The following is a 71417-nucleotide window of genomic DNA, read 5'->3' on the forward strand; positions in this document are numbered from 1 at the left end:
TCCGTAAAGACTTCACTAAAAAATAGTTTTTCGATGAAGGACTTAGGGGAAGCGGCATATATTCTGGGCATTAAGATCTATAGAGATAGATCGAGAAGGCTTATAGGTTTGAGCCAAGATACTTATATTGACAAAGTGTTGAAGCGGTTCAGCATGGAAGAGGCAAAGAAAGGGTTCTTGCCTATGTCACATGGCATACATCTCAGCAAGACTCAGTGTCCTTCGACTGCTGATGAGCGGGATCGCATGAGTAGAGTGTCATATGCCTCGGCTATTGGATCTATCATGTATGCAATGATAAGTACTCGCCCAGATGTTTCATATGCGCTAAGTATGACAAGCAGACACCAATCTGATCCAGGTGAGAGTCACTGGACAGCGGTGAAAAACATTCTTAAGTACGTGAGAAGGACTAAAGATATGTTCCTCGTCTATGGAGGTCAGGAGGAGCTCGTTGTAACAGGTTACACCGATGCTAGTTTCCAAACCGACAGAGATGATTCAAAGTCACAATCAGGATTTGTGTTCACGCTAAATGGTGGTGCTGTTAGTTGGAAGAGTTCCAAGCAGGAGACGGTGGCCGATTCTACGACAGAAGCCGAGTACATCGCGGCTTCGGAAGCCGCGAAGGAAGGTGTTTGGATAAGGAATTTCCTCATTGAGCTTGGTGTGTTCCCGAATGCGTCCAGCCCATTGAATCTCTACTGTGATAACAATGGGGCAATTGCGCAAGCAAAGGAGCCAAGGAACCACCAGAAGAACAAACACGTAATGCGGCGATTTCATCTCATTCGAGACTTCGTTAACCAGGGTGAGATCAAGATATGCAAAATACACACGGATCTGAACATTTCTGATCCGTTGACAAAACCACTCCCGCAGGCTAAGCATGATGCGCATGTAAGAGCTATGGGTATTAGGTACCTTCTAGATTGACTCTAGTGCAAGTGGGAGACTGTTGGAGGTATGCCCTAGAGGCAATCATAGAGATGATGATATTCCATTTGTATCCATGATTTGTATATTGTGTTCATTGAATATCCATTAAAGGCTACTTGAATTGATTTGCAATTATGTGAATTGTATGTGAAACTCTTTACTTGTATGGTTATTCTAAAGTTGTCCCTAGTCGGAGTTCATGTGAGGACACACATGAATATTAGACTAGCACATGTATTAGTTGATGACTATGTTTCACAAGTCATGGACATAGAGATGTTGAACTAATAATGTGGACACATGTGGAGACATGTGTTAGGACTGACCCAACATGAGAAGTAGTTCTCTCTTTAAACAACATATACGCTTTGTCCTTAGACCTGAGATTGTCGCATGTATTCTAGATGTGGATCGACCTACTTAGGGGCTATCAAACGCTACGCCGTAATAGGGTAGTTATAAAGGTAGCTTTCGGGTTTGTCAAGAAGCATGCTATGAGACATGGTCAATCAAGATGGGATTTGCCCCTCTCTGATTGAGAGTGATATCTCTGGGCCCCTCGAGTGATCGGATCCGAAAATGCATGGCCATGCTACGTACGGTTAAGAGTTAACCTACAAAGGGATTCCGAATCACAGGATCGAGAAAGAGCGGTCGGCTTGAAGCTAGACCAAATATCGTGAGGCAAAGGGAATAGCATGTATATTATGTTGTGATGGTTCGTCTGATATGATCTTCGTGTGCATATAGGAGTTGGCACGTCTTGCTAGAGGCCGCTACCGACTATTGGGCCGAGTAGGAGTACTCGGGCCATGTCTATACGTATCCGAACCCATAGGGTCACACACTTAAGGGGCTGGAAGCCCAATTCGGATCTGATCTGAGTTGGATTAGGTTTAGGAGTACTAATGGGCCTCGGATCCAGAGGCCCGTCAGGAACCCCTATAAATAGAGGGGTGGGGGCGCCCTAGGGTTTACACCTTTTGGCTGAACACTCTTGCCGCGCCTCCCACACCCTCGCCTGTTGCAACTCGCGGATCTAGCAATCCGGCTTGCGACGCTTCCTCCCTGCACGTGTGGATACCTTGGAGGTGTTGCGCCTGCAGCACTTGGACGAGCCGCCGACGAGCCGCCGACGAGCCGACGACGAGCCGCGGTACCGGAGGCGATCTTGCTGTGCACGTGGACGAGCTGCTGAGGAGCTGCTGGACGTGATCGACTACGTACGACTACGTGATCGTCTTCACTGCACCAACGCATATCTACATCTTCCGCACTAGTAGTGCGTCGAGTGGTAATCCCGTGATCCTTATACGGCAGTTCTTCCTGGTTATACGCGGTAGAAAATTTTGTTTTGCGCTAGTGTAGCCTACCTCGTATCCCAACATTGAGATGCTGGCGTTTTTCATCCTTGGGTTTTTCAAAAGTGGCGGTCATTGGCTCCAAAGCCAATTGCACCATCCGCTCCTCTGCCTCTGTTGTGTCATCACGGTCAGCGAGAGCCATGAACTCCATTGGCAAGATGAATATCATGTTAACGTCGGTAGCCGAATCTTGATCATCATGTCCTTCAGCGGCTTTTCTTCTGGGGCGCCAAACTTGAGACCTGACCCCTTTTTTGTCCAACGCTTGCCTTTTGTTCTTCCTCTTGTTGTTCCCATTGATGCAAGCGTTGGACCCTTCTCTTCTGGGATTTGGTCAAACCCTCTGGGCACCATCTAGGGTTCACTGGTTTACTCGGCGGTTTCGTATGCTCCCAGTTTGGCTCTCGGCCCAACGGATTTTTGTCAGATACTCTTATGTTGGCCATCTCTCCTAGCCAATTATGTGTGTTAGCTCTGCCCCCCAGCCGATTACGCTCATTTACTCTGCCCCCCCAGTCGATCACACACTAAAACACGCCTATCATCTCGATCGAGCCTGTTTCTGCTGATCGGCTCTTGTCCTCTATCTTTAGAGCGTGACCTCTTGAACGGACAGCTGCCGCGGTACTGGCCGTTGCACTCAGGACAGTTATCAGCCGATGGCAGTCTGAGGTTGTTCGTGCCGGTGCATCATCTCTTCCCGGCGCCTTGTGTCTTCCTGTTGCCTTTGGTACTTGTTGAGCAGATCTCGAGATGTGATAGGCCGACGCGACTTCTCCAAGTTTCCATCCTCTATTTCTGCTTGCCCTTTTCCTTTAACGTCATCGGTTCAGACCTAGTTCTTGGGGTCCACCGTTCCGTTCCTTTTGGCCGATTCTGACATCAGTACCTTGGTCTAAAGCACGTTCCTACCATCGACGTCGACCATGTTGGCTGGGAAGGGATGCTGGTTGATCTTCATCAGTTTTGCTGGCTTCGTGGGGACTTCGAATTTAAGTCTCCCTTGCTCGAAGGCTGACTGTATTTGCTGACGGAAGACTTTGCACTAATTGGTGTCGTGAGATGTGGCATTGTGCCACTTGCAGTACTTCATCTTCTCAAGCTGTTCGGCCGATGGGATTGTGTGGTAGGGCGAGAGCTTGATCTGTCCTTCCTGTAGCAACAAGTCAAAGATCTTATCAGCCTTAGACGTATCGAAGCCAAACGTCTCCGGGTCCTTCTTTCCAAATGGGCATGAGATTGGCTTTTTGCCCTTGACCCATTCTGCCAAGCTGATTTCCGCCTCCTCTTCTGAGTCGTATCCTCCCATGTACGCCACCTTTTTCTATAAATTTCTTCGTTGGTCAAAGGGGCGCACTTCCTGACTTGACAACCGGTGTACTATCTGGCTCAAACTCTCGAACTCTTGAGAAGCATATTTTTCCTTGATGTGCGGTAGGAGCCCTTGAAAAGTAGTATCAGCCAGCTGGCCATCAGTCAAGACCAGACCATAGCACTTTTTCCTAACCTCTCTGAACCTCTGTATATAGCTAGCCACTGACTCATCGCTTCTTTGCTTGAGACTAGTCAGATCTGACAGCTTCATCTCGTGGACCCCCACAAAGAAGTATTTATGGAATTGTTTCTCCAAATCGGCCCAAGTGACGATGGAGTTGGGCGGCAGCATCGTAAACCACTAAAAGGCCGACCCGGACAGGGATGATGAGAACAACCGTACCCTCAAAGCGTCTTGTACAGCAGCTTCTCCACACTGAATGATAAATCTGTTGACGTGCTCCACTGTAGATGTGTCATCTTGTCCCGAGAATTCGGTGAAGTCAGGCACCTTGTACTGATGAGGGAACGGCAACAGGTCATAGGCGGGTCGGTACGGCATCCTATATGTGTAGGTTTTCACCTTAGGCTTTAGCTTGAACTAGTCTTGTATTATATCAGCTATTCCTGTGCTCCAATCCACCTGCTGCTGCTGCTGCTGCTACTGATGGACGATCGGCTGAGCCATCGGCATATGCTGTTGAACTTGCGGCACAGTGATTGGGTGGAAGGTTGGTGCGTGCTGTAGAGCTTGTAGTTGGACAATTGACTGAGGAGCCAACGGCTGCTGACGAGCAGGGTCAACGTGTCATAGCACATCTGCTGCCTCATCATACAATACTATTGGCGCTGCATCTCTGAAAGGATCTAGAACGCCCGCCCCCCTGCCGATCTCCGGAGAATTCTGTTGATACTACGGGGCTATCGGCCGGGAAGCCGATGGAAATGATGTTGTAACAACTCTGCCATAATTAGGTGTACTTAAACCTAAACCAGGTGTTAGTCACTAAGCAAACGAGGTAAAATGTCCTTTTTGACCCTAAAAATCTCTTTTTGGAGTTTAAAATAAAGCTTGAGATTTTGTTGCAAACTTAAATTTTTGCCCAAATAAGAGTTGTAGAACTTTTAATTTCAAGCAACTTTTGTTAAAGACGCTTTGGTCTAATTCCACTCAGAAGCTGCCCTAAAGTCAAGTCGAAGATAGCCAAACTCCTGAAATTTTCACCCACTCAGCTGAAAGGCCTAAATCTGGAAACTGTGGTTTTTGGCAAACCTTGGGCTTGAGTTATCTCAAAATCCTTTCAAAATCTAAGCAAATACCTTTAATAAAGTTTGATCTTTGACCAGAGTTCTACAAGTTTGCTTAAGGGGTTTTTGAAAGTTTAGTTTAAAAATCTTGAGAGGAGAGCCCCCAAAGCTGGTCAAGTTTGCTGCCCGACACTGCCTCGACGCCAGCGCGCCTGGGCATGTTCACCCGCGCGCCGCTCGCCGCATGGCCATCGGCCACCGGTAGCTCACCGGCGCCCTATCCCCGACGAGGAAGCGATAGGACGGGAGCCTCGACGCCCAACCCATGCCCACGACAAGATAGAGCGAGCGCCGTGCTGGCCAATCTCGGCCGAGCACATCCTTGCCCCTGCCGCGCATCCACGCTCACCAACTAGAGCTTTGCCTGCTCACTGGAAAAGCCGCCATGCCGCCATCGTCCCACGCCTTCACCCGCTCGCCCAACCAGTGCCGCGTCTTCCTTTTCCCTCGCAAGCCACGCCATCGTCGCACACCGGCCGAGCCGCCGCCCCCAATCCGGCGCTTGACACGACCAAACACACGCTCGACCTTGCCAATCCTCCCATCCAGCAAAACCACACTTGCCAGACGCTATCTACCTTGCCCAATGCCCGGAGGATTCTGTCCCCGGAGCTCCGCTTCTCCGGCCAATGGAAGCATCGACCAATCGCCGCCATGACAGAGCACTTCCTTCTTCCTTGATCTTATCCTCTCGCCCGCTTGAGCTCGCGTCCTTCCTCCAAACACTTCCGTGCAGCTATAAAAGGGGTATCGAAGCCTCTTACCGGAGTCCCCTTCGCCATCACTGCCTTTGCTGCACTAGTTGCTCTGTTCGTCTCCACCGCACTCGCCGCCACCTGAGCTCTCTGTGGAACTCCCCTTTCCACCAAACCCCGCTCTTGGCCGACACCACCCACCGCTTCACCATCCTCTCGCACAGCTCCAGAGCTTGCTTGTTGTCCATGAGAAGCATCATCGCCGCCGGAGCACCGCCGGACCTCGCCGCCGCCCGAAGCTTACCGCCTCCCGCCGTTCCACTACGGCTTGTTTCCTTCCAACCCCAAAACCTCGTCCGTAGGACCGGAGGTAAGTTGCCGACCCCTATTCGTCTCGCCCGACCCCTGTCCGTCTCGCCCGAGTGTTGTCCGCCTTGCCCGAGGGCTCGGCTGTGTCTTTTTCTTTTGATCGAGGGTATCTATGTAAAATTCCGGGGACTTCTCTATGTTGAATCTGAGGATCCCGGTACAGTCTTTCCTTAAGTCTAAGGGTCAGATCGTAAGTTTTTCCCAGTCCGACTCTTTTAACTCGTTGTAAATTGATAGAAGCTTGGAAGTTGCATCTTAAACCGTAGAAAAAACAGAAAAATATCAAATCACTTTTGTTCGAATCCTTGTTCTGTCCAGTTTCTTGCAAAAATAAGTAATTTTTGGAAGAGGTACATAAAAACTTTCAGAAGGAAATAACTCGTCTAATGCACTTGAACCATCCCAAATGCAACTCCCTTTCTACCGTAATCCATGCCTTGCATCGTTTGTGTACAAACATGAATACAATTACCCCTCCTGCATGTGCATGTCGTGTAGAAGCAAATCTCGCCGACGGCACCTACGAGCTCCACTCTACATCGGAGGAAGAACCTGCTGCAGAGCTTCATCACTTGGAGGGTGAGCCCGAACTAGATCAAGACCCTGAAGAACCGCTAACTTTTCCTGAAGGCAAGCCCCGGTGCATGAATCCCCTATTTTAAATTTATGCAAATTGTTGATTCTTATGATTGTGCATTTATGTTTGTAGGAGTTGATTGAAACCATAGATGCACGAACTTAGTACCTTGATCTGAATACTAGTTGCTAAGGTCGAGTAGCTGCAATGCTTAATAGGTCTCGGTAAAAGTTAACTGATTTCCTATCACTCGCGAGTTATACGAGTTGAATGTTTACTTACGCTGCAACTATAAGGACGATGGGCAGGGCAGGACTTATGTTCGATACTTGGTGGTTTGCCCCATCTATCTAAATGAAATTGGACTAAGGTTAAAACATGTCAGTGTTCGTAATCAAGTGTTTGAAAGTACTAATCTCATACCTAGCATGGGATGGGGAAGCCTAGTACCTGATTAAACTGGGACGTGGCTTATACTTCTGCTGTCCTTGGAACGTCATTCCCATGGTGCATCATGTGGGTGCAAGTGCGCTCACAGTGCAGCAATAGGCCGGGACTGTGGAGCATTGCACGCTAAAGGCAGTTTGGCCCTGACACGTGCCTAAGGGATCGATGGGGACGGCTGACAAATGAAACGACCCTTCGTGGTGCGCGGATGTCATGAGATTAGGTTCGCCATGCATGGTTAAGAAATTCGAATCGATTCGTCTGCCTCTCACAGTTTGGGACTGCTTGATCGCTATTCTGCACTGAGTAAAGATGGAACATGATGATGATATTAATTTTGATGCTTGTTCTTTAATTGTTTGGAAACTATGCTTGCTTAGTATAAGTTGCTAATCTAGACTGGTTCAAGAACGTAGAACTTGAGCTAAAATATTGAAAGTAAGGACCGACTATAGACGCTTTTGGCAAAGCAAACCCCTCAGCCAAAAAGCCTTGCATGTCTAGATTCTGGTGAAATTGGTTATCACTTGACGGGTCAGTCTTGCTGAGTATTAGTTGCTTAGCCTTGTTATGGCTTAACTATTCAGGTGATGTCAATAGTTTGGCTGCTAGCACCACTTGGCCGACCCAGCTCCCTCCAGGCTGGACAGTCGAGTGGGATCCCTCCTCAGATGGCGAGGGTAGGGATTATTGATGTCATGATCAGCTTCGTCATGATATCGTGTATCGACGATTAGCTTCCGCTTGTTTTACTTCGTCTGGTCGAACCTTCCAAACTTGGTTGAATTTCGAAAAACTCTAATGTAATAATTTGTTGAACTACGTTAATGTGATGGGAATGTTGTAATCTCTGTGCTACTCACCTTCGTGTGAGCAATGCTTCTCGATCCTGTGTAAGTGGTTTATCGGATGAAATCCGACGGACGACCGAGTTGACTTGCTTAAAGTGCATGATCGCGTGTTAGGCGACTTAAGTGCATTTTAGCCAAGTTAATTTGGGCGGTTCCGCCACAGATGTCTGGACCGGAGATCTTGGAACGTAAGATCCTGGAGGTACTCCGTAATCAGTGGGTGGATCCAAACCGGTAGGTATTCCTGCTGTTCCCCACGTCACCGATGTCATCAACGGCGGTTGCACAAGAGGAACAGGTGTAGGCTGAAACTGTACTCGCAATGGAGAAGGCGGTGCACTGCTATAGCCCAGGGGCAATGTGGAGTTGTACCTCCTGTTCTGCATTTGCATCAGCTGAGGAGCCGATTGGAACATGCTAGGTGCTGCCGAGGAGCCTCCGACCAGTGCGCTGATAGGAGGGGCGTAGGCTGGCCCCTGATACCCCTGCACCACACCATTGGCCATAGACCTGATGACGGCATTGTACACTGTGTGAGTCATCACCTTGGACTAATCAATCATAGCCTGATAAACAGACTGCTAGATCATCTCGGACATCTTTCCTGAGTCTTCGACGATGGTGATCTCGCGAGGAGTCGGGAGGGCGGTCTTCTAGATGGGTTCCCCGCTCCTCGTGCGACTGTAGGATTGCAAGCATGCCTTCTTGAACACTTCAACAGCCTTTGCCATCTCATCCTTCTTGTCATCCTTGAGATCTGCCTCGGTGACTTCAATGTCTTCCGAGATTTTAGCAGCCTTCTGTTTCGACATGTTGGATCTTCCTTTGGTCCCACTGGGTGTGCCAAAAATGTGTTGACGCAAAAAATCGGACAGTGAACCTGACTCCTGCATCAAGCACACGACCTGGAAGAATCTGCTTAGCTCCTATTCAGGTTATCGCCCTGGTGCGGTTCGCATGATGTGCCAGTCAATCTGACCTGTTGATTGACAAGGAAGAACAGTTATCAAATTTCAGAGATTCAATCGGCTGAAGTTCTGATCTACTCCAAAAGACGTATCAGCGGATTGGCCGATGTAATGTAAGGACGACTGGCTATGAAATAGCCGACAATCACGTAGGTAATGAAAAAGGGACTGTAGGGTAACTTAAACAATGCTACAAAGGCAACACCTGAAACAGATCTAATCGGCTATATGATGATAAGTAATGTATTGATATAGCCGACAGTTGATGCCTCAAGCTGGATAACTTGGTGATAAAAACTAAAATAACAGGCAAAACCTATAATTCTAGTAAATATCGATAACTAGTGAATAAATCTAAATGAAACAACAACGATGCGCCCGAAGTTAAATCTTAGATATTACTCGAAACGCGGAACTTACAAATTGGCCGAAGATCACATTGATGCATCCCTGCCAACTCGCATGAACTTGTGAAAAGAAAAAGATTTGGCGAAGTCACCAACTTGAAAATAAAGTTGTGCGAAAAAGTAGATTTGTATTGATGTTTGTTGATGATCTTGGCAACCTCACGGGGCACCTATTTATACCCTGTTACAACTCGTTTCCTAACCGACTACAACTCAATATTCTATTTCTTATTCAAAGCAACAAATATTTGCAACCCATTGATAAAAGAAAAAAAAGGATAACTACTATGGTTAGGGAATAAAAGAGGGTTTGGGTGGGGATAGAGGGACTTGAACCCTCACGACTTATAAAGTCGACGGATTTTCCTTTTACTAGAAATTTACTTCCGATCCTGCTTGAACAAAATGAAAGATATTATCGATGAATAAAAGCACGTCTTGCTTATTAACATCTCGGAAATATTCCGCCATCCCCAATTTATTAAAGAAAAAGGGAGCAATCGAAGAATTAGAGAAAGATCTCCAAAAGGAAGTTAATTCTGTAAACCAGAGACTTAATATTGCTATCGAAAAGGTTGGCGATTTTTGATACGATGCAAACGGTGACACCTGATATATATACAATATGCCTCGGAATAGCCGCCTCCATGGCCTCCTTCATAGGCTTTGGAATATTATTTCCGAGCGCTAGAACGAAACCCCTTCTTACCGCAAGCTTTTAATAATATGGCCTGTTAGCATTCTAAGGGCAAAGTATAGTTTAAATTAACCCGATTGTTTCGATTTTTGGAATGGGATATTTACGGAATCCCCATGAATAGGATCAAACCTTATTCCATGCTATTTCCATAAGATTCCTCTTTCTTATTCTTAAGCAAGCCCCCGAGAGTAGCTCTTTGGTTAGGTATTGGACCAACATTACCCATTGATAAATCCTTAACTTTAGGTCTTTTTTAGGGATTTTTCGAGTTGATTCATTCAACCGCGAAGCCCCCAATTTTTTGCGGATAATCCCAATTTTGGTTTAATAGTACATCCCAATAAAGGACGACCATACTTGTTCAACTTATCCCTTTCAACTTGGATACCGTGAGGCGGCTCGAGGCATTTTCTCTACCCCTTCTTACCCTGAAAAAGCAGGGTCACCTTGTGTCCTTAAACCTATAACCATCTTTCGGCTAACCTAGCCTCCTCCGTCCCTCCGTACCAACAAGGGGTAGTACAGGAATATTGACCTGTTGTCCATCGACTACGCCTTTCGGCCTGATCTTAGGCCCTGACTCACCCTCCGTGGACGAACCTTGCGGAGGAAACCTTGGGTTTTTGGGGCATTGGATTCTCACCAATGTTTTCGTTACTCAAGCCGACATTCTCGCTTCCGCTTCGTCGACCCCGACCGAAATCTTTGGAGACGATTCTGTATTACAATTTGGTGCCGGAAGGTCAAGGAAGTTGGTGAACTGATGACAGGGAAGCCGGCGACCGAAGCCCCGGTGAACGGCGGCCGTACAAAATTGTGACAGGTGTACCTGACGCGATTCCAGTAATAGGATCCCCTTTAGTGGAATTATTACGTGGAAGTGCTAGTGTGGGCCAATTCGAATAATAGTTGAGAAAGAATCGCAATAAATGCAAAGATGGAACATCTTGAATCCGGTATTCAAGGAGTTGAACCAGGATTTATTTCTCTTCATTTCTATCACAATAAGATGGACTTTACCCAGGATGAGAATGGATCAGTTATTAAATCTTGGATGGAAATTTCTTTTACCTATTTCTCTGGGCGCCAAAACAAGCCACCCCTGCAAGAAATAAATGAATTCCAAAGATCTTGGGCAAATCCAAAGAAGGTTTTCCCGTCCGCTCATCACAGAATATTTCCCTTCAACCCTTTGAGCGAAATGTGGCAAAAGGAAGGAAAATCCATGGACCGACCCCATTGTCTCCACCCCGTAGGAACTACGAGATCACCCCAAGGACGCCTTCGGCGTCCAGGGGTCACGGACCGACCATAAGTCAAACACCATCCAATCTTCTATGAGCCAATCCTGTCTTCATCTTATTACCACCTTGGCCCATTCAAGCCCATATCGACCGAGTTGTTTTGGCTTCCAATTAGCCAGTCCTCATCGATCTCATTAGCTAATCGGTCAAAACAATATAGCTTTACCGGCCGATTTCTCTAGCCATAGCCTCTTGTTTAATCGCATCGGCCACTTTCTTCTCCTCTTGACACCGACCCTGACACATGTCAAAAACTGGCGTCAACAGCTATACACATCGAGGTTGAAGGCGCGAGGCTAAGGAGTTTCCTGGGTCGAGGCTAAGGAAGTTTTCCAGCACGAGGCTAAAGATATGAATGCGTGAGAAGCATGACCACAAGAAGGCGTGAGAAGCGTGACTACCATGAAGCGTGAGAAGCGTGACTACTATGAGGCGTGAAATGTGTGACTCTCTAGGAGAGTTCAATTTGTACACGTTACCCTAAAGACCTTTGTGTACGGCATATTCTAGGAATGTAGTAGGTGGGAAAGGGTATTCATGGTATGTAAAATGACCTCCGAGTCACTATAAAAGGGGAGCCCTACCCCGTTGTAAAGGGACGGATAATTTTTGAACGAGATTGCAAGTGCTTTTCCTATTCTATCTATTGTGTTCGAGTCTCTTTGAGATTTGCTTCCCAACATTGGCGCTCACTATGTTCTCAGCCATGAAACTACCCACGATGCCACCTCAGAAGAAGAAGAAGACCACCGAGGATGAGAGAGAGCAGGAAAGGCAGCTCGTCCCAGGTGAGCAAGACAACACGGACAAGATAGAAAAACTAAAAAGAATCAAGGCCGACCTAAGAACAAGAAATGAGAAAAAGAGAAGTGAGGTAGAGACCTCGAGCCAAGCACAATCACAAGCAAACGCACAGAATGATCCACTTGAAGAAATAGAGAAGGAATTAGCCTTGGTGCTAAAATAGCTTGAAACATTAAAAAAGAAAAAGAAAAATTCGCCTAAGAGCTGCAGGCGCAAAGACTAACAGCCAGCAAGTTGGCAAAGTTAAAAGAAGCAAAAAGATAGCTAGCAGAGTTGCAAGAAGAGCTGAACGAGCTGCAATACTTGCGCACCACACCACCACAACCACCAATTCTGAGGCTTGCCACTAATGACACACCCATCATACACCCAAATCCCAACTTCGTTGGACACAACACCCCAGCGATAACAAACACCTACACAAAAAATTGACAAGAGCTCTCCACTATCATTGGGCTTACAAACAGCTCCGTGGCCCACAACCTACAAGATGGTCGCATTGCCAAAATTTAACGGGCAGACAGACCCTTGCCAGTTCCTCATGAGCTACAAGGCAGCCATAGCTTCGGTAGGAGGAGATGATGTGGTGTTAGCAAAAATCATTCATAATAGCATGCGAAGGCGCAGCACTGAACTGGTCCTCTCTGCTCCCACCACAGTCCATATACAGCTGGATAGATCTCACAACGAAGTTAGTCCAAAACTTTCAAGGCTTCCATAGAGCCGTGACCGACGAAGGAGATCTGTTCAATTGTGTTCAAAGGGACAAAGAACCCTTAGCAAGATATGTAAAAAGATTTGTCTAGTTCAAATCAGAAACTCCAGATGTGGATGATAGCATAGCTATAACAGCTTGCATCAAGGGGCTCAACCCAGGACAAACAGCCTCGCACTTATCAACAGAAAAGCCAAAAACAATGGAAGCCTTGTTCGCAGAGCTAGAAAAATACTGTAGATCAGACAAAGACCATAGGAGGAGAGTGGCGGAAAGAAACTGCCAAAGGCAAGCCGAAAAAGACCATAACTGGCAAGCCTCGAGGTACAACCACGCGTAGCAACACCACTCAAACCTAGCTCAATAGGTGCTATTGATCGAGGGTACTCAACCCTCGCAACAAAACCAAAACCACAACAGGCAGCCTCAGCAGCAACCACCACCAAAATTTGGCAGTGGGCAGAGGGGCGGTTACGCCGAAAGAGGAAGAGGCCAAGGTAGAGGGCCTCCGAGGCCACATAACCAAAATAATCAGCCTTGAATGTTCTATTGTACCTTCTATGGCAAGTAGCTTGACCACACAACTAATTTTTACCTAGAAACAAAAAAGACCCTCGAGAGAATAGCCGAAGACAAAAAAGTAGCCACAACACCCAAAACCATCCACCATACTACCTTTTGGCCACAACAGCCACACTTACCAAACCCCAACCTTGCAAATTTTCAACCCGCCATGATGTGGCAACATACACCACAATTCCACCCTCAAACTTAGCAAGCGTCGCAAACCGCGAGCTTCGCGCCTTCCCAGCCTCTTCACGAGATACCACTACCTCTACCAAATCTACCCAACCAGATTCCAAAAGCTGAGCCTAACAACCCACAGAACAACAATCCCAAAGATTTACCCACCAACGGCATGATAATGCCAATCTCAGGGGGATCCTTGCAACACGAGCATTAGGAGGATAGCACAAACGCCCTACCCACATATGGCATGATAATGCCAATTGCCGGAGGATCTTCCGATCTTCCCCCGAGTTTGAAAATAAGAGACAAAAGAGAGATTACTTCAGGAAAGTGAATACAATCATACCTGATGGGCCTCCAACCAAGCTAGAGTGGGCGCACATGCCTATCTCTTTCATGAAAGAAGATTTCAAATTAAAGATAGCCTCGCATAATGATGTGATGGTGATCGAGGCCATCATAGCTGGGTGGAAAATTGGAAGGCCCTAGTTGACAATGGAAGCTCTATGGACATCATCTTCGCAAACACATTTAGAGAAATGAAGATCGATCCCTATTTACTAGAGCCAGCAAAAGTGCCATTCCTTGGCTTCGGGGGAAGGCCAGTTGAGGCCTTTGGAAAAATTTTGCTCCCCGTTTCATTTGGAAATCTGAACAACGCAAGAACAGAACGCATAACATTCGACGTTGTCGAAATGTACTACCCATACTTTGTTATCCTTGGTAGATGGTTCATCAACAAGTTTGATGTGGCAATAAGGCAACTTTTCCTGTGCATGAAGATCCCAACCCTGAAAGGGGTCATCACGGTCTATGGCGATCAGCAAACCGCTAGAAACATTGAAAAAGGCGCAACCCCAGGCCAGAAAAACGTGCACACACTAACGAGTCCCAACAAGGTTGAGCAACAAGAAGAGAAAAAGCCATATGTCGATCCCAAGAGGGACAAAGAAAAAGTAAAAAAATCGCAGATGGTGAAATGAAAAGAGTTCTCCTAGATGACTGCATCATGGATAGATATGTGACAATAAGGGCTAACCACGAGCCCGAGAAAGAGAAATAATTAATTGAGTTCCTAAATAAAAATAAAGGTGTCTTCGCTTGGTCTGCCAATGACCTCCAAGGGGTCGATAGAGATATAATTGAGCAAGAGCTCGAAACAAAGGCAAGTGCAAAACCAAAAAAACAAAAACTTTGAAAAATGTCAGAAGAAAAAGCGCAAGCTGTAAAATCAGAGGTTCAAAGACTTCTCGATGCTAATGGCATACGCCTGGTCATGTACCCAGAATGGCTAGCCAACACGGTGCCAGTCAAAAAGAAGAATGGCAAGTGGAGAATGTGCATAGACTTCACTGACCTGAACAAGACTTGCCCAAAAGATGACTATCCGTTAGAGAGAGTGGACAAAGTGGTGGATGATGCTGCAAACAGTGAGATGTTGTCATTGCTAGACTTGTTCTCATGATATCACCAAGTTAGAATAAAGAAAGAAGATGAAGGAAAAACAAGTTTCATAACTCCTTTTGGAGCTTATTGCTTCGTGAGAATGCCCGAGGGGTTCAAAAATGCAGAGCAAATCTTTTCAAGAATGATAGCAATAGTCCTGTGCAGGCAGTTTCGAATAAACATCTCAGCCTACATTGATGACATTGTCGTGAAAAGTGACAAGTGGGAGAATCACATACTTGACCTTGTGGAAACTTTTGCTAACTTGAGAGCAGCAAATTTGAAGCTCAATCTAGAAAAGTGTGTATTCAGAATTCAGCGAGGCAAAGTCCTAGGGTGCCTAGTTTCAACAAAGGGCATCGAGGCTAATCCAAACAAGATTCAAGCCCTTGTCAACATGAAAGAGCCAACCTCGGTGAAAGACATGCAGAAGCTGACAGGGAGAATTGCAGCCCTCAATAGGTTCATCCCAAAGGCCGCTGAACGAAGCTTGCCATTTTTCCAAGTGCTGCAAAGCTCGAAAAAATTTGAGTGGGGAGAACAGCAGAGCAAGGCCTCTTTACAAACAGAGAAGATTCGGTAGAATAACTAAATGGGCATTAGAGTTGTCAGAGTACGTTGTGGATTTTGAAAGATGTGCAATAAAATCTCAAGTCTTAGCAGACTTCATAGTAGATTGGACATCTTCATGTGTTAGCTAGACAGAGGTTGAGGTCACCTGGATCATGCATTGTGATGGGGCCTAGTGTGACAAAGGGGTTAGAGTCTCAGCTATCATCACCTCGCCATCAGGCGTCAAAATGAGATACGCTGCAAGGCTTGACTTCGCAGGTGACGCGAGGTCCACAAATAACACCACTGAATACAAAGCATTGCTTCTGGGGCTGAGAAAGATGAGGGCCCTGGGCCAACAAGTATTCATTGTAAAAAAAGACTCCAAAGTAATCCAAGAGCATATTGAAAAGAGTAGCGAGGCTAGAGAGCTGGAGCTCATCATGTACCTGACCGCGGTAAGAATGATGGAGAAATATTTCAAAGGTTTCACTATGCAGCACATCCCGAGGGCGGAGAATGACGAGGCAGATAGGCTAGCAAAGGCAGCAACACAAAGTCAGCCCATGCCTCCCGATGTGTTTTACAAGACCATTGCACACCATCAACAAAAGAGCCAGCCTCGAAGACTGTGAATGCAATCGAAAGATTTAACTGGAGAGCCAAAATCATGGCCTATCTCAGAGGACATTTCAAGACTCACAATGAAGCTAAGCTGAGTAGGTTGAAACAAAGGGCCAGGGGCTATGCAGTAGTCGATGGAGAGTTGTAAAAATCAAGAATATCATCTCATTGGCTACGGTGCATAACCACTAAAATGAGAAAGAGTTGCTTGCTGAAATTCACAAAGGCTTTTGTGGCTCGCATATTGGAGCCAAGGCTCTGGTAGGCAAAGCAATAAGGCAAGGATTCTAGTGGCCTACCGCAATCCATGATGCTCAAGGCTTGGTGAGAAGCTGTGAAGCTTGCTAGAAAATAGCAAATCAACAGAATGCACCCTCGCTTCCAGTACAACTCATTCCACCAACTTGGCCGCTGCAAAGATAGGGCATGGACTTAGTAGGACCACTGCCAACAGCTCAAGGCAACTGCAAATTTGCGGTGGTGGCAGTCGACTACTTCACCAAGTGGATCGAAGCTAAGCCACTAGCGAACATAACCTCGAGCTTAGTGCAAAAGTTCTTTTGGCAAAACATTATTTGCAGATTCGGAGTCCCTAGAGAACTAACAGTGGACAATGGCAAGCAATTTGACTGCTTAGATTTCAAGGAATTCTGCGCAAGCATTAGCATTAAGGTAAAATTCACCTCGGTGTATCATCGTCAATCAAACAGAGCTGCGGAAAGAGCAAACCGCTTAATCTTCTCACGCATCAGAAAATGTCTCTTCGATCAAAAGAAGGGAAAGTGTGTAGATGAGCTCCCAAGGGTAATATGGTCCCACAACACCGTAGCATCACGGGCGACAAGTTTCACACCTTTTCGGCTCTTATTTGGTTCTGAGGCAATGACACCCGAAGAAATCAAGAATGAAAGCCTAGAGTGCTGAAAATCGAAGCTAACTCAGACAATGAAAAATTGAAAAAGATATGATAGAGCTTGACATACTGCAAGCAATAGAAAACATTGACAAATACCAGCAAGAAACAAGAAAGTGGAGGGACAAAAAAGTGGTCCAAAAAGAGATCAAGGTGGGTGACCTCATCATTAAGAAGAGGAAAAACTGGGAGAACCTCAAAAAATTGCAGGAAACTTGGGAAGAACCATATATTGTCACACGGAGCAACAGGCCAGGATCTTTCTACCTCGCAAACCAGCTTGGAGTGGAGTTGCCACACACATGGAACGTGGACAACTTGCACAAGTACTACCCTTAGCCATCATGATTAGTAGTGCCTTCGACTTGTGAAACTATAAACAATGTCGAGGGCAGCAAATTTATTTTATTGCATTTACTTTCTCGCAAACGGACTGCACTCTTTTCCTTGCTAGGGGGGTTCCATTCTGGAGGCAAGGTTTTTAACGAAGCAGATCCTTGTAAACTTTTTATCATTCAATGAAATGAAATTCCCCTAATGAATCATCTAAAAAGCAACAACAAGTTGCCTAACCTTGCATTTCTATGCAATGAAAAACTTGTGTTTCTGCACAAGTGCAGTAAAGCAACAACAAGTTGCCTAACCTCGCATTTTTGTGCAATGAAAAACTTGCGTTTCTACGCAAGAGCATTAAAGCAACAACAAGTTGCCTAGCCTCACATTTCTGTGCGAATAGAAACATGCATCTCTACGTAAGAGCTAAGTCAAAACAACAATAGGTCACATAACCTCGTCTTTTATGCGCGTTATGCATGCGAAGATCCGTCCCTATGCGAAAGCTACAACAAAACAGCCTTACACTCTTTCATGTCAAAAAATACATGCCTAACCTCAAAGACAAGTTAATAAAAAATACATACCTAACCTCGCAAGTTTAGGATTTGCAAATCAAATTAGTAAAAATCTAACAAACCTTGAGCCCATGTAGACATTATGGTCAAAGCAACCAAGGGTTGTGACATCAACCAAGCTCTCACTATATTACTAAGTCAACAAAACTCGAAGACAAGTTTTTGTCGACTTATCTTGAAGCTTCCTAAGCTATGAGTAAGCCAAAAATCTCAAACGAAAAAAATCAAATCTCTTTCACGCAAAGGGGTGAAAGGAGGGGGTGACGTTTTTAATAGAAAAAAGTGTTTCATCCCTATACGTGAAAAGGTTCTTTAACTATGAGCAAACACTGTAGAGCTTTGATCACTCAAACAAAACCCTCACACAAAGGGTTAGGGGGGTGACATTTATTCAAAAAGAAAACAATACTTATCCCTTTGTTCTCAGGATTTTGCCACAAGTCTAACAACGGTTTTCATCACATAATATTGAGCCTAAAAGCTCAAAAACCTTGGCAAAAGTCTCCGCATAAAGGAACAGGGCGGGTGATGTTTTTTTCCAAAGAAACACACCGCTCATTCCTTTATGCTACGAATTTTGTTACAAGTCCAAGAAAATCTTGCGAACAATCAACCTTGGGATAAAAGAGTTCATGAACACACAAAAGTAAAAAATGAGGTGATCAGCACGAATTCTTAGCATTGTTCAAGCGTCTAAAGTTAAACTGCCAGTAGTTATATCACAATTTACAACCAGGTCAATAGGCACAAATGTTTTACTGCATAAGCCTACAGCTACTACAACAATCTGTCGTAGCCTCGAGCGTTATTCCTCTTAGCGTCTAGAACCGTCGACTTCATCATCAGCCTTCGAGGCCTCTCCTTTGGCCTATATAAGAAAGCAAAGCAGATTAAGTTAGAAAAGCAACCAGAAAAATGCAAGACCAAATCAAACAGAGATAAAAAAAAAACACCTAACCTTAGCAAGACGGTCCTGGGTGACTAGCTTTGCATGCTCACATCTAGAAGCAGCCCAAAGTTGTTTGTAGAAGTTCATCTTTACAATTCTAATGTTCTTGGACTTCTCCTTAGCATCAATCTCCGAAGCCAGGGGAAATCAATAGTTACGTACCCCAAACTTAAGAAAATGGGAACAACTCTCTTTCTCCAGAATCTTAAGCATGCTCTCAATACAAAAAGAAACAGCGTAATCATTAGATCCAGTTATGACACTTGGCAGACTCTCAAATTCTTGATCCATCCGGTTGAACATCTCCTTGGCACCCTCGTCAGTAGGGAAAGGAAGAGGTTCAGCCCCAAATTCCGCTAGAGCCGCCTTGTATCCTTTATAGATCTCCGAAAATCTATTCTTTAATGCTTGTTCTGCTTCTTCAACAAAGACCTTTTGCTCCTTTTGGTTTTTGAAAAGATTTTGGATCATACTATCTCTTTCCTTGCAAGCTTTGTCTTTCTCCGCACAAGCTTTCTTCAAGGACGAGATAGTTGTCGAATCCTGTTCTATAGTGTTTTGGAGTTTCTCCAAAACACCAAGATTGTCCTTTGAGCTCTTCTCCAAACTCTCTACCTTCTGAACGAGGTCACTACATCTCTTTGTAAGCAAATCTTTGTTCTTTTGCAGCTCGGTGTTAACCTCGGAAAGAGAAGTCTTTAGGTTGTTCAAAGCGTTGTTCTCTTTCTCTAGCCTCGCAACTTTGGCCTCGAGCTCCACCAACTTGGTGATGCGGCTACGCATGTCTTTCTCTTTCTCCACAAGCCTTTTAACAGCAACTTTCCTAGCAATCACAGCCTAAAGGAGAAAAGAAATGATAAAGAAGTAAGAAATAAATAATAATAAAAAAAGAAAAAACATTTCCTTGTATCTGAGGGTAGCCGATATCCTAGCCAGGTCATTAAGATTGAAGAGACAAAGTGATTTCTCATACTCTGTCAAAATAGGACAGCATGTAAGAAAAATAAGCAAACAAAAGAACAAGAGCTGATGAGGTCAACCAAAAAAGACTAACTTTTAGGGTCGAAAGCTTTGCTTTCACTGTCATCCTCAACAGGCACCTCAACCATTTTGGAAGCTTGAGGGATGCTAGCCTCGTCTTTCTCCTTAGGTTCCTTCTCATGAACCTCATCTTCGACACCCTCGACCCTCCCTAACGCCGCCCTTGCAGCCTCATCTACAGCGCGGAGTGAGTCCTTAGTACCCCACAGCAATGGTGGGTTGTAAGGATCATCATCCTCACCTGACCCAGGCACGTGGATAGACAACAATTTTTCCTTAATGTTGGTGCCGAAGGCCTTGTTGTAGCTGACAATAGACGGAGGCAGATGGGAGCCCTCAGCATAAGGTTCCACCCTAAGTAGCATCATAGGCTCGTTGTACGCCTCTCCAGTTGCGCCAAAGGTATTTGGTAACTCCTTCAAAAATTTAACTAAAGCGCCGCTGGAATCAACAAGGCCTAACTCAAGCAAAATTTTAACAGCATTTTTACCTTGTTCAACAGGCACAAGATCAGGCTTATTTGTTGCCTCATAGATAGCAGCCCGGGTAGCACTTCTGTGGGAGGAGATTTGGCTTCAGGGCGCGGAGGGGAAACTGTAGCTTCAAGTTGCACTTCTCTCGGAGGAGACTTGCTTGTAGCTTCGGGATAGGTCGAGGACAAACCCTCGTCCAAGAATCCTTGAGCTCCTCATCCATGCTTTAACAATCCTGGAACCCCCAACTGGCAAAGTCGTTGCTAGCATGCTAGTTTTGTTCCCAGCTTTTTTCACCTTCATGCCAACAAGAGCACCAGCAGCCTCGAGTTCAGGCTTAGTAGCCGTTGGCCTAGCTTCGGGATCGTGAGCTATAGGCGGAGAACTTTTAATAGCCTGATCACCAGAGCTTTGGCTGAGCATTTCCTTTTTCTTAAGAGCCTCGAGGCTGGAGGTCTTGGACTTTTTCACGACCTCAATCATAGCTTTCGAAGCTAAGTTCAATCGAGCCAGTCATGCCAGGCTCACGCATCTGTTTACAAGGTTTGCGAGGCTTGGAGCAAGGCTCAGCTTTGATGCCCATCTCCTCAAACACGTGGTTCACCCGACGGCCGTGTGTAACAAGTTTAGAGCAGACGCTTGCTCATTCTCGTGACAAGGTCCAATGATATCCACGGCACGCCTTTCGACCTCATCAACAAAAAGTTCGGTCTTAACCCCCTCAGGCAAGCTCAACCCAAATATAGGGTAGGGGACTGAACTAGAGTACCAGGTCACAGTTTTCCATAAAATCTCCTTAGGCCCCCATCTGTCAGAAAGAGGCCAAATGTTCGCCACCAAGAACTCCTCAACCAAGTCTCACCCAGTGATTGACGATGAGGCTAGCACGAAAGCATTCTCACAATCTTTCAAAGCTTTCGACTTAAAGAATAGAGGGGCGGTGGTGACATCCATAGGACCCAATGAGGTATAGAATGGGAAAAATGGCCAGCCGATACCAGAAGCATCGAACATATCAATCTTAATGTAAAACTAATATTTCAGCCAGTCATCATCCCATATGTTCCTCTATACCAAGGAAAGCTCGACCCTAGAAATCTTCTTACTCTTGTTCTTTCTCCAAGTTGTGAATGTGCAACAGCCAAACTGTGTTTCAAAAATGCCTTCCTCATCATCAAACTCTACTCTCTTCTTCTGAATGTGAAGCTTGAACAGCCTTGCAAACCTGTCAACACCAATTACACCACCGAAGGTGCGCTGAACCCAGTAAAACTTGGAAAGCACGACAAAAGAGTTCAGGGTTAGCTGGTGAAGCTTCGCGTTGTATCTTTCCAAAATCTTTGGCAATGTCTTGTCACAAGGAAACCTCAAGCTAGCGGTAAAAAAATCCCTAAACACAACAGCCTCGCCGACCCGTGGTGCTGGCACCACCTCATCACCTGGAGGCCTAGCAACCCCCTCGGCAAAATATCCTTTGCTGATGTAGAAGTCAATAGTGTTCTGTGAGGCCAGAGACCTCCCGAACTGTAGGGTAAGAGGGTACTCTTCCTTTCCGGCCATCAATTCTGATGGGTCAGCCTTGACATTCGAGAGATCCTCCCCACTATCAATAGCAGTAGCCTCTATAGCACCCTCGTCTGTCTTGTGGCCCTTAACAGCCTCGTTGTGTAACCTCTCTTGTTCAGCCAGTTCTTCAGCGGTCATCAACCTCACCGTTTGCATAATCTAAGCTAGCTACACAACACGCAAATGTTAAATCAAAACAAAAACAATAAAGCAAGAGGTAAACAAGAGTGAAAAATATGGACAAGATCAATACCTTCGAAGCTTAGAAGATCAAGGAAAACAACAGAGGAAGCACGAATCTTAAAACACTAAGCAAGCAGTGCGCAAAGCAACAGCAAGACGTGAAGGCAACTTGAAAGTGACCAGCAACCCCTGCCTTTTATAGATGCGCTAGCGGGCACGAAATGATGCCTTGAACCTCGAGCTGAAAGCGAACAGTCAACCAATCGAAAGTCAACACGTAGAGCGTGAAAAGGTAGTCATTGGCTCGTTTCTCCCCCAACACTTGAGGGTGACAGTTTTTGGGTGGAGAGATCCTTTGTCATGGTTTTGGCCCGTCGGAGTCGACCCTAGCCCACGAGGGGCTATTGTTGGGGATTGCCCAAAAATACAGTCACTTAACCTCACTGGTTCTAAGCAGGCGTGAAAACTATGTTAACCTCGCAGCTTCCCTATCATTTTAATCCCGAAGCTAAGGATCATTTGTTGATGGCTAAAATATAAAATGACTTACCCTCAAGCGCTCGAAGTTAATCTTGAGCACTGAGTCTACTATGTTTTCTACTCAGGATCATTGCTGAGTTGTACGCATCGAGGTTGAAGGCACGAGGCTAAGGAGTTTCCTAGTTCGAGGCTGTTGACGCCAGATTTCGACACGAGTGAAATCGGCGTTAGGAGAGGAAGAAATTAGAAGATACGGTGAGATACAAGGGCGACGATTGGAAATCGGCCGATTGGTGCTACAGTTAAAGATCGGCCGATTGGTGCTACAGTTAAAGATCGGTTGGTTGGTGCTACAGTCAAGGATCGGTTGATTGGTGCTACAGTCGAAGATCGGCCGATTGACCCTTGGAATTCCACCTCGCCCGACCCCTGGGGTTTGGGATCGGACGCGCCCGACCCTCCAAAGGAGGATCTCCGCCTCGCCCGACCTTAGTTTCCAGGGTCGGAGTAAGTCTGAGCCCTCGACATGTGGGTCCTGATCGGTTACCCCTTGCTGATGAGGTGATCGGCCTATTAGGAGGTTGGAATAGTTGGGCCGGTGTGGGCTTAAAAAGGATTATGATGTTGAAGAGGGAATCAGCCCGTGAAGCGCGTAATGATCGACCTAGTACGAATCGTACTTGTAAATATTCGTTTTCTGTTTAAATTAGGGTTAGAGTTCTAGTCGGATAAGAAGTCGTTTGTACGGGGCTATAAATAGCCACCTTTGTAGATCTGTAGTCATCATAAACTCAATACAACAAACTACTATTTCCTCGTACTTACTTTCAAGCAGGCGACTTCGCCAACACTTTTTCCTTTTTTTTACAAGTTCGTACGGGTTGGCGGGGCTGCATCAACTTGACCTCCGGCTGATCTTGTAAGTTCCGTTTATCGAGTAAATTCTAAGCTTTAACTTTGGGCGCATCGCTGTCGTTTCGTTTAGATTTATTCATCAGTTATCGATATTTACTAGAATTCTAGGTTTTACCTGTTGTTCTAGCTTTATCACCAATTATCCAGCTAGGAATCGGTAATTTCGGCTTTCTTTATACTTCTCTGTCTAATCTATTTATTTTAGCCGATTAGATCTACTCCTAGTATAGCTACTGTAACGTTGTTTAGATTACTCTAGTAGTTTTCTTTATAAACGTTGCCTGGTAATCGGTTGCATCATAGCCGATTTCTTTATTACGGCAAATCGGCCGATTCGCTGATAAGCTTTCTCGAGATCGGAACCTTAGCCGATCCCAACCTCTGGGAACTGACACGTTTCTTTCCTTGCCAATCAACAGGTCAGATTGGCTGGCACGCCGCGCGAATCGCACCAGGGCGATCACCCGAACAGGAGCTAAGCAGATTCTCCCGGGTCGTGTGTCCGACGTTGGGAAGTCGATCAGCCGATTTCTAGCGCCAACAGAGGCTAAGGAAGTTTTCCAGCATGAGGCTAAAGACATGAAGGTGTGAGAAGCATGACTACAAGAAGGCGTAAGAAGCGTGATTACCATGAAGCGTGAGAAGAGTGACTACTATTAGGCATGAAATGCGTGACTCTCTAGGAGAGTTCAAAGTATACATGTTACCCGAAATACATTTGTGTACGGTATATTCTAGGAATGTAGTAGGTGGGAAAGGGTATTCATGGTATGTAAAATGACCTCCGAGACACTATAAAAGGGGAACCCTACCCCGTTGTAAAAGGACGGATAATTTTTGAATGAGATCGCAAGTGATTTTCATATTCCATCTATTGTGTTTGAGTCTCTTTGAGATTTTCTTCCCAACAGTGGTATGAACCGATGAGGCTGAAGTCCCCCTACCTCAATGCATGCAGTAATGACATAGGTGTAAGACCTGTGAAGCAGTCGTGGCTTCTGGCATGAGCAAACACACCCTTCATTGGTAAGGATGCACTCATGTGTGTGCTTCTCACACCTCCCCCCAATCAACCTTTGTCCCTGCAAACAACCTCAAACTGGCGTTCGACAGCACCCACTTCATTAACATGATGCTTATGAGCCTTTTTAATCGCCTCCTCCATGTACTCTGACATCTTGTATCCATAAATTTTGTGATTATCATCCATTGAGTTATTTGCCACCGCGTACCATTCCCTGAAGTACTTCATGGTGCGGTATAAGAAGAATTCCACGATACCAATAAGGGTCAGTCCCCTAACACTGCGCAGGACCAAGTTGTACACCTCAGCAAGGTTTGTAGTCATTATACCCCACCTATCACCTCCCTCATCATAGAGTAATGCCCACTTTTTCTTGGGCTCATTCTCAATCCACTGTGAGAATGTCTTAATGGACCTACCAAGACTTCGCCTGACATATGGACCATCTAGTCTGACGTCCTCCAGTGACACAGGGTGGTCGGCCTCGCTATTTACCGACCTCTTGCCTAGTTTTTTGGATTGTTTCTTTGTAAGCTCATCAAGTTTCTTCCATAGTAGATTGAATTTCCTCTCCTAATTCTAGGTATATAGCCATTTAAATATTTTCATACGGATCTTGTTTTTGAATTGACAATGGAAGTTTGCCCCCTATGCCTTATGCACCACCTACTCTTCAAGTCCAGCCACAACGCCACCCTGAAACGCTCCACACTACCATTCTGTAGGTCTTCGATTGCTTGTAGAATGCCTTTATGCCGATCATGAATTAGACAAACACCCTCCACATCTTTTGCAATCATCTGCTTCACCCTCTCCAGGAACCAATACCAACTATCTCCAGACTCTTTCTCCACAAAGGTGATCGCCAGCGGCAACACCTGATTGTTACTGTTGGACCCAATAGCTGTCAAGATTATACCTTTATACCTTCTAGTCAAAAATATGTCATCAATGCAAATGACTGGGCAACATTGCTGAAAAGCCTCAATGCAAGGACCCAAGGCTAAAAATGACCGCTGCAGAACCTGTTTGCCTGAGCACAGAGATAGGCTTTCAGGTCATAGTAGCTTCCTAGGTTCCTCTAGCATATGGTGTGCAATAGGCCAGGAAGGTTATCATACAATGCTTTGTACGTACCCCTACTTCATCTCCAACGCCTTCTGCTTAGCTCGGTAAGCTTTGTGGTAGCTAATCTTGTACTTAAACTTCTCCTCTATGGCACAAACAATTGACTTGAGCTCGTAGCTAGGATTCTCCACTATCTGAGGATACATGTATTGAGCAACAAAATTAGCAGTGAGGTTGCGGTGTTGTCCTTCCAATTCATCCAGCAAGCATTGGTGCTCCACCACTCTAGTCATCTCCTAGTAATCCTTCCACTTCCTCTTGTATGCGTGCACCCTAAACAGGCAATTGCTTCTGACACAACACATATCATACACTGTCGGGTTGCTCTTCACCACCCTGAATTGCCGTTGCAAAGATAAAGTGGACCATCGCTTCATAACTGTCTTCACCTTATTCCCACTAGGATACAAAGCACCCACACAAACCTCATTCTCCCTGTACTCCCAAGGGATATTTTCCCTTACATTGACCTGTAGGTTCAAATGGTCATAAATTGACTAATTCCGCGGGACAGGATTAGCATCATCCTCATCCGACGAGTCATCATCCATGGCACTATTAGCCTCTTCTCCTTCCCTCTCCACCTGCTCAACTAACCTAGGGATGTCTTCCCCCTCATCAGCCTCGCCGTTTGGCTCACGGGTTGCATCTACATCCTCTGTGTCTCCTTCTTCTACCCCATCTTCATTATCTTCTTCAGTTTGCCTATCAATACTCTCCACACCTTCCTCGGTTCTAACTTCAGCACCTCTCACTTCTTCCTGCATCTGACTGCTAGATCCAATCGTGCGAAACACTTCAACAAACAATACTAGCGGTAAATCGCGCTTAGTACAACCATTTACATAGGCCCTCCAGTTCTGCATTCCTTCAAGCGGCATCAACTCCCAAAAGTTTATGTCAGGCCGTAACCTTACTATAGCCCTAACACACAACTCCACTTGATCTCTATCAAGATCGAAAGCCTTAAATAGCCAATTGCATATTGAAGCCCAAGTCCTCTTTCTTGTTCTTGGTAATTGTTTGCAGAACAACTGAAATTCAAACAAATCTACCCCTTCTGGACCATATCTAACCTCCCGCGACCATAGAACACTTGAAAAAATAAAATTTCCGACATGCCTGTCAATATACACGACACGAATAGATATTCTCATGTACTTAATTTAACTATCCAACAACACCTACATTTCAACAGATGGTAGAAACATCTAACTCGAGCATTACCAATAATAACAATTTTAGAGTTGTCTAAATATATGAACAAATTTATTTTATTTTACCCGATCAATATACACGACATTAACAGAGAACATTACTAAATATTACTAAATTTAACTAACAGTAAACACCCCTACGTTCCGAAAACATATATAAAGATATGCACGACATGAAAACATATATAAAGATATGCACGACATGAACAAAAATTGTTACGAAATGTAATAATTTCAACTAACCCCTAAAACACCTATATTTTGAATACCTATAAAATATAACTCTTGCATTTCGAATAATATTCATCTTAAATTTATCTAAATAAATCAACAAACTAATTTTACTATAACATAAATACCTAAGCTAAATTTACTATACCGACTAACCTATATTTTTCTATGTCTCATATGAACACCTAGATTTCATCTACTAATTAACACTACACCATCTACATAGCTACTACATCAACTACTACATCTACCAACTACGAGTTAAGCTTAACTAAGAGATTTGTAATAATACCTCAACAAAGCGAAGATCCGGGCTTCAATCTCCACCTACTCCCCTCCCCTCCTCTTCTCTCCTCCCTCCCTCCCTCCCTTTCTTTCTCTTCTCATCCCTCCCTTTCTTCCTCTTCTCCCTCCCTTCTCTCCTCCGTTTTGGGCAGAAACAGGCGCACATGCACGCCCGGGCGGCCGCTCTGCACCTTTTAAAGATGCGGGAGAGCTACCGCCGAATCAGGCGGCGGTAACGATCCCGCTCACGCCGTTTGAATCGGCGGGGCCTGTTACCGCCCGCTGATCTAGCGGAAACCAGATACCACCGGATGGAATGGCGGTAACAACCTCGTCCCACGCGCCGCTACAAAACCGTGTGCCACCCGCCGAATCAGAGGGCGGTAAGAGGATTTGGCAGGTGATGTGGTGGACGTGTGAAGCTACCACTGTTTCACTCGGTGGTATCTTCTCTTACCGCCGGTTGAGATGGCGGTAGCCGTTTATCGCTGTTTGATCCGACGGTAGAGGTCTGTTTCTACAAATTTTAAGATCGCCTATTTATTTCTGTAAACGCGTAAAAGCCTTCCTCAAAATTAGTTTGGATTGTTTTGAACAGTTTGGCCCAAACCGTGAATGAACACCCCGTCAGCCCAAAGCAACGAACTGCTATTTCGTCCCGGTGCAAATCAACCCGAACTGCGGCCTGGTCCACCTCCGTCCCCTATGCGGAGATGGCCGCCTCGCATACCGGTCCCGGCTGCCGTCGCACGCCGCCGCGCCGCCGCCGGCGCCACATCAACGGCTGCGGACTCCACCGACGACCTTATCCGCCAACACAACCGCTCCATCGCAGCGCTCCTCCGCCGCGGCCGCTTCGCCGCCGCTCGGCGCCTCTTCGACGCGCTCCCGGCCCGCTCCGTCGTCACCTGGAACTCGCTCCTCGCGGCGCTCTCTCGCCGCGGCGACGTACTCGCGGCGCGCTCCTTCTTCGACTCCATGCCAGTGCTGGACGCCTTCTCGTGGAACACGCTCCTCGCCGCGTACGCGCGGTCTCCGCACCCGGACCACCTCGCGGCCGCGCGCCGCCTGTTCGATGAAATGCCCCAGCGCGACGCCGTCACGTGGAACACACTTCTCGGCGCCTACGCGCGCCGCGGGCTCATGGACGAAGCCCAGAGTCTGTTCAACGATATGCCGCAGAGGAACACGACTTCTTGGAACACAATGGTCACTGGGTTCTTTGCTGTTGGCCAAGCGAAGAAGGCACTGGACGTGTTTGAGGCAATGCCTGTCAAGGACTCTGCGTCGCTGTCTGCTATGGTCTCTGGCTTTATCAGGAATGGCTGGTTGCGTGAGGCTGATGTGCTTTTGACAAAGCACCTGAGGGCAACGGACATGGACAAGGCTGTTGATGCTTACAGCACCCTGATTGCTGCTTATGGACAAGCCGGGAGGGTTGCCGATGCAAGAAGGTTGTTTGATATGATTCCAAAAGAACAGAGCCAGCACAAGGGGCATAAGAGGAGGGTGTTTGAGAGGAATGTTGTTTCATGGAACTCGATGATGATGTGCTATATCAGAACTGGAGATGTTTGCTCAGCCAGGGCATTGTTTGATGAGATGCCAGGTAAGGACTTGGTGTCATGGAACACAATGATTGCAGGGTACACTCAAGCCTCGGACATGGAGGAGGCAGAGAAGCTGTTTTGGGAAGTGCCAGAGCCTGATGCAGTGACCTGGAATTTGATGATGCGGGGGTTTACACAAAAGGGGGATGTGGAACATGCTCGGGGATTCTTCGATGTGATGCCAGAGCGTAGCACAATCACGTGGAATACAATGATATCAGGTTATGAGCAAAACAAGGATTATGATGGTACAATCAAGCTATTTCAAAGGATGCTAGAAGCTGGTGAGAGGCCTAACCATCACACTTTGTCTTCAGTTCTAGCAGCATGTGCATCACTTGCTACGTTGCGCCTTGGGGCTCAGCTCCACCAACTCATTGAGAAGTCATTTCTGCCAGATACCGCAATCTGCAATGCACTTATAACAATGTACTCCAGATGTGGTGAACTAACCAATGCGAAAGCCATCTTCAGCCAGATGCATACACAAAAAGATTTAGTTTCTTGGAATGCGCTGATAGGAGGTTATGAGCATCATGGTCATGCTATAGAAGCCTTGCAGCTGTTCAAGGAGATGAGGGGTGCCAAGGTTGCGCCAAGTCACATAACTTTTATTTCTCTCCTGAGTGCATGTGGAAATTCTGGCCTTGTCTCTGAAGGACGGGTGGTTTTTTATACCATGGTTCGTGAGTATTGCCTTGATGCTAGGGTTGAGCACTATGCTGCGCTTGTCAATCTCATAGGACGACACGGCCAGCTTGAGGATGCATTGGAGGTGATAAAGAGCATGCCAATTGCTCCAGACCGAGCTGTGTGGGGGGCATTCCTGGGAGCCTGCACTGCTAAAAAAAATGAACAGCTGGCTCAAATGGCTGCCAAGGCATTATCGGAGATTGATCCTGAGAGTTCTGCTCCATATGTTTTGATGCATAACTTACATGCCCATGAGGGGAGATGGGGAAGTGCATCTGTGGTTCGAGAAGATATGGAACGGCAAGGCATTCACAAGCATCCAGGGTGCAGTTGGATTGATATGCACGACAAGGTGCATGTCTTCATCTCAGGGGATACCTCACATCCCCTTACCCATGAGATCTTTTCAGTCCTAGAATGTTTTTATAGGTCATGTAGAGATTGGAGTTAGATGGTGCAGCGAATTGTTGTATTTGGAAGGAGTTTTGCTCTGGTGGTCCTTTCCATAAAAACTGCACGATAAAGCAAACAAGTCATTAATTTTAACTAATTTTGGCCTAGCTCTTGTCTGGGCCTTGCCCTACCCGTGCCCGGTTCAGGCCTGGGTGCTTTCTCTGAATTCAGAGGAATTTATTTCTTCTGATCATGTTCAAAGCAAGGAGCACGGGTTCAGGAAATTGGGGGTTTGGTTCATACATATCCAGGGTGAAAGCTGAATCCATCTTGTATCATCGTGCTACTGGGCTACTTGCGTCAGTTGTATCTGAGTACAGTTGTATCTGTAATTTACTCAGGCTACCTTTGGTTGGGCTTTCCAATCTACTTTTGCAAAAGTCAAAAGCCAACCAAAAATCCTAAAAGCTATATATGCTTTGGGTCAAAAGCTGCTTTTGCTTAGTACAAAATTAAAAGCACCTTCCTCCTGCTTTCAGCTGCTTTTGGAGTAAAAAATTACCCACCTGCCACTGATTATGAAAGATACCAGTTCATTCTTTTTTTCTTCTTTTTCTATTCGCATCTCCGTACCCACAGACTTGACGGCGAGCAGCATCGGCTTCAGTCGAGCCACCTCCATCCTCACCGACTTCGGCGGTGGGCGAGTGACACCCACCCCGGTGGCGCGGCCCGACTCCCCACTCCGGCGAGTCCCCGTCTCCCCACTCCGGCGAGTCCCCATCCCTCCCGGACATCCGACGAGCCTCTCTCCCTCCCAAACGCGAGCAACAGTAGAGGAAGCTAGCGAGCGCGAGCCAGCAGAGGAAGCTCCGTTGTGTGTGGGCTCCGCCGTGGGCACGGGCTCCGCCGGGCGCGACCGCCGCTGCGGCGTGGCCTCCATCTGTGGGCGAGAGCTCAGCCGGACGCTAGCTTCGCCGAGGGCGAGAGCTCCACCGTGGGGTGGACTGGCCAGTGGGAGGAAGAAGAAGGGGAGCTGGCGAGCGCGAGCCAGCAGAGGAAGCTCCGTCGCGTGTGGGCTCCGCTGTGGGTGCGGGCTCCGCCGGGCGCGACCACCGCTGCGGCGTGGCCTCCATCCGTGGGCGAGAGCTCAGCCGGGCGCTAGCTTCGCCGTGGGCGAGAGCTCCACCGTGGGGTGGACTGGCCAGTGGGAGGAAGAAGAAGGGGCTGACAAGCAGGATGTCAGTGAGAGAGGAAGAGAGTTGAGTGGGGTGGACTGTGGATGACATGTAGGGTCCACTTGACAGTTTATTCAAAAGCCACAACAGATCAACCAAACGGCCTTGTGCTTTTTCCCAAAGTTGCTTTTTTACAGCTCACAGCTTGTAGCAGCTTTTCCAAAAGTCACAGCTCAACCAAACATGCCCTCGAGTAGTCAATATTCTTCCTGTTGGCCGTGAGATGCATCTAGTCCTGTTGCCACCTGTTTTTTTTCTGGTTAAGGGATTAAAGGCCAGCTACTTTTGTTGTCATATCATGAAAAATTATTGGTGACTGGATCCAGAATACTTGTAGTTATTTCCGATCTAGTAGTACTGTTATGAATCTGAAAACAGAGGAATGTAGCAAAGCATAGCATTCTATATTTTCTGTTTCAGTTGTCAAAAATTCAGAGATACCCCTTTCGGAAAAAAAATCAGAGATACATTCTTATTTCTATTGGCACAGTGTCTGAGTAACAGCAAAATCTAGCACTAAGATCCTCCAAAATCCATCCAGTAGCTCCACACTTCGTCAACACCAGCCAGGTTGTGCACGAGTTTCAGAGATATGCCTCGATCTTCTCTGAGCACCAATTCCTGCAGCTCTCTACAAGCAATATCAATTGACTTGACTGAGTATATAAGCCATACAATCATTCCATTGCTACCACCCAATGACCAGTATCCCTCAGCATCATCGACTACGAAATCCACTCCAGTTCTCAAGAATATCACTCACCATCTTGTGTTCCAGCCACATTAGCTTAATAAGCAGACTTCTGAATTTTCCTTGAGTTGGAGGTACCATGGAGATAATAGTTGTCCTACTGCCTGAAGAGGCAGTTTGACCAAGCACCAAGGAGTAGAATCACTAGCAAGGGAATATAACTTAACGCCAGGGCAAGGCTGCAGAAGTGTTTCAGCACCTAAGGATATGTTGCCTCTTGAGGACATAATGTATTGTCCAATAATGTATATACTTCTTTTGTTTCACGAGTCATATAATTTGTTTCATGTGACATTTTTTATTCCACGAATTTCTATAATAGGTTCCATGCGATATTTTTCTATGGCTCATATGATTTGTTCCATATGTTTTTTTTCTGTGAGTCATATGATATGTTTCATTTGTTTTTTTTTTGCAAATTTGTATGATTTGTACCAAGTTTATATATTTTTTGCTCCTCTGGAATATTTTTTAAATTTTACTTCAATATTATCTTTCTAATATATTTTTATATATTTTCATACTGTATTTTGAATTATTCTTGTTTTGTTGATGTATTGTTCTCATAGAGAATTTAATTGTTCATCTATATGGATGATTTGTGCTAGGTGTTCAAATTTTATTCCTCCTGCATTGTTCCATTTCAACAAACTTTTTTATATATGGATGATTTATTTGAGGTGTTCAAATTTTTGTTCCTACTTGAAGAAACTGTTGTTCCTCAAGTTTGGATGATTTGTCCTAACTATTTAAAATTTTGTTTCTCCAGTACAATTTTTTGCTCTACTTGAACAAACTTTTGTTCATAAAATTTGGATTATTCTTTTAGGTGCTTAAAGTTTTATTACTCCTGTATAAAAATTTTGTCTGGATATAAAATACAAACTTAAATTTCATTGGTTCATTTGGAATTTTCTTGAAATATTCAATGGCATGTTATTCCTTAAATTGTTCCCCAGTGCACTTTTGATTTCACCATGTAATTAGTATTGATTGGTCTCTTGTGCTTTATTTAGTAGCAAAAATTGAAAGAGAAATGTCAAAATTGAGACATTTTCACCAAACACGATGGTCCAATCGAGTGAAGTTTCACATAATTGCTATGGAAAGATAGTATTAGCCAATCAACCAGCTTTGTTGATCCCTCCACACTCTTCTTGTCCCGTACATGTCTCTCATGTAATGTCTTTACCTTTCTGGTATCGATATGTTTGATAAAATTATAGATCTATGTATGCTCAAGTAAACTACTCACTATCATGCAGCACAGGGATTAATGGTCTAATGGATACATAATTCCCTGTGCATGATCATTATTGCTATCACGATCAGTTAATAAAGAACATTCTATCTATAAACCCAAAATCATGCCATGGACATCCAAGAAAGGAACATTTTATTGAGTAGCACTAGTCCATTCAGAGGTGAACTTACCCTTATATATTTTATTCAAGAAGATCTATAGGGTAAGTTTTAGAATCCTAGCAAATCCCAGTCGTATCCACATCCCTGCAAGTGTAGAACAAAATCTTGAACTGAATCTATCCGAAAAGGCTTTGATTGGCCACTATGCATGCTCTCTAATGCACGAGCCCCAAAGGCATGCTCTGCAATTACCAAGAACTAATTATCTCTATAACTCCCAATCCACCACCCTTAGCATTTAATTCCTTGCGTGGTTTTAAATGGCCGTTTCAATTGCCCAATGATCTCAGGGTTTAAGGGCCGCATTTGCCTTCCATCTTCTCCATATATTGCTGGCCTGCAAGCCATTCCGGCATCTCTGATCTCCCGGAAGAATGGAGGCCAACCATGAAGAGAGGTAAACTCGCTGCTCTTTGGGACTGCTCATTTTTATCCTTTTTCTTTGCTGTACAGAATGTTTTAGTGTACTTCTGGTAGCTTTTTTTGCAGCAGCTTGTGGCCATTCTGGACAAGTGCTTGGCCTGATAGCTACCTGCTCGAAGAGGACGCGCTCCTCTCCAGCCTCTCCTTCCCGAGCTTGCACTTCCAACCATCCTGCTCCACCATTACCCCGAGCAACATTCTGCAAGGTATACTTCCTTTTCTTTTTCCATTCTGGAATTCAGATTCATATGCAAGATGAGATTGCCTTCTGGACTCGTAGCGCTGAGCTTCTCCTTCGCTGGGATGCAGATGAGCTCGACGCCATCTTTAACGACGACGTGCTAAAGCATTGGGACGAGATGGAGCAAGCTGACAGCAAGGCAGAGGACGGCCACACCACCAAGGGGTTGCCGCTGCTCTGCTACGGCGAAGAGAAGGAAGTCTCCTCCAACTCCGGCACCATGGTCGTCGGAGCAGACCAGCAGCGCGTGAGGCCAGAGGCGGAGACGGTCCTGACGTTCGAGCTCGTGTCGCAGTACTTCTACATGCCGATCATGCAGGCGGCGCGGGAGCTCAACGTCGGTCTGACCCTCCTCAAGAAGCGGTGCCGGGAGCTCGGCATCCCGAGGTGGCCGCACCGCAAGATGAAGAGCCTGCAGTCCCTCATCAACAATGTCCAGGTCCCATATGTCTTTCACCTCAATTTCAATTTGCAATGCTCAGCATTTTAGATAGAATTTTGCAATTTTCGATCGGCATTTAAAGCTAAGAAGAGATCGGCTGGTTGAGGTTGCAGGTCCTGCAGGAGGCGGGCAAGGCGACAGGGGAGGAGCAGCTGCGGGCGATGGTGGAGATGCTGCAGCAGGAGAAGCAGCTCCTGGAGCAGAGGCCGTATGTTCAGCTGGACGAGAAGACGAAGAGGCTCCGGCAGGCCTGCTTCAAGGCCAACTACAAGAAGAGGCGGCTCTTGGCTCTTGAAGCTGGAGAGGCACCAAGATCCCACAATTACTGATCCAAATCAGCTTATATATCGTCTGGAGATCGAAATGATATTCCTATGAAATTCCTGCGTTTTAGAGGAGGCCTTAACAGCATGGGAATCAACTTCTTGTTGCATGAAAAAAGAGTTTAACATTGTATCAAGTGTCTTAAGTACATCACATTGCACATTTACACTACGCTATGCTATTGCTACTATTGCTATCTTTCTACACTACAAGTAGTACTACTCTTCTGAAGCTACAAGCTTCAAGCGGTGACCAGCTCTGTCCTGGCCGCCGTCTCCCTCTGCTCCTTGCCGATGTCCACGTGCTCGGACAAGATGGCCCTGAACTCGTCGCCGGAGAGCGTCTCCTTCTCCATGAGCACGTCCACCAGCTGGTCGATCGCCGCGCGGTTCCTCCTGACGTGCTCCTTGGCGACCTCGTACGCCTGGTCGACGATGCGCTTCACGGCGGCATCGATGTCGGCGGCGAGCTTCTCGGACATGGAGTTCCGGGCCAGCATCCGCATCACGACGTCGCCGCTCTGCGCGGCTGGCTCGACGAGCGCCCACGGCCCGATCTCCGACATCCCGAACGTGGTCACCATCTGCCGCGCCACCTGCGTCACCTGCTGCAGGTCCCCCGCCGCGCCCGTCGTCACCTCGGGCTCCCCGAAGATCACCTCCTCGGCGGCGCGCCCCCCGAGCCCGCCCACGATGCGCGCGAAGATCTGCTGCTTGGGCACCAGCGTCGGGTCCTCACCCGGCAGGAACCATGTCAGCCCGCGCGCCTGCCCCCGCGGGATCAGCGTCACCTTCTGCACCTCGTCGTGCCCCGGCGTCAGCGTCCTGGCATCCGTGCAAGCACAACTCGATCGGTTAGCATATGGTGTGTGATTATGGCAATGGAACATCAGCATGGAACGAAGACAAAGATCGATTACTATAGATTAATCTTTAGTATACTTACGCGCAAACGGCGTGGCCGATCTCGTGGTAGGCGACGAGCATCTTGCTCTTGCCGTCGGTCATGCTGGTGCCCTCGAGGCCCGCGACGATGCGGTCGATGGAGTCGTCGATCTCCTTGACGGTGATGCGGTCCTTGCCGCGGCGGCCGGCGAGGATGGCGGCCTCGTTCATGAGGTTGGCGAGGTCGGCGCCGCTGAACCCGGGGGTGCGCATGGCCACCACGCTGAGCGACACGTCCGGGTCCAGCTTCTTGTTGGAGCTGTGCACCCTGAGGATCTCCTCCCGGCCGCGCACGTCGGGGAGCCCGACGCTGACCTGGCGGTCGAAGCGGCCGGGGCGGAGCAGCGCGGCATCGAGGATCTCCGGCCGGTTGGTGGCGGCGATCACGATGACGCCGCTGTCGCCGGCGAACCCGTCCATCTCCGTCAGCAGCTGGTTCAGCGTCTGCTCCCTCTCATCGTTCCCGCCGCCGATGCCCGTCCCGCGCTGGCGGCCGACGGCGTCGACCTCGTCGATGAAGACGAGGCACGGCGCGTTCTCCTTGGCCTTGTTGAAGAGGTCCCGCACCCGCGACGCGCCCACGCCGACGAACATCTCGATGAACTCGGAGCCGGACAGCGAGAAGAAGGGCACGCCGGCCTCCCCCGCGATGGCCTTCGCCAGCAGCGTCTTCCCCGTCCCCGGCGGGCCCACCAGCAGCACGCCCTTGGGTATCCTCGCCCCGAGCGCCGCGAACTTCTCCGGCGACTTGAGGAACTGCACGATCTCCTGGAAGTCCTGCTTGGCCTCGTCCACACCGGCGACGTCGTCGAACGTGATCCCCGTGTTGGGCTCCATCTGGAACTTGGCCTTGGACTTCCCAAGCCCGAACGGCAGATTGGGCCCCCCGCCGGCGCCGGGGTTGTTTATGGTGACCGACCTCCAGATCAGCGTGGCGACGAAGAGGAGCGGGAACCCGAAGTTGAGGAGGAAGTCGAGGAGCACGAGCCCCGGGTTGGGCTCCACGGGGTGCGCGGCGAAGTCGACGCCCCTGTCCCGGAGCTTCCGGAGAAGCTCGGGGGGCAGGCCCGGGAGCTGCACCCGCACGCGGTGCGTCCTGGACGCCAGCGCCGGGTCGTCCAGCTCCACGACGGCCACCGTGCCGTTCTCGAAGAAGTCCACCTTCCGCACCGCGCCGGCGTCGAGGTAGTCGAGGAACCGCGAGTAGGACATCCGGTTCGACGTCGGGTCCTCGGGCGCCAGCGCGGGGGGCGGCGCTGCCGCCGCCGTCTCGGCACGCGCCCGCGCTGGGTCTCCCGCGGCGAGGCCGAGCCCGAGGCCCAGCCCCGCGGACTGGAGCAGCCGTCTCCTGTTGAGCCCCCCTGTGGCGTCCGGAGTGGAAGGAGGCGTGGCCTTGGCCGAGGGAGGCGCGCGCTTCTGTTGCTGTGGGGACGCTTGCTTGGACACGTCCTGCGCCCGGCAGATGGGCAGGCGGCTCGTCATCGTCAGCGACATGGCCGTTCGCGACATCGGCAGCTAGCTCCTACTCTACTGATGTGCCGCTTGTTCGATCAAAACTTCAAGCTTCGTGTGAGTGTCGTGTGCTGTCGCGTGTTCAGTCCTTGCTTGGGAATTTGGAGGGAACAGGCGACGAGCCCTCTGGTTTAAATAGCTTCAGGTCGCGGCGCCATGGACACGGTGTTCAAGTGGGCGTTGAGTTCGCCCTTGTCGTGGGCAGACAAGGATTTGGCGGCCGGCGGCGATCTGAGATGGTTTCTTCCCGTAGGTTCGTGAGTTGGTGGAGGGGTTTGTCCGGTTCCGCTTTCGCGTAGCGTCTGGAAGCCGCCGACGGATAAACCCCGTCGTCCGAGGCGAAATCCGGGGAGCCAATTGCATCGCGTGGCTCGCGTCCGCCGGTTGCTCGTCGGGCAGGACCAGCGAACTGTGGTAAGCTCTAGCGGCGTCCGGTGTTTTGGCGCCGCGGCGGCGGGGCACGGCCGCACACCTGGGCTCGCCGCGCCCAAGCGTTGCCCCTGGGAGGCTGCTGCACGCGTAGCAGCGTCCGGGCGTTGACACCTGTCCGGCACTCCGGCAGTCCCCTGGTGTCGCTAGCTCACGTGTACAAGAAGTCCGTGTTGGCGTGGACAGGAGCCTTTCTTTTCTTCGGTGGAAACGATCGGTGCCCGTTTTTTTCCACCCGCGTTGATACGGCCTCCGGCAAACGATTTTCCGTGTGGATAATAGGTGGTTTCTTTTGTCATGTGATCTGGGCTTCGGCCCATCCTCAGCTTGGTAGCCTGTAGCGGCAAAATACCTGGGCCTTAATCAAGCAGCACTCGCTACCCATTTGCACGGCCGGAGCCCAACGGATATAATGATCTAATGGTAATTTCGTTCAAGCATGGAGCGAAAGATCAAACTGACTGTTGGTATTGGGACACGGGTCCGTCCAATGGCTTGCTCTAACTCTAGGCAAATTACCCGCTACCCGTTACCCGAACCCGAAATACCCGGACCGGACCCAAAAATCCGAACCTGCAGTGCCCGATGTTTAGTTATGATAGTGATTCCTATTACCCGATTTTAATTTGGGTAATTCGGGTAACTACACCCGGTACCTGAACATTCCGCAATTTGAGTCAGAGCCCAATAGGCCAAACATCCCCGCAGCCCAACAGGCAACAGTGCAACCTCATTTCCTCACCTCACTCCCTGTATCCTACAAAACCTAGCCGCCAGCCCTCCAGATTCTAGAGTCTCGCCTTCTCGGAGCGCCGGAGCGGTACCGAAGTCCGAAGGGGCGCGGGCGTGGCCGCGTGTGGCGACAGCGTGACGCGGAGCAAAGTCGTCGGCTCGTCGACGCCGCCCTTACTCCGTCGCCCACCTCTGCACCTCACTCCGATACGCAACACCTCGCATCCCCGCGCGTCGACCTCGTCGGAGACTAGACACTGGAGAGGGACACCGGTGCCCGGCTACTTGAAGATTGAAGGACGACTGCCACATCAGAATCCTCATGCAATGTATGTATTCCCTAACCCCTATGGCCCTATTCCTCTTAGTTTTTTTTAATCTATGATCTGTTATTTGTCTATTTGATATGATCTGTGATTTTTGATAATATGGTGATGCTAATAATATGGTGATTTTTGATATGATCTGTGATTTATGGTTAACAGAGGCAGTGAGGCACATGATTTAGTTGATTTGTTATGATCTGTTGATATGATCTGTGATTTATGATGTGTTGTTATGATCGATTGATATGATCTGTGTCCATACCTTGTGGAGAAGGCTGTCTTAGGTATGTCGCAGGGTCGGATCTTGATTTGGTGATAACCCGAGCGAAGATCGATCTTGGAGAACACTTTGGCTCCAGCTAACTGATCAAACAAGACATCAATGCGTGGCAGTGGGTACTTGTTCTTGACGGTCACAGCATTGAGGGGTCAGTAGTCCACACACATGCGTAGACTGCCATCCTTCTTCTTCACAAACAGGGCAGGGCAACCCCAAGGTGATGTGCTGGGTCGGATGAAGCCTTTTTCCAAGAGATCATGTAACTGAGTCTTCAACTCGGCCAACTCAGCAGGTGGCATCCGATAGGGTCTCTTAGATATCGGTGCGGTGCCAGGGATCAACTCTATGGAAAACTCCACCTCTCTATAAGGTGGCATACCAGGAAAGTCTTCTGGGAACACGTTAGGGTACTCACAGACAACAGGGATGCTTTCTAGACGGGCTCCCGATAGAGGGTATGCACAAGGGAGTGCAGAATTAAGATGCCTCAAGGATAAGGTAGAACTGCCATAGAAGGGTGAGTTGATGTAGAGAATTCGGGCGGCTGTATCTAGAACCACTTGATGTCTGGCCATCCAATTCATCCCGAGGATGACATCTATGCCTTCTAGGTCAAGGATGATAAGGTTTTCCTTGAAAAGGGTGGGGCCTAGCTGGAGAGGTACAAGGGTAACGATCTGATCCGATGCTATCTTCCCTCCTGGAGTGGCGATCACATAAGGTTCCTTAGTGTGACCGACATCCAGCTCACATCTTTCTCTAGCCTTACTCCCGATAAAGCTATGAGAGGCTCCCGAATCAAACAACACAACAACAGCTTGATTTAAAACAAGGAAAGTACCCGTCATTACTGGCACACCTTCGGGAAGCTCGGTCAAGCTGGTGTAGTTGAGTCGGCCTTATCGAACTTGCACCTTGGGCCTTCTCCCTCTGTTTGCCATGGGGTTCTGGCCTTGCTGCTGATTCTTGTTCCTGGGGCAGTCCTTAGCAAAATGCCCCTCATTGCCGCAGGTGAAACAGCGGCTACTAGCTGCAGGGCGGGGTGGTGCTGGTGGGGTCGGCCGGGGCACCTGTGGTTGGAAGCCGGGAAAACGGGGCGCTGGTGCTGGTGGGGGTCGGGCAATCCACCTTCCTGACTGCTGGGGTCGGCCGGGGGCTTATAGAGGAACCATCCGGAACCTTCGGGTTGGTGGCTCGGAAATGCCACGGAGGCCTTCCTCTTCTGGTCGGCCTTGAGAGCCTGCATGCAATCCTCTTGAGAGATGGCCAGATTGACCAACTCGTTGTAGGTGTCCACCTTGATGGGGTTCAACCTTTCTCTAAGTTCCAAGCTCAGTCCTCAGCGGAATCTATCCCGCTTCTTTTCATCCGTGTCCGCATGGTAGCCGGCATAACGGCACAGGTCGTTGAAAGCTTGGGCGTAGTGCAGCACATCTCGGGTTCCCTGGGTAAGGGCCAGGAACTCGTTGAGCTTGCGCTCCAAGAGACCTTCCGAGATGTGATGCGCTTTAAACGCGATCTTGAACTCGTTCCAACTGACCACATGGCCAGCCGGCAGCATGGCATGGTAGTGGTCCCACCAGAGCCGTGCGGAGCCACGCAGCTGTTGAGCTGCGAACCGAGCCTTGTTATGGTCGGGGCATGGGGCGGTGAGAAGCTCGAACTTAGATTCGATCGTACGAACCCAGGCGTCAGCGTCGAGCGGTTCTTGTGTCTTCTAAAACAAAGGGGGTTGTGTCCCCAAAAAGTCCTCATAGCGAGCAACATGCGGCTGCTGCTGAGCCCTTCCACCATGGGGCTGCTGCTGCTGTTGTCCTTGTACAAGATGCCTTAGCAGCTCGGTTTGAGTTGCTAGGATTGCCTCTAGTGGAGATGAGGGCGGGGGTGGGGGAAGATCCTGTCGCTGCTCGCTGCTGCTGGGTACAGAACCAGATCTGGTTCAATGCGCCATCTGCAAGAGTTAGCGTTCCATTAAATTCATAATCTTAGAAATACTCCAACAATGGAATGTATAAGTTAAACTCTCCAATGTAACCCTTGCTGATAATGCAACACACGTCCTCATAGGGGAGATACACTTTTCTAGTACTCATGTCAGATAGCGTTTATCTTAGCCTTGTACTCAACTTCGGACGAATCACATCCTACCCAGACTCCTAGAATCCAACTTAAGCCAAGGAGTCGGGCTAGGCGATCCTCCCGAGAAAAAGGGTCGGCAATGGTCCACACTAAAGAGGGGGTCAGGCGAGGCGGAGACTGCCTCGAAAGGTCGGCGCACCCGATCTCGCGAACCGGGGTCGGCCAACTTGAACAGACTCACAGAGAACGGCGCGTGATCGCGGCTTAACTCACTTAGTCTAATCATTCCAACACTTTACAAGAGTTAGAGGCCAGACTCATGAATTGACTTCATATACAGCGGTGTTCCAACACAGGGAGTACTCAACTCAAGGCTAACCTATTACAATCCTTTCCAAAATTTAGGCTGCCGAGGAGTACAACAAAGAATGAGTCCCTGGTAACTCTTAATCTGCAAATGGACACTATGAGTAGGAGAAGGGGCGCCGTCTTCTTCGATGTCCATGCTGGATGCTCCCTCATCCTCCTCGGGGTCCTCTTGAGCTTCGAGCTGCATATTGAGGGCATGCATATCGTCGAGCTCAGCTTGATGCTCCTCCAAGTGAGCATTGGCAACCGCCAGCTCCATCTCTATTTCCATCTTCTCCTCCGACAGCTTGATCATGCCGTCCACTAGGTCGGCGACTTCTCCCTCGAGCTCGGAGATCCGGTCTTGCATGTCGTGTATCTGAATGCCCCGTTGAATAAGCTGGTAGGTTTGGCCTACCATGTCTCTCCTAGCTGACTGGAGGTATCCGTGAGCATCCACTGCGGTCCGGGCAAAGATGGTCATAGCTCTCCCTTGAAGCTCGATCAGCCGATAGAGGGTTGCCATGCACCTGACGTTGGTGGAGATGGTGACCATGGAGTACGTGGTGGCTAGCACCTCAATGTTCCCGACGCGGTTGAGCCACGCCGGTGCCGGTTCCTGGCGGGGAACAGGCCGATAGGGTCTAGCGTGATCTCCAGGGGATGCAGCAGACAGAACTGGGTGAGAAGCTGGAGAGCGGCGGACTCCCAAGTGTCCTCCGGAGCAAGGCCGTAGGCTGATATTCCGAAGGAGGGCCAGTCGGGCCGCACAGGGGGAGGAGGTACCACCGCCTGTACATGGCACGTCTGGATGCCCTGCTCCAAATACAGTCGTCCGGCGTACAATGGTGGGGACTGGTACCCAAACCATTTCAACGTGTCCCACAAAATCGCGGGGAAGCCCTCGAAATGCAGACAGGTCGACTGGAAAGTACCATCCGCTCCAAATAAAACATGCCCAGGGACGGCCATCTGGAACCAAGAAACCAAAACCACGTGAGATAGACTCCAAGGGTCAGGGGTCGGATAGAGAAGCATTCGGCTTTAACCGAGAGCAACTGGAAGAAACTAGAAATCCTTAGAACCGAAAAAGAGCTCTTCCGAACAAGGTTGCTTTTGAGAAGAGTACTTTACAGATTTCTGTTTATGACGCATGCACGGCCTACCTTACTCTTAACCAAAACAACTGCCCGAAACCTAGGTCTTACGCGGTCAGTGCCGGTGACAAGGCAACAAGTACGTCTCTCCCTATAATAGCCAGCCAGTTCTAGCAACGTCTCCTAAACGAACGCGGTTAGTGTACCTGCAGAAAACACCACCACACGAACCTTTCGTGCCAGCACCCACGAAAGCGTTCCCAAACATTACCTCTCACTATAGGAACGGCACCCATGCGTTTAAGGCTGCATGGACAGCACTCAACCGTGGAAATAGGTTCCCTTTGAATGGAACCATATAACCCTTCGCATACTCGCGATGCGGAATCAGCACACGTGTGATATACGTGGCGAACAACCGTGTTGTTAGGTTCGTTGGAATCGAACCGTACCAACCTTCGTATGGATTACATACGGAACCTGCGCACGTATGATAGACGTGGGCGAAAAACAACCACGATGGTAGGGTCCTTTGAATAGAACTCCCTATCAACCTTCGCATACTCGTGATGCGGAACTCGGCACACGTATGATAGACGTGGCGAAGTGCTGGAAGGGTTAGCAAGGTAACCAAGTAAAATATTAGTCACCTAAAACAACCCCAAAATCCCCTAGGGCCTCTCGCACTAAAGTCATCCTTAACGATCGTACGAGATTTTTCAAAAAGTTTCTTGCAATTTTTATATTTTCAAAGAAGTGTTAGGGCTTGTTGTGTTCTCTGTACTGCTAAAACCGCTCTGGTACCAGCTGTGGCGGATCCACTTCGGATCTACTTGGTTAAGCATGATTTAGCCGCCTGATACGCGACGCTCATGCCTAAGCCGAGTAAACATGAAGTGCCGTCGGATTTTCCTCCGATATAACCACTTGAACAGGACCTTTTTAGCAGACTCACACGAAGGTGAGCGGTTCCAGAGAGTACAACAAGTCCACCGAGTTAACAACTTAACCACTTAGTTTGGTTACGAAATAAACATCAGAGTTTTACAAGGTTTCCAGAAAAACAAAAGAAAATAAAACCACTAGCGGAAGCAGCGTCAGGGTCGGATGTCCCTGGTGAGGCCAGCCGGGACATCAATGATCCCTCTCCTCGCCATCCGAGGAGGGATCCCACTCGACCGTCCAACCCGGAGGGAGCTGGGGCGGCCAAGTGCCAGCAGGGGAAGGGTCGGGAGCAGCAACCTTACCTGAAAAACAGGAGCCACAACAGGGCTGAGCTACTAAGCTCAACAAGACTTATTCGACAGGAGTAAAACTACTCCACACTTCTAGACATGCAGGGCTTTTTGGCTGAGGGGTTTGTTTGCCAACAACACTAAGGAAAACCCTATTTTCAAGTTTTAGCTCCAGTTCTAAGTTCATTAACCGGTCTAGGTTTTGCAACCTATTCTAAGCAATCATAGAACCAAAACAAGATATATATATATATATATATATATATATATATATATATCAACAAAACCATGTCATCATCAGATTCCTCATTTACTCAGGGTGATATAGCGATCAAGCAATCTCAAACTGTGAGAGGCAGACAAATCGATTCGAGTTCTTTAACCATGCATGGTGAACCTAACCTCACGACATCCGCGCACCCGGAGGTCGCTTCCTGTGTCGGCCTTCCCCATCAATCCCCTAACCCGTGTCGGGCCCATTTCCTTTGGTGCAAGGTTCCACAGACCCGGCCTCTGCCGTTCTGTGACGACGCTTGCCACCACGTGCGACAACCAGCAGGGGAAACTCCATTCCAAGAACAATGGGGCGACCGCTCACGTCTAGGTTCAATCCGGTACTCGGCTTCCTCATCCCATACTAAGTATGAGGTTAGTACTTTCAAACACTTGATCACGAACACCACCACTGTCGGGCCTTAGCAAGGTTTCATAGACAGACGGGGCGATCATCCAACCACCAAAAGAGTTACCCAAAACCCTGCCCCGTCCATCGTCCTTATAGTTGTAACAGAAAGGTAGACATCCAACTCCTACAACTCGCGAGTGACAGGGAATCACTCGGCTTTTACCGTCTCCTAGTTAGGCAAAGCAGCTACTCGGTCCAACAGCTAGTGTTCAAATCATGGGAAACTAGGTCATGCATTTAGGGTTTCAAACAACTCCTATACGTAAATGCACAAGCATATTTTAAGGAAGGCATGCGCAAGTTTGGAAAACAACACAGGGTTTTCATGCAACCGGGGCTTGCCTTCGAGCAAGGAGGAAGAGAACTGCTCGACTTCGGGGGCGGCTTCGGCTTCTGGGGGCAGGAGCTCCGCTACAGCTTCGTCTTCTGGCGCCGGGTGTAGCTCGTAGAAGCCGTCGGCGAGGCGCAGCTCTACACGAATGCAATGCAAGAGTTAGCATAGACGGTTATTTCAACAGCAACACTTGCAAGTCTGAGCCCAGAAACTCGCGACAAAGAGCAGGAGGGTGGGGAGGTTCAAGGGAGCTGGTGGATATCAAGAGGTAAGGGTTGTAAAGGAACTTATGATCTGATCCTTAAACTTAGAGGATTTGGTATACTAGGGATCCTCAGACGCAATCGCTGAAGGGTTCCCATGTTTTACACATACACCCTCGGGTTGAAGAAAAAGATCACAGCCGAGCCATCGGGCGAGGCGGAGAGGGGTCGGCGGAACAGGTAGGGTCGGGCGAGACGGAACCGGGGTCGGGCGGATAAGAGGGGTCGGGCGAAGTAGACTGGGGTCGGTAGCTTACCTTCTTCCTACAAGGAAAGCTTGGGGTCGGGAAGAAGCAGACTTGGGTGGAGGGACTAAGGCTTTGAACAACGGCTAAGTCCGGCAGTGCTCCAGCGGCGGCGGTGCTTCTTGTGGATCACAAGTGAGCTCTTACGCAGCACGGAGGAGCAAGCGGCTGGGTGGCTTGGGGAAAACGGAGTGGAGCGGAGAGGAGAGTTCCTTAGGAACTTAGTGTGTGGCGCTAGGAGCTTGAGCGGGGGGCAATGGAAATGGCGGAAGGCAGCAATGGCGGAGGGAACTCCGGCGGGTTCGCGCATTCCCTTTTATAGCGGCTGGGACGGGGAAAGGGAAGCGGCGCAGGAGAGAGAGAAGGGGAGCGGCGCGAAGGCTGGGGAAGAAGCAATGGAGTGCTCTGCCTGGGCGGCGATTGAGCGACGAGGGCGGTGGTGCAGGACTTTGGGGATGACGCCAGCGGTCATTGGGCTCTGGCGTCAGGGCGGCGCAGAAGCGGGTATGCCGGTGGTTGAGATTTGGCGGAGGCGGGCGTCGTCATGCGGTAGATTTGATGGAAGCGACCGGGTTAACGGCGCTAGAATCGAGGGCGCACAGGTGAAAAGACAGGCAGCTGCGGGCGCACGGGCGAGCGCGGAGCAACAGATTGTCGGGCGGCTTCTGACAGGGCGGGGAAAGGAGCTGTCGCTGCCGTGGTTGGGGTTGTCGAAGGAGGAATCGTCGGGTAGCGAAGACCAGGCGGCGCGACTGTATTCGAAGTGACGGAAAAGATGGGCGACATCGGGCTCTGCGGCCGGGATCTAGCGGTGTGATAATGGGCGCGGGAGGCGAGGTGTTGCAGAGGGGCTTCCGCTGCCATTGGGGAAGGGGGCGCGAGAATCCATTCGGTCGCGGGTCAGAGACGAGGCTGAGCGGCGGGCGGCGGAGAAGATGAGCCACGTGGCGGGGAGACTCTGAAGCAGGCATGCAACTCGAGTGCGCCGGTCGCGGAAGATCTGGGGGAAAAAGATCTCGCGGGTCCACCGGTCAGATAGAACGGACGTTTGGGAAAGACTTAGAAGGATCCGATGGTAGGCTGGGTTTGGCGGGGTCGGAACCGGAGCGAAGCGGGGAGGGGTCGGGTCTCAGGGGTCGGGACCGGTCAGAAGGTTGAACTGAACACTTAGGCGCGGACAACTAGACAGGTGCTCAGGGCTAGGATTAAGATTAACTTGGAAGATTTGGGGCCGGTCGTCACATTCACCCCCACCAAAATGATAGTACACACACTTGTTGGCTTCGTTCACAACAAAGCCAGCAGATGTAAGAGTTTTATCAAACTTCTCATGTCACTGGCTAGGTGCTTGCTTGAGGCCATACAAAGATTTTAACAACTTACACACCATTCCTTCTTGACCTTTTGCTACAAACCCATCTGGCTGATCCATATAGATCTCCTCCTCCAACTTTCCATTTAGGAAAGCTGTCTTAACATCCATTTGATGAACAAGAAGACCATAAGAGGTTGCTAGGGAAAGTAATACTCGAATTGTAGTCAATCGAGCAATAGGTGAATAAGTGTCAAAGAAGTATAACCCTTAGCCACAAGCCTCACCTTGTACTTTTCAATAGTACCATCAGGCCTAAACTTTTTCTTAAACACCCACTTGTATCCTACAAGTTAAAAGGATGATCAACAACCTCCCAAGTTCCATTAGACATAATAGAATTCATCTCACTTCTGATAGCTTCCTTCCAATAGTCAGCGTCAGGAGAGGAATATGCCAATTCAATGGTTCTAGGAGTATCATCCACAAGGTACACAATGAAATCATCACTAAAGGACTTTGCAGTCCTCCATCTCTTGCTCCTTTTAGGAACTTCATTGTCATCCTCCTCTAGATTCCTCTCAAGCATTTGTTCACTGTGTTCTATCACATCGGTTGGATCATCATTTGTAATAAATTCTTGACTAGCATTGCTAAAACCACTCGCATGTCAAAGACGTTTTCAAAGAATGTAGCATCTCTCGACTCCATAATTGTGCCAACATGCATGTCAGACACTCTAGATTTTACTATTAAAAATCTATAACCAATACTGTGAATAGCATAACCAAGAAATACACAATCAACTATTTTAGGTCCGAGCTTGCATTTCTTAGTGATTGGCACATTCACTTTGGCCAAACACCCCCAAGTACACAAATATGAAAGATTTAATCTTTTCTTCTCCCATTCCTCGAATGGAGTGATCTTTTTATTCTTTGTAGGAACACGATTCTGGACATTACACGCTGTCAATATAGCCTCTCCCCACCATTCCTTGGAAAGTCCCGCTGTATCTAACATGGCGTTAACCAAATTAGTTAGAGTGCAGTTTTTTCTTTCAGCAATCCCATTTGATTGAGGTGAATAGCGGGCGTCCTCTCATAAATTATGCCATGTTCCTCGCAAAAAAAGGTCAACATATTTGAAAAATATTCTCCACCATGATCTGACCTTACACGTTTGATTTTCCTTTCAAGTTGGTTTTCTGCTTCAACTTTATAGATCTTAAAATAGTGTAAAGCTTCATTTTTTGACTTCAACAGATAAATATGGCAATATCTAGTGCAATCATCTATTAAGGTCATGAAATACTTTTTACCACCTTTTGTCAACTCGCCATTCATCTCACATAAATTAAAATGAATTAGCTCAAGTGGTGCCAAATCCCTCGCCTCTGCAGCCTTATGAGGCTTGCGAGGTTGTTTTGATTCCATACATACATGACATTTAGAACCTTTGACTAAGGTGAATTTTGGAATTATATTCAAATTTGCTAGTCGTGCCATACAACCAAAATTAATATGAGAGAGTCATGAATGCCAAACATTAGACTCATCAACATTAACCACATTGTTCACAACTCTATTACATTCATCTGAAAAGATAAAAGGAACAAGCCTCCGCATTCATAATTTTTACCAACAAATGTCCCATATTTAGACATCACACATTTATTAGATTCAAAAACTAATTTAAAACCATCTCTACGCAGTAGAGAGCCACTGACAAGATTCTTGTTGATGGTGGGGACATGCTCCATGTTTTTCAATCTCACGGTCATTTCCGAAGTAAGCTTCAGATCGACCGTACCAACACCAAGAACACATGCATGTGACCCGTTCCCCATCAACAAGGAGCAAGTCCCCCCAACTTGATAAGATGAAAATAAGGAAATGTCAGCACACACATGAATATTAGCCCCAGTATCAATCTACCACTCTGGTGAATGACAAACTGAAAGAACTGTAGGTAATGAATTACCATACCCAATGTTCTTGCAGTTTCGCCAATAACCATGCTTGCTGACTTTTTGTTGCCTTTCCACTTGCGGTTCTCACATTCACTGGCAAAATGACCAGGTTCACCGCAAACATAGCAATTACCCTTGCTTTTCTTCTTCTTAAAAGTGGTTGTCTGCTTAGTCTTTGCATTGTTATCTTGCTCATTCTTCTTCTTCTTACTGTGCAAGCCATTAGGATTGTTCTTCTGCACCACATTGGCACTAGAAGACCCAACAACCCCTTTCCCGCGAGTGTCTTTCACCCTCGCCTTCTCTTCAACATCCAAAGATCCAATAAGATCAGCAACACTAAACTATTGTCTCTTATGTTTCAGAGAAGTGGCAAAATCCCTCCAAGAAGGTGGCAGTTTAGTAATAAGGCCCCCTGCCACAAACTTGTCGGGCAACACACACGAGAAATGTTCGAGTTCTTTCGCCAGTGCCTGAATCATAGGCCTGTTCCACTACATAACGGTCATCAACCATCCCAAAGTCATAGAACTATTTCATGATAAATAGCTCACTCCCAGCGTTAGAGACCCCAAACTTTGCCTCAAGTGCATCCCACAGTTCCTTTGCAGACAACAACGTGAGATAGACGTCCACTAGGTTTTCCGCAAGAACACTAATCACGATGCCTCGAAAAAGGTTATCGGCCGCCAAGAAAGCTTGCTCCTCCTCTGGAGTAAACTATTCTGACTTCCCCTTTGCGACATGAATAAAGTTCATAGCAGTTAACCAAAGGATCATCCTATCACGCCACCGTTTATAATTTGAGCCATAAAAAACATTTGGTTTCAGCGTAGCAGCAAAACCAGTGACCGTAAGCCTATCACACATATCAAGTTTTTGGATTGTTAAAGATTTAGGCATTTTACAACATATTTTAATTCTGAATATTATTAAGTAAATCATGGTTATTGTGAGTGACACAGAGCATGTGCAAGTGTTTATATTTAAAACACATTTGAACATAAACAGAACCAAAAGAAAAAACCAGAGAAGGTTCAGTATGTACCCAGGGGCGGAACCATTGCCTTCGGCAATGGGTGCGCCATTCCTAGAACTGGACGCATCAGACATTATGCCTGAAATGTCGGTTCGTGTTGTTCGATGTAGTCGATCAGAGTCGATGCAATGATGAGTTGGTGTAGAGTAGTCCCTCGAATAGCCTCCAGGAAGTAGTAGGACGTAGTCGTTTGCAGCGAGCAGTCGCGCAGAAGATGCGCTCCCCAAAAACTTGATCGCCTGCCTACTCGTGCAAGTCTATGCACGCAGAGGCTCGCGATGGGATTGCGAAGATAGCAACGGGCAACAACAGAAAGGGAGAGAAGTTGGTCTTTTTGACGAGTTGGTGCAGAGTAGTCCCTCGAACGGCCTCCAGGAAGTAATAGGACGTAGTCGTTCGCAGCGAGCAGTCGCGCAGAAGATGCGCTCCCCAAAAACTTGATCGCCTGCCTACTCGTGCAAGTCTATGCACGCATAGGCTCGCGATGGGAATGCGAAGGTAGCAACGGGCAACAGCAGAAAGGGAGAGAAGTTGGTCTTTTCGGGGTAAGTTAACTAGAGGACGAGCACCCTCTTATAGACGCAGGATCCCCAAAAACTTGATCGCCTGCCTACTCGTGCAAGTCTATGCACGTAGAGGCTCGCGATGGGAATGCGAAGATAGTAGCGGGCAACAGCAGAAAGGGAGAGAAGTTGGTCTTTTCGGGGTAAGTTAACCAGAGGACGAGCACCCTCTTATAGACGCAGAAGAAAGGAGATTCAACAAACCTGGACACTATCTCAGGTGATTGATAGCAATTAATCAGCCAATCAATAGTGTTAGTTACCAGTACCATCCAGCCGTTACTAGTCATTGTTGTCAGCATTTTAATCCACGTCAGTTACTAGTCACGCTTTCTCTCTTCCTCAACTTCTCAATTAGTGTACACATAGTCCACCTATTTAAGTTCGTTAAGATAGTCCTTAACTACCTATATGGGATTAACCTAGCATTAAACGTGGGCCTTGAGATAGCATTAAACGTGGGTCTTGAGATTAAATGTATTAAATGGGCCTAGCCCAAATATTCCAACAGACCTTGATGTACTGCAACTTAATAAATCTATCTGCGGTTAAATTATTCAGCAGATGTGTTGTTTAGGCCCATTTGGCACAGATCCTGAGCCACTCGGAGCTGCCCGATCGACTGACTCTAGCAGCAACTTATGTGTTAAACAAGGGTTCTCACCTGCATTCATGCAATTAGTCATGGAAAACAACATTCTTCGGCCAAAGGGGTGAAACCGTAAAAGATGCAAATACATCAGACTAGCTGTAGCTCATGGGTGGTGCTTGCCTGCTTGGTGTCCCCTAAGCTTTTTGTTGAGACAACACATAAGATGAGCTATTAACATCAAATTAGTTGATTGTTGCTGGTGTTTGGGTGATCAGTTGAGACGAGGGCCCAGAAATCGCAATCTCTTTCTCCCAAGAAAAATTCCAGCTGACGTGTGGATATTTCCTTTTGATAGGTCAACGTGTGATGCAAGTATGCATAGAAAATTTGGGAGGAGATGCACTGGCTGATGCACCTACCCAACACCAGTGGCACTACCGCAAGAGTGCTACTTAATTTTCAGTCAGTCACTGCACGTATGAAGTTGAAATGGTATTGGTATGCCAGGTCCATTTTCAAAAAGAGAAAGTCGTATGCCGGCTCCATAATTTTTTTAAAAAAAAAGAAAAGATAGAAATGGTGTGAGAAGTCCTCGATCTACTCTTGGCATGAGACGTAGACACGTAGTACTAGTTCAATCACGAAAAATGGCTAATTCGGAGAAAACATTGACAAAGCTCGTGTTTGCATCTTTGTATAGCAGTGGTAGTCATCAACAAACAGCACATAGCTAGTAGTATACCTCTTGTACTAAGCTAATATCGTTCGGATCTACCAAATACTACAGATCAACAATCGATTCCGTTGCCAAAAAAAAAAGTACCAATCATCAAAAACTTCTTTCACATTGTAGCATATATTTTTTTTGTTAGCTTCTGCGTCCACCCGAAAGTGGAACCATTTCCTTTAGAAAAGAATTCATGTGTAAAGCAAAAGGAAAGGGCAAAGACAATCACTTTGCTTGGGACTCGGGACAGGTTGGGGATCTTGTGCTCGGTTCCCTGATTTCAGAATGGACCAGCACCCCTGCCCACCAAAGCCAAGCCACCCATGAGAGATGGAACTGGTTGGTAGTAAGCCCGAAAGGGACCCGACACCGGGAGAGCATGCTCGGCAGGACGGAAATTATTGCGCTGTAGTTCCGTGTCTGACCGTCAATAGTGCGATGCAAACGCGGCATGGGATGCGGTTTTTGACCGGCACGGGGGTGTGAAAAGTAGGGATGAAAAGCGAAAGGCTGGAAGAGAATAGTAGTACTGCTTGACAAATGGCAAGCGGATCACGAGGGTTGATTTTGAGGGACTGGTCACCTGAGTTTGGATAAGATCTTCCCCGGTTTTCAAATACTAGTTTGATTATTGACCATGATGGCTCATTGATAAACATAAGATTGCAATGATAATGGTAATTGGATAACCTTCCAACATCCTCCTAGTTAGCTTCAGAGAATTTCACCCGAAAAGGTTTTGCCGGTTAAGTCAAACCCGACAAAGTTAAAAAGACGGGTTGCATCTGACTTTGCATATGTTGGGATCAACAAAAAAATTGAGCAACCTGGACGTGAGCAGAAACCTCCTAACCTCGCAAGATCAAGATCAACACATAAAACTCATTTAACCTCGGTTCAGAAACAACGTTAACCTCGCAACCTCTTTCTTATTTGGGCTACGAAGCTAGCGCTTATCGGTTGATGGCTAAGTTATAAATTGCCTTACCGTTGAGTGCTCGAAGCTAGTCTTGAGCACCGATCTTTTCACTCTGTCATTTATTCAGGATCAGGACCGAGCTATACGCCGTGAGGTTGGACATTTGCCTCAGGCTCGAGGTTGAAGGCACGAGGTTAAGGAGTTTTTTCGACATGACGCTAAGGGTGCGAAGCTGAAGACTTAAACTGGCATAGAGAAGAAGTCCCAAGGTTAAGGACTCAAAGGCATGAGAAGTGTCACTACATAAAGGCGTGAGAAGCGTAACTACATGAAGGCGTGAGAAGCGTGACTACAAGGAGGCGTGAGATGCGTGACCACGTAGAGGAGTTCAATTTGTACATGTTATCCCAAAGTCCTTTATGTACAACATATTCTAGGAATGTAGTAGGTGAGGAAGGACATTTATGGTGTGTAAAATGACCTCCGGGTCACTATAAAAGGGGGAGCCGTACCCCGTTGTAAAGGGAGACCCATGATTTTGAGAAGATTGCAAGTGTTTTTTCCATTTCATCTGTTGTGCTCGAATCCCTTTGAGACCAACAGGGTGCCCACCGTGTTCTCAGTCACGAAGCAACCCACGTAGCCACCACAAAAGAAGAAGAAGACCGCTGAGGGTGAGAGAGAGCATGAGACACAACTTGTTCCTGTTGAACAAGACAACACAGACACTCTAGAAAAACTAAAAAGAATAGAAGCCAGCTTAAGAATAAAGAGTCAGAAAAAAAAGAGTCGAGGCGGAGACCTCAGGCCAAGCACAACCACAAGCAAGCACACAAAATGATCCACTTGGAGAGACAGAGAGGGAGTTAGCCTCGGTGCTAAAGCAACTTGAAATGTTGAAAAAGGAAAAAGAAAAATTCGCTCAAGAGCTGCAGCCACAACGACTAGCAGCAAGCAAAATAGCAAAATTAAATGAGGCAAGAAAACAGCTAGCAGAATTGAAAGAGGAGCTGGATGAGCTGCAACACCTGCACGCCACGCCACCACAACCACCACTTCCAGAACAGCATGCCTCGAATGACACACTTATCCCACACGCAAATCCCAACCTCATTGGGCATAACACCCAAACGATGACAAACACCTACGTAACAATTGACAAAAACTCTCCATTATCCTTGGGCTTGCAAACAGCTCCGTGGCCTACAACTTACAAGACGGTCACACTGCCAAATTTCAATGGGCAAAATGACCCTCGTCATATCCTAATGAGCTACGAGGCTGCGGTAGCGTCCGCTGGACTTCCACCACAGTCAGTATACAACCGGATAGATCTCAAAACTAAGCTGGTACAAAATTTTCAAGGTTTCCATCGAGCAGTTTCTGACCCAAGCGACCTATTCCATTGCATCCAAAAAGACAAAGAGCCTTTGGCCAAATATGTCAAAAGATTTGTTCAATTAAAGTCACAAACTCCTGATGTAGATGAAAGCGTCGCTATAACTGCATGCATCAAAGGGCTGACTCCAGGTCCAACAGCCTCGCATCTAATAAGAGAAAAGCCAAAAACTGTGGAGGCTTTGTTTGCTGAGCTGGAAAAGTATTGCAGATCAGATGAAGATCACAGAAAAAGAGTAATGGAAAGAAACTGCTAAAGGCAAGCCGAAAAAAATCAAAACTAGCAAGCCTCGAGGTACAACTACACGCATCATCAACACCCATATCTAGCTCAACAAGTACTATCAATCGAGGGTGCTCAATCCTCGCAACAACAAAACCAAAATCATAACAAGCAGCCTCAGCAGCAGCAACCACCAAATTTTGGCAGTGGGCACAGAGGCGGTTACGCCGGAAGAGGAAGAGTCCGAGGTAGAGGGCCTCCGAGACCGCATAACCAGAACAACCAACCTCGAATGTTCTATTGTACCTTCCATGGTGAGCAGCTAGACCACGCAACTGACTTTTGTCCAAAAACCAAAAAGACCTTCAAAAGAATAGTCGAAGAGAAAAAAGCTGATGTGGCACCCAAAAACCATCCACTATAACTCTTTTTGGCCACAACAGCCATACTTCCCAAACAATAACCTCGCAAACTTTCAACCTGCCATGATGTGGCAACATTCATCACAATTTTAGCCTCAAACTCAGCAAGCCTCGCAAGCCGCGAGCTTCGCGCCTTCCCAGCCTCTACACAAGATACCACTACCTCCACCAAACCTACCCAACCAAATATCTAAAGCTGAGCCTAACAACACACAGAACAACAACCCGAAAGCTTTACCCACTTACGGCATGATAATGCCAATATCGGAGGATCCTCGCAACTCGAACACCTAGAAAATAGTACAAACACCTTGCCCACCTACGACATGATAATACCAATAGCTGGAGAATCTTCTGTTGAGTTCAAAAATAAAAGACAAAAGAGAGATTACTTCAGGCAAGTAAATATCATCATACCTGATGGACCTCCAACCAAGCCAGAGTGGGAACATATGCCCATCTGTGTCACAAAAGAAGATTTCAAATTAAAGACAACCTCGCATTACGATGCAATGGTGATCGAGGCTATCATAGCTGGGTGGAAAATTGAAAAAGTCTTAGTTGACAACAAAAGCTTAGCGGACATCATCTTTGCAAATACATTTAGAGAAATGAATATTGATCCTCATCTACTAGAACCAGTAGAAGTGCCATTACTTGGCTTTGGGGGAAGGCCAGTTAGAGCCTTGGGAAAAATATCGCTTCTGGTATCATTTGGAAACCTAGACAATGCCAGAATAGAGCGCATAACGTTTGACGTTGTTAAAATGTACTACCCATACTTTGATATCCATGGCAGAGGGTTCATCAAAAAGTTTGACTTAGCAATAAGGCAATTATTCCTGTGCATGAAGATCCCAGCCTTGAAAGGGGTCATCACAGTTTATGGTGATCAGCAAACCGCCAGGAACATTGAAAAAGGTACAACCCCGAGCCAAAAAAATGTGCACCATTTGACAAGTCCCAATGAGGCTGAGCAACAAGAAAAGAAAAAACCGTACATTGAGCCTAAGAGGGACAAAGAAAAAGTGAAAGTAAGCGCAGATGGTGAAACAAAAAGAGTACTACTAGATGATTGCATCCTAGACAGGGTTGTGACAATAGGGGCTAACCTCGAGCCCGAAGAAGAGAAGAAACTGATCGAGTCCCTAAATAAAAATAAAGATGTCTTCACTTGGTCTGCAAGTGACCTGCAAGGGGTCGACAAAAGTATAGTCGAGGACGAACTCGAAATAAAGAAAGGTGCGAAACCAAAAAAGCAAAAACTCCAAAAAAATGTTAGAAGAAAAAGCGCAAGCTGTAAAATCAGAGGTCCAAAGGCTGCTTGATGCAAATGTCATACGCCCAGTCATGTACCCGGAATGGCTAGCTAACACGGTACCAATCAAGAAGAAGAATGGCAAATGGAGAATGTGTATTAATTTCACTGATCTAAACAAGGCCTGCCCAAAAGATGACTACCCATTAGAAAGAGTGGACAAAGTAGTAGACAACGCTGCAAACAGTGAGATGTTGTCACTACTGGACATGTTCTCAGGCTACCACCAAGTCAGAATAAAGAAGGAAGATGAGGAAAAAATAAGTTTCATAACTCCATTTTGGAATTTACTGCTTCGTGAGAATGCCTGAGGGGCTCAAGAATGTAGGGAAAACTTTTACGAGAATGACAGGAATAGTCCTATGCAGCCAACCCCGAAGAAACATCCTGGCTTATGTTGATGACATTGTCATGAAAAGTAACAAGCGAGAGAATCACATCCTCGACCTCGTAGGAACTTTTGCCAACTCGAGAGCAGCAAATCTAAAGCTGAATCCAGAAAAGTGTGTATTTGGAATCCAGCAAGACAAAGTTCTGGGATGCCTAGTCTCAACAAAAGGCATCGAGGCCAATCTGGACAAGATTCAAGCTCTTGTCGACATGAAAGAGCCAACCTTGGTAAAGGACGTGCAAAAGCTAACAGGGAGAATTGCAGTCCTCAACAGGTTCATCCCAAAAGCCATTGAACGAAGCTTGCCCTTTTTCCAAGTGTTGCGAAGCTCCAAGAAATTTGAATAGGGGAACCAACAGAGCAAAGCGTTTCAGCAGCTGTCGGTATTTTAGACCGGCAACCTGCCTAGGGGGTACCCTAGGTGGTCTTTCATGCGGTAAGGATCGTAGAGAATCAAGGAATCAATGTTGACGCAAGGAACACGATTTAGACAGGTTCGGGCCACTAGATTGCGTAATACCCTACGTCCCATGTGTTTGTTTGTATTGGTCTTAGATGAACTGGAGTTGTTCTGTTTGAGGGGGGTCCCTGCCCGCCCTTATATGCACGGGAGGACAGGGTTACAAGTCTGAGTCCTAGTCGGGTACTATTACAAAGTTCTACTCGGTATGACCCGAGTAGTTTTCCATATACATACTTGACTAGTCCAAGTGGGATACACCTATCCCTTGTCCTGATCATATCTGAGTACGTCCCTTAGTGGGCCATCCAGGGTCTACTCGTGGGCCTGGGATGCATGCCCGACAAGCCCCCGAGTACTTTGTAGTCGTGCACCTCAATCTCGAGTATTGTGGGCACTATCCGAGTAGATCGTCATAGAGGTAGCAGTGTCTGAAGTGCTCGAGTAATGTCGCGTGGCTGGAAGGTACTCTTCTTGCTCCTTTGAGTTGCTTCTGTTCCGAGAATTTTTATATGGTAGTGCAATGACAATCGCACTCCATATGGAATAGCCCCCGAGCCTTAGGTTGAGTCGAAGAGTCAGGCTTAGGGTCAATCCTGCTTCTTGGCTGTTTTACCCTCGAAAATCTGCAAAAGAAAATTCTGACCATCGGGTACGGTACCCGCAGCCCCCGAGCACTTAGGCAATTTTTGTCGTTGAAGTGGTCAAAAAACCCGTTGAAAAGAGTAGCCATTGGGTGTTTAAGGCAATTAATCTGCTTAAAATCCGTCCGCTGCGTAACTGACGCTTGGAATCCGGAGGTGGCGGAGATATAACTAGAGGGCCCCCTTTCGGTTAGGTTTACACCCCTACTGTAGAGATCTGGTTCTCTTCTCCACCCACCTTTCCTATTTTCCTCCACCGTGATCCTCTAGTGCCACCGCCGCCGTTGCTGCCCCTCTAAGAGAGGTTCGAGGTTGAGTGCATTTTGCTAAACCCGAGAAAGTCCAAGGCAAGGCTCCAGCAGCGGGCAAGGTGAAGTCTAAGAAGGGAAGAAACTGGTGCTGCCGGTGCCGAAGGTGGGGCTGATGAACCAGACTGCGCTGCCACCGCCTGGAGCGATGTGGAAGCATTCGGTGATGAAGGAGGAGGCCGTGCAGGCGCTAGTCGATGCCAAGCTTCTACAGATGAAGGAGGTACTCGAGTGGCGCCTTGCTTTTGCAAATGTATGGCAGTTCGAGGAACACCCCAACGAGACGATGATGCTTGCACACTTTGTGGAGAGGGGGTTGGCAGTGCCCACCTCCGACTTGTTCAGAGGTATCCTCGAGTACTATAAGCTTCAACTTGTTCACTTGAACCCCAATGGTGTACTGCATATGTCAATTTTCGTACACCTCTGCAAAGTTTACTTGCGAGTTCCTCCGAGCCTTGAGCTATTTAGGAAGTTGTTTTGTTGTAAACCTCAGCCTAGCGCACTTAGGACGGACGTCTTTGGAGGTGCCGGGTTCCAACTCAGGAACTCGGGTGCGTATATTGAGTACAATTTGACTGACTCCCGTGGGGAGTGGAAGAAAAGGTGGTTCTTTATTGGGAACCATGATTCTCGCTTGCCGCTGGTTACTGGTCACGCGCCGAAGCATGCAGAGAATTGGGTGAGCGAACCTGAAGATACCCCAGAGCTTGACCATTTGCTGCAGCAGATTACTGAGTTGAAAGCACTCGGTCTCACTAGGATTAACATGGTAGCCAGTTTTCTCAAGAGAAGGGTTCAGCCGCTTCAGAAATAGGCTCACTCGGGGAGTGAGTACACAGGACTTAATGATCCATCGCGTATGTCCAATGAGGATATATCTAATGATGATGTGGAGGCGCTACTGGCCAAGTTCTTCAGGAACTACCAAGGAGTACCAGTGATCCCTGCAGCTCTTCGGCAGTATGATGCCTGGTATGAGCTAGAAGTGGTATGTCCTTGCACTTGACTTGTACTTTTTTGACTTTTGTGATATTTGTTTTGAATATCGACTTGTTTTTTGTAGTCTCGAGTTCTTGCCAGCTACTTGGCACAGTCAGAAGAAGAAGAAACTGTTGTTGAGGAGGCAGAGGACGAGCCCTCTCCTCCTGTGAAGAAATGCCGAGTAGTCCGCAAGATGTCTGCTGCTAAGTCTGCTTCAACTCCTGAGAAGTCTTAGGGTGCCAAGGTATATAGCTGTATACTCACTTGTAGCTGATGGATTTGAACTTGTAATCTTGTGATTACTTTGTCTTGTTCAAAAGGCTGGCGATGCGGCACGTGGTGATGATGAGGCTGCTTTCGGAGAAGTAGTCGTGACCGACCCGGGCGTCGGTATTGCGTCTGTTGAGAAGGTGCCAGAGGAGGTGCCGCCAGCGGATGCTGAAGTAGCCCCCGAGCTGACCGCACAGGCCCCGTCGGCTGCCGCGCTGCCGGTTGCTGACCACGTAGTCCTAGGGTTGCCTGCCAGAGTAGCGAGTGTTGCGAAGGAAGTGTCGCCAGTAGTTGCTATTGGTGCTTTGTTGTCCAATGTGATTGCTAGTGGTAAGCTTTCTTTCGCGATTAGTTTTGTTAGTCTGAATTGTATTGTAGTCTTGACTTTGTGTTTCCCAGGCCTTGGCGAGAAGACAGCGCCAGCAGCTGTTACTGTGGCGCCGAGTACTCGGACGCCTGTTGCCGAGAAGAAACATGTGCGGTTGCCGCCACGCTCAACTCGGTGAGTTTGTTCATCCTTGGTGTGTATCTTTAAGTTGTCTTGAAGTCGTGTAATAACTTTGTACTCTAATGTAGGGATGCGGAGGAGACTATCCCTGTGGAGGCAGGAGTAGAGTCGTATCCCCCGACTACTTTTTCTTCTCCCTTGGAGGATATTATTGTCGAGGAAGTATCCGGAGTTGACGTTGGTCGCCTTGGAGCTACCATGTCTATGCTTCAAGAAGTGATTCGCTCGGTGGAGGTCCCCTCCGCTGCTTCGGGTTCTGGAAATGCTCCTTTGTCGACATCTACTGGCGGAGCTCTGGCTGTTGTAGATGTGGAAAAATCCAAAGAATCAACTGCTCCAGGTATGTATCCGTAGTCCTGGTATTGTAGTCATAGCATTCAGGTGACTGATGATAATCTTTCTAGGTACTGCTTTGGGTGCAGCTCCTTATCTTGCGAAGAGTACTCAAAGTCCAGTACTCAGCCTTCCGTCTGAGTCAGAGTTCCAAAGAGCTATCGATGTGTTTCGAAGCTTTCAGGTGTGTTTTCTTTGCTTTGTCGAACAGATTGAGTAATTTTAAGGTCATTGACTGATCGCATTGCTTTGCACACTCAGGCCCTTCAGGAACGAAGCCATCAATTCGAGCAGGAGTGTGCCCGACTAACAGAATCCTTGAGGATTCATGAAGCTGGAGTGAAATCCTTTGCTGTGGAGTGGTCAGATCATGAAGTCTTGCAGCAGAAGCTGGAGAGCCGCTACAAGTCTTTGAATAAAAAGTATCAAGGTGAGTAATTTGTATCTTCCGAGTATGTTCGACTGTAGTTGGTTGTGTTTGAACTTGGCCGTTTTTGTAGAGCTCCAGAGGCAAGAGGCTGCTGCTAGTAGCCATCTCCTTGACTGGAGAAACGCGCACGATCGAGTGGCGGATGAAGCTGAACGTCTTCGGGCCGCGCTGACAGAAGCACATGCTACTTGCGAGCATCAGAGAGACATCAAGATTCAGAATGGGGTGATGCTTTCTATGGCCATGGTGGCATGCAGAGATCATGTCCAGACCATAGGACGACTTCGGGGCGAACTCCAAGAGTTGACTGTGGCAGCTCAAAATTTGGTGAACACCATTGCCCCCGTGGAAGTCAACGCAGGACCTCAATCACTAGTCGAGCGATTGAAGGCTGCCCCGGGTAAGGTGGTGGGCCTCTACAAGGCTGTTTGCAAACAAGTCCTTGCTTTGGTAAAGTCATACTACCCGAGGGCAGATTTGTCGGCGGCTGGTGATGGCGTTGCTCGCAACTGCACAGAAGAAGCTTATGCGCAGTACCTCGAGGAGGCGGAGCCAATCGCGTCCAAGATGTCTGAATTTGTATCTTCAGAGGAGCCTTGAACTTTTATGTACTCTTGTAGTTTTTTGAGTACTTTGAACGATACTTTGAGAAATGAATGCTTGTTCTTTTGTTGCTTGAAGTGGTTGTCTTAACGTGAGCGAGGAGTAGTTCACTCCGTCTCGCCCGACCCAAAGTCCCGGGGTTGGATGTGCCCGACCCTTCGAGTATGGAACTCCGCCACGCCCGACCCTTGGTCCCAGGGTCGGATGCGCCCGACCCCTTGCCGTAAGGCTTCGAATCACCTGACCCCTGAGTAGAGGGTCGGACTTCTCCAAGCCCCCGAGACAATGATGCGTTTTGAGCACAGGCCATGCTTGGCTGGAGTAGTTCTGAGTTTCGGGCGTCACGGGTAACGCACTTCATGGGTAACGCACTTCATGAGTACCCCTGATGATGCACTTTTTCTGCAGAGCTTGTCTCCAACTAGAACGTAATTTTTTACTCATCGGGAAATTTGTTCAGCCTGATTTTTGTCAGATGGTAGCTTGTGATCTTTGATGTAGTCGATGAAGGGTGTCTTCCAGTCAACTTCTATCATCATGATTTCTTGAGTGACGTTAGAAGTGTGGACCACAAGCGGTGTAACTTGTTCAGGTATGGACGGCTTGTGCAGTTCGTGTACGAAAATTCCTGCTAGAACCTCTGCACGAGTTGAGCCCATTTTTGATAAGACGTCGGTGGCTACGTTGTTGTCGCGGACGACGTGATGAAATTCCAAGCTTGAGAACTTGTTTTCCAGTTTGTGGACTTCTTTGTAGTAAGCATCCATATTATCCTTGTTTCGGTCCCACTCATCATTGACTTGATTTATAACGACCAGTGAGTCGCCATACACCAGTAGCCTTTTGATGCCGAGGGAGATTGCGAGGCGAAGGCCGTGTAACAGTGCTTCATACTTAGCTTCATTGTTGGATGCCTCCCAGAAAATTTGTAGTACGTATTTGAGCTGATCTCCCTTTGGGGAGACGAGGAGTACGCCTGCACCGGCCCCTTAAAGTTTGAGGGACCCGTCGAAATACATCACCCAGTGCTCTGGCCGCTCGACTGGTGTTGGTACTTGATTTTCAGTCCATTCAGCCACGAAGTCAACCAAAGCTTGGGACTTGATAGCTATCCTTGGCTTGAAGTCCAAGGTTAGAGCTCCGAGTTCAACTGCCCATTTGGAGATTCTACCCGTGGCGTCTCTGTTGTGGACAATTTCGCCGAGCGGGAAGTCAGAGATGACTGTGATGTTGTGTTCTTGAAAATAATGGCGCAGTTTATGGGAGGTGAGCAGGATTGCATATAAGAGTTTTTGTATCGGTGAATAACGAGTTTTGGAGTTCGAGAGTACTTCGCTGATGAAGTACACAGGTCGTTGGACCTTGTAAGCATGGCCTGGTTCAGACCGTTCAACTACTATTGTCGTGCTGACGACATGTGTAGTAGCTGATATGTATAGGAGCAAGTCCTCATTTGGAGATGGAGTAGTGAGTATAGGAGGCTTTGACAGAAAGTCTTTGAGTTGCGTCAGTGCCTTGTCTGCCTCTTCTGTCCATTTGAACTTGTCCTAACGTTTGAGAAGCTTAAAGAAGGGTAGTCCCCGTTCTCCAAGTCTCGAGATCAACCGATTGAGAGTGGTCATGCAGCCTGTGAGTTTCTGCACATCCTTGATGCTAGCTGGTGCTTGCATGTTTGTGATGGCAGATATTTTTTCCGGTTTGGCCTCAATGCTGCGATGGCTAATGATGAACCCGAGTAACTTGCCAGAAGGTACTCCAAAGACGCACTTAGTAGGATTGAGTTTCCATCGGAAAGCTCTTAGACTAGAGAAAGTTTCCTCCAGATCAACGATGAGTTCCTCCTGGTTTCTTGTTTTGACGACTACGTCATCGACATAAGCTTCGACATTGCGGTGAAGTTGCTTTTCGAAGCACATCTGTATAGCTCGTTGATAAGTTGCTCATGCATTCTTTAGTTCGAAGGACATTGTTTTGTAACAGAAAGCTCCGAAAGGTGTGATGAAAGCTGTTTTGGCTTGATCTTATTCCTTGAGGCTTATCTGATGATAGCCGGAGTAGCAGTCGAGAAAATATAGTAAAGCGCACCCAGCAGTGGAGTCGACCACTTGGTTGATCCTGGGTAGTCCGAAAGGGTCTTTTGGACAGTGCTTGTTGAGGTCAGTGTAGTCGACGCACATTCTCCACTCGTTGTTTTTCTTATGAACGAGTACAGGATTTGCTAACCAGTCAGGGTGAAAGACTTCTTTGATGAACCCTGCCGCGAGTAGCTTGGCTAGCTCTTTTTTAATTGCTTCTCGTCTGTCTTGAGCGAACCTACGAAGTCGCTGCCATTTTGGAGTAGCTTTGGGATCAACATTTAGAGAGTGCTCAATCAGCTCCTTGGGCACACCTGGATTGTCAGCTAGTTTCCAAGCGAAGATATCATGGTTAGCCCAAAGGAAACTGACGAGCGCAAATTCCTATTTAGGATCTAGCCCTGTTCCAATCAGGGCTGTCTTGGAAGGGTCGCCCGTCTAGAGATCGACTGGTTTGAAGTCTTGCTCGCTGGCGGCTTTCACCTTTGTAGACCCTGACTTATTTTCTCGGATCTCGAGTTCAGTTGGATGGAGTTTCTTTGAAGCTATGAAGACTTGTTGCATGGGGCTAGGTGCTTGAGAAGTCGCAGCGATTTCCACGGCTTCGGTGTTGCATTCGTAGGATCGTCGTAGATCTCCTCGTAGTGTTAGTTCTTCCTTGGGGCCTAGTATTTTGAGTACCAAGTAAACGTAGTATGGTATGGCCATGAACTTAGCTAGTGCTGGCCTTCCGAGTATGGCGTGGTAAGATGTCTCGAAGTCGGCGACTTCAAATCTGATGTACTCGATACGGTAGTGTTCCTTAGTTCCAAAGGTAACTGGGAGGAGGACTTGTCCTAGTGGTATAGCTGTGTTTCCAGGTACGATGCCGTAGAAGGGGGAATCTGTTGGAGTAAGCATTTCTGTAACGTCGAGGCACATCTTCCTCAATGTTTTGGCAAAAATGACATTGAGTCCACTTCCGCCATTGATGAGTACTTTTGTTAGCTTCGATCCTGCCACCACGGGGTCGAGTACTAGTGGGAAACCGACCTAGTTTTGAGAACTTGGTCCATTGGTCCTTTCTGCTGAAGGATATGGGCACTTCTGACCACTTTAGCGGTGTTGGATCTGTTGGTTCGATGGCCATGATCTCCCTGAGTACAAGTTTGCTGGCTCGCTTGGATGCGGTGCTAGGGATACCACCAAAGATGACGTTGACTGTCTTAGAGGCGGTCTGGAAGTCGCCTTCTTCTTCGTCGTCATTGTGGGCTTTGTTCTTGCCCTTATCCTTTTTCTTGGTGTACTCTTCAGGGGGGGTGGTGCGGGTAAGTCTTGCATTACTCGGCGCATGTTGTAGCAGTCTATTGCCGAGTGTTTTCTAGTTGGGTGCCATGTACACTGCTTTTTGAGTAGTTCAGTGAAGGTCGGCCCTTCGTCGTTTTTGCGGGATTCCCTTTTTCCCGGAGTTGGTCATGGCAGCAACAGTGTTGTCGGGCTTCCTTTTGTGATTGTGATTGCTCGAAAAGTTGTTTCGAGTATCATTGTGTCGAGTTCTATCCTGGTCATTGTTGTTGTTGTTGTCGCGTCCACGGTTGCGGTGGGAGCCGAACCGTTCTTGCTCTTTGTCTTCTTCATCTTCCCACAGTTGTACGATAACTTTAAGGTCTTTGACATTAGCTGGTCGTCATCGACTGAAGTCTTGGTATGTTCGTCGATCGTAGAGTCCGTTCTGGAAGCACTCGATGACGTCTGTTTCTGAAATGTCAACTATGGTTGCCTTCTTTTCGAAGAACCATCGCAAATAGTCGCGTAAGGTTTCGCCTTCTTTTTGCTTAATTTGACTTAAGTCAATCTTGTTGCCTGGTCTAGCCATGGAGCTGGCGTAGTTGTTGGTGAAAGCTTTTGTCAAATCTGCCCAAGAGTCAATTGACTTGGGTTTGAGTGACTCAAGACACGTCAGTGGTGCGGGTTCCATGCATATGGGAAAGTGGATGACTTTGGTGTCGTTATTCCCCCTAGCTGCCTGGACTGCCAAGGAGTAGCATCGTAGCCATTGAATAGGGTCTTGCTAGCCATCATATTTGGTGATTCCTGTTGGCTTGAACTTATCAGGTAGTCTTGTCTTCATTACCCGATTTGTGATAGTAGGAAAGTGGTTGTAGTTGTCGACTTCTCGCTCACGCCGGCTGTTGAGTATTTCTCGTAGATCACTGAAGTTTGACACTTCGTGGTTCTTCCGAGTAGGGAAAATACTTTTTACCGAGTTGGTGCAGCTGGCCTCTCCAACATCCTTATGGCGTGTTGGGGCATTTTGTTTGCTTGGGCTTTGGCTGTGTTGCCGAGGCTGGTTGATGACTTCATTGTCATTTTTTGGAGCATCGTTGTTGTTGGCTGCAGCACCTCTTCTGCCTTCTTGATGAGCTGTGATGCGAGGAACAGACGGGATTGGTGATTCTTTGTCGAGTAGCTTGTAGGCTTGCTCCGCGAGTTGTGTGATTAATCCATTACCACGCTGCACGAGCTGAGCTGTGGCTTCGTTGTCCCTGTCTTGAGGCATTAACGTTGTTAACATATTGATAGAAGCAATTGCCTCAAGTGGAGTATTGTGCTCTTGAGCCTGTACTGCATCGAATGCTCTTTCGAGGTTCGTGATGGGGATGTTCGTAGCCATCGACTGCCGTCGCTCAGCCCGAGTAGCGTTGCCCATCCTTCTTTGATTCCTTTGGTCGGAGGTTTCATTTTGTGGGGCGTCAGTTGTAGAGTCGTCTTTTGAGATGTTGTCGAGTTGTGCTAATCGCCTGGGGGTTCTGTTCTGGTTAGTACCTGGGTTGTTATTTTGAGTAATAACAAAGACTTCCCTATCTGGGTAGTAGCTTCCGAAGCTTGATGTTGCAATCTCTGTTGAACTTTCCTCGCAGTTGGAAGTGAGTTGGACACCCTCTTGATATGGGAGGTTGTCTATATGAGCGACAAGGCGTGACTCGTAGTCGCGGGCAAGAAGAGATGGTCTCAAACCTGGCCAATGTATGAATATGCCTTGTGACGTTGAAGTTATTACCAGTCCTTGGGCTGGACCAGATAATGGTATCTCTGGGGGATAGACCGAGTCAGAGTCTTCGTCTTTGTCATTCCCGAGTTCGAGTTGAATTCGAGTAAGGAAACTCTGGTGGGCTTCAGCCTTCTTGCGGACTCCATTTGGAAACCATTTTGGAGGCAAAGTTGACTTGAGAAACGACTGGGACCGACTAGTCCAAACCGAAGTCGAGTCCGACGCGTAGTCGAACTCGAAGTTGTCAACTTTGAAATCTTGGTTTTTTCTGACCAAATCCTCTGATTCCTTCTCCCGAGCGTTGATGATCTGGTGCCGGAACAAACCAGCACCATCGGCGATGCATAGCCAGGATCCGAAAATGAAGGTTGCGCCCGCTTCAATGGTGAAGTCGGACTTGATGATGACCGTTGCCATTGAGTTCGCGCTGAGAAACTCGACGAGTTCCCCTACTTGGCGCGCCAACTGTCGGTGTTTTAGACTGGCAACCCGCCTAGGGGGTACCCTAGGTGGTCTTTCATGCGGTAAGGATCGTCGAGAATCAAGGAATCAATGGTGACGCAAGGAACACGATTTAGACAGGTTCGGGCTGCTAGATCGCGTAATACCCTACGTCATGTGTGTTTGTTTGTATTGGTCTTAGATGAACTGGAGTTGTTCTGTTTGAGGGGGGGTCCCTGCCCGCCCTTATATGCACAGGAGGACAGGGTTACAAGTCTGAGTCCTAGTCAGGTACTATTACAAAGTTCTACTCGGTATGGCCCGAGTAGTTTTCCATACACATACTTGACTAGTCCGAGTGGGATACGCCTATCCCTTGTCCTGATCATATCCGAGTACGTCCCTTAGTGAGCCGTCCAGGGTCTACTCGTGGGCCTGGGATGCATGCCCGACAGCCGCTAAAGGATTACTTAACAAATATGACAAAACTATGCCCACCTGAACAAAAGTCCCCTTTGCTATTATACTTGTCAGCCTCGAGCTCAGCAGTCAGCGCCGCCTTGGTCCAAGAAAAATAGGTCGATGGCAAGATGAAACAAACTCCAGTTTACTTCGCATCGGAGGCACTATCAGGCTCAAAACTGTTCTACTCGAAGTTGGAAAAAATTGCATATGCTGTAGTTATGGCAGCACGCAAGCTAAGGCACTACTTCGAGGGTCACAGAATTATGGTAGTCACCAATCAACCGCTGCATGATCTCTTCACAAACAGAGAAGACTCAGGAAGAGTAATCAAATGGGGATCAGAGTTATCAGAGTATGTTGTGGATTTTGAAAAAAGATGCGCAATCAAATCTCAAGTCATAGAGGACTTTATATTAGATTGGACATCCCCATGTGCTAGCCAAACTGAGGTTGAGGTCCCTTGGATCATGCATTGTGATGGAGCCTAGTGTGACAAGGGAGCTGGGATGTCAGCTATCATCACCTCACCATCGAGCGTCAAAATAAGATACGCTGCAAGGCTTGACTTCACAAGCAACGCGAGGTCCATGAACAACACCACCGAATATTAACTTCACAAGCATTGCTTCTAAGGCTAAGAAAAATGAGGGCCCTGGGCCAACAAGTATTTATTGTAAAGATGGACTCCAAAGTAATTCAAGAGTATGTTGAAAAAAATAGCGAGGCTAGGGAGCCAGAGCTCATCAAGTACCTGGTTGCGGTAAGAACAATGGAGAGATACTTCAAGGGATTCACTATGCAACACATCCCAAGGGCAGAGAACGATGAGGCAGATAGGCTAGCAAAAGCAGCAGCACAAAATCAGCGTATGCCTCCTAATGTGTTTTACGAGACCATCTGTACACCATCAACAAAAGAGCCAGCCTCGAAGGTTGTGAATGCTATCACAAGATTTGGTTGGAGGGCCTCAATCATGGCCTATCTCAGGGGACATTTCGAGCCTCACGATGAAGCTGAGCTAAGTAGAATGAAGCAAAGGGCCAGAGGCTATGCAATTGTCGATGGAGAGCTGTAAAAATCAAGAATATCATCTCCTTGGCTACGATGCATAACCATAGAAAATGGAAAAGAGTTGCTAGCTGAAATTCACTGAGGATTTTTTGGTTCACACATTGGAACCAAAGCTTTGGTGGGCAAAGCCATAAGACAAGGATTCTACTGGTCTACTGCAATCCTCGATGCTCGAAGCTTGGTAAGAAGCTGCAAGGCTTGCTAGAAAACAGCCAATCAACAAAAGGCACCCTCGCTTCTAGTACAATTCATACTGCCAACTTGGCCGCTGCAAAGATGGGGCATGGACTTAGTAGGACCACTACCAACCGCTCAAGGCAACTGCAAATTTGTGGTGGTGATAGTCAACCACTTCACCAAGTGGATCGAAGCTAAGCCACTATCAAACATAACCTCAAGCTCGGTGCAAAAGTTCTTTTGGCAAAACATCATTTGCAGATTCGGAGTTCCTAGAGAACTAATAGTGGACAATGGCAAGCAATTTGACTGTATTGATTTCAAGAAATTATGTGCAAGCATTGGCACTAATGTAAAATTTGCCTCGGTATATCATCCTCAATCAAATGGAGCGGTAGAAAGAGCAAACAGCATAATCTTTACAAGCATCAAAAAATGTCTATTTGATCAGAATAAAGGAAAATGGGTAGACGAGCTCCCGAGGGTAATATGGTCCCACAACACCATAGCATCAAGAGCGATAGGTTTTACACCTTTCCAGTTCGTATTTGGTTCTGAGTCAATGACACCTGAAGAAACAAGAATGAAAGCCTAAGAGTGCTGAAAATCGAGGCTAACTCAAATAGTGAAAAAATTGAAAAAGACATGATAGAGCTTAACATACTACAAGCAGCAAAAAACCTTGACAAATATCAACAAGAAACAAGAAAGTGGAGGGACAAGAAAGTGATCCAAAAAGAAATCAAGGTGGGAGACCTCGTCATCAAGAAGAGGGAAACTGGGAGAACCTCAAGAAATTGCAAGAAACTTGGGAAGGACCATATATTGTCACTCGGAGCAACGGGTCGGGATCTTTCTACCTCATAGACTAGCTTGGAGCAGAGTTGCCACATACATGGAATGTAGACAACTTACGCAAGTACTATCCTTAGTCGTCACATTTAGCAAAGCATTCGACTTGTGAAACTATAAACAATGTCGAGGGCACCAAATTTACTTTTTCGCATTTACTTTTTCGCAAACGGACTGCTCTCTTTTCCTTGCTAGGGGCCTCCACATTGAGGCAAGGTTTTTAACGAGGCGGATCCATGTAAACCTTTTGCTATTTAATGAAATACAATTCCCCCAATGACTCTCGATTATCAAGTCTCAAAGAAGCTATTAACTTGCACTACCTTGCAAACATATACACTTTCAAAGCAACAACAAGTTGCCTAACCTCGCATTTCTGTGTGATGAAAACCTGCGTTTTTGCGTAAGTACACTAAAGCAACAACAAGTTGCCTAACCTCGCATTTCTGTGTGATGAAAACTTACGTTTCTACGCAAGTACACTGAAGAAATATCAAGTTGCCTAACCTCGCATTTCTGTGCGATGAAAACTTGCGTTTCTGCGCAAGTACATTCAAAGCAACAACAAGTTGCCTAACCTCGCATTTCTGTGCGATGAAAACTTGCAATTTTGCGCAAGAGCTACATCAAAACAGCAGCAAGTTGCATAACCTCACCTTTTATGCACCTTATATGCGCGAAAATGCATTTCTATACAAGAGCTATAGTAAAACGACAGCAGGCCGCAACACCTAAGCCTCGGATTCCTACACGATAAAGAATTCCTATATAACCTCGCAAACTTAAAAATGTCATGAAATCGGGTTTATAAAAATCTACTTAACCTCGAAGCCTTATAAACTTTATGGTCAAAGCAACCAAGAGTTGCGACATCGACCAAGCTCCAGCTAGATTTCTAAGTCAATAAAACTCAAGAACAAGTTTTTGTCGACTTATCTCAAAGCTTCCTAAGCTATAATTTAACTTGAAACAACAAAGGCACAAATTAACATCTTTCACGCAAAGGAATGAAAGGGGGGAGGGGTTGATGTTTTTTATAGAAAAAGCTTTTCATCCCTTTACGTGAAAAATATTCTTTTATAACGAATAGACACTATAAAGCTTTGGCTGCTCAAGCAAAACCTTTGCACAAAGGAATAGGGGTATGACGTTTTTTCAAAAAAGAAAAACAATTCTCATTCCTTTATATATGGGTTTTGCTACAAATCTGATGATGGTTTTTTATCGCATAACCAAACATTGAGCCTCGCAACCCAGCAATCTAAAATGCATTCAACAAAACGGATAACTACAACTACGAGCAGACACTGTGAATACTTAACAACCTCGGCAAAACTCCCGTACAAAGGAACAAGGGGGGTGACGTTTTTTCTAAAGAAACACGATGCTCATACCTTTATGCTACGAGTTTTGTTATAAATCCAAGAAAAGCCTTTGTCCAATCAACCTCAAAGTAAAAGGATTCACGCGAGTGCATAAATCGAAAACAAGACAATCAATGCAAATACTTAGCATTGTTAAAACAACTAAAGTAAAATAGCCAGCGTTAACGCCAAAGTTTACAACCAACAAATCTTATAGGCACCAAGTGTTTCATTTCACAAGCCTAAAAATACTACAGCAGTCATTCCTAGCTTCGAGCACTATTCCTCTTAACGCCTAGTGCCATCATCTTCATCTTCAACCCTCGAGTCCTCTCCCTTGGCTTGGTTCAAAAGCAAAACAGAATTAGTTAAAAAAAGGCCAAAAGAAAATGCAACACCAAAACAAGAAAGATAAAGAGCCCTAACCTTCGCAAGACGATCCTGGGCAACTAGCCTCCCATGTTCGCGCCCAGAAGCAGCCCAAAGTTATTTATAAAAATTCATTTTCACAATCCTAATATTTTTGGACATTTCCTGCTCTTCAAGCTTCGAGGCCAAAGGAAATTGATAGTTGCGCTCCCCAAACTTGAGGAAATCGGAACAATCCTCTTTCTCCAGCAGTTTAAGCATGCCCTTAATACAAAAAGAGGCACCATAGTCACTAGCTCCTATTATGACCTCAGGCAGACACTCAAACTCCTGGTCCATCCAATCGAACATTTCTTTTGCACCCGCATCGATGGGAAAAGGGAGATGCTTAGCACCAAACTCTGCTAAAGCTATCTTATATCCATTGTAAATTTTTGTGAACCTAGTCTTCAGCACAGGCAATGAAATTTTTTTTGTTCCTCGAGGTTCTTGGCAAGCGTGTGAATCATTGTGTCTCTTTCTTCACAAGCCTTATCCTTTTTGGCACAGGCTTTCTTCAAGAACAAGATGGTCGTTGAGTCTTCCTCGATTGTATTTCGAAGTTTCTCTAAAACCCCAAGATTATCTTGTAAGTTTTTCTCTAGGCTCTCCACTCTT

At 47.3% G+C, this 71417-nt stretch overlaps 3 protein-coding genes across 3 annotated transcripts; 2 read left to right on the forward strand and 1 right to left on the reverse strand.

Annotated features, from left to right (window-relative positions):
• The first annotated feature begins 28155 nt into the window (after positions 1-28155).
• LOC101762023 (pentatricopeptide repeat-containing protein At1g62260, mitochondrial) lies at positions 28156-29774 on the forward strand. The gene is made up of 2 exons (XM_022826064.1): positions 28156-29649; positions 29769-29774. Exons 1-2 carry the CDS (start codon positions 28156-28158, stop codon positions 29772-29774), a joined length of 1500 nt encoding a protein of 499 aa, XP_022681799.1.
• A 4160-nt stretch (positions 29775-33934) lies between these two features.
• On the forward strand, positions 33935-35015 carry LOC101768135 (protein RKD2). The gene is made up of 4 exons (XM_004966779.3): positions 33935-33957; positions 34050-34189; positions 34293-34663; positions 34780-35015. Exons 1-4 carry the CDS (start codon positions 33935-33937, stop codon positions 34993-34995), a joined length of 750 nt encoding a protein of 249 aa, XP_004966836.1. The 3' UTR covers positions 34996-35015.
• A 62-nt stretch (positions 35016-35077) lies between these two features.
• On the reverse strand, positions 35078-37762 carry LOC101762443 (ATP-dependent zinc metalloprotease FTSH 6, chloroplastic). Its single transcript, XM_004964988.2, has 2 exons — positions 35936-37762; positions 35078-35814 (listed from the first exon to the last, which is right to left on the reverse strand). The coding sequence occupies exons 1-2, from the start codon at positions 37441-37443 to the stop codon at positions 35232-35234; spliced, it is 2091 nt and encodes a 696-aa protein (XP_004965045.1). The 5' UTR covers positions 37444-37762; the 3' UTR covers positions 35078-35231.
• Between the last annotated feature and the right edge of the window lie 33655 nt (positions 37763-71417).

Source organism: Setaria italica, chromosome IV (genome assembly GCF_000263155.2).
Source record: "Setaria italica strain Yugu1 chromosome IV, Setaria_italica_v2.0, whole genome shotgun sequence".
NCBI classification, from domain to species: domain Eukaryota; kingdom Viridiplantae; phylum Streptophyta; class Magnoliopsida; order Poales; family Poaceae; genus Setaria; species Setaria italica.

Excerpts from the sequence above, each read along its gene's own strand:
- LOC101762023 (XM_022826064.1), top strand. The coding sequence starts at position 28,156 with ATGCGGAGATGGCCGCCTCGCATACCGGTCCCGGCTGCCGTCGCACGC.
- LOC101768135 (XM_004966779.3), top strand. The coding sequence starts at position 33,935 with ATGGAGGCCAACCATGAAGAGAG. Across the intron at positions 34,190-34,292 it reads CCCGAGCAACATTCTGCAAG|ATGAGCTCGACGCCATCTTT; the intron begins GTATACTTCCTT and ends GCTGGGATGCAG. Across the intron at positions 34,664-34,779 it reads CCCTCATCAACAATGTCCAG|GTCCTGCAGGAGGCGGGCAA; the intron begins GTCCCATATGTC and ends TTGAGGTTGCAG.
- LOC101762443 (XM_004964988.2), bottom strand. The coding sequence starts at position 37,443 with ATGTCGCGAACGGCCATGTCGCTGACGATGACGAGCCGCCTGCCCATC. Across the intron at positions 35,815-35,935 it reads ATCGGCCACGCCGTTTGCGC|GACGCTGACGCCGGGGCACG; the intron begins GTAAGTATACTA and ends CACGGATGCCAG.